Source organism: Dioscorea cayenensis, chromosome 17 (genome assembly GCF_009730915.1).
Source record: "Dioscorea cayenensis subsp. rotundata cultivar TDr96_F1 chromosome 17, TDr96_F1_v2_PseudoChromosome.rev07_lg8_w22 25.fasta, whole genome shotgun sequence".
NCBI classification, from domain to species: domain Eukaryota; kingdom Viridiplantae; phylum Streptophyta; class Magnoliopsida; order Dioscoreales; family Dioscoreaceae; genus Dioscorea; species Dioscorea cayenensis.
This window is the reverse complement of record NC_052487.1, coordinates 5,691,789-5,763,877: the sequence shown is the minus strand read 5'-3', so window position 1 is coordinate 5,763,877 and position 72,089 is coordinate 5,691,789. Positions and strand designations below refer to the sequence as shown.

The following is a 72,089-nucleotide window of genomic DNA, read 5'->3' as shown; positions in this document are numbered from 1 at the left end:
CAGGGAAACAACACTAACAATGGTAGTAAATGCTAATACACAAAAGTTTAAGAGTATTTAAATGCTTAACCATGCAACAAGGTTTTCTACACACTAGTGCATCCATAGGTCTTATAACATGTTTCATAACAACAATAACATACATAAACTGAAGGAAATACAATAGAAGATAGAACAGTAGCAAATGCCTAGTACGCTGCCACACAGGCACACCTACAACCTACAACAGACTGGAAGGAAGAAAGAGGGATGAGTAACTAAAGTAACTCAGTGAGGGGAGGTTAGCAAAACCTTAGCAGAAAATACACCAACAGCAAAAATAATAATAAATCATCAAAATAAATGCTTAACCAAAAATAATACTAGTTTAGAAACATTAACACGCATAATAGAAGTCTTTAAAAGAAGTAAAATAACATAATAATACCAAGAAAACCCTTTTTACAACAACTAGGGTTTACAACACAAAAATCATAAAACATGGCTTTAAATACAAGTAAAAACAACAAAATATCATGGTTTTGAAATAAATAAACACAATACCCAACACTCACCCAACATAATATGGTCTAGAAAACTCTATAGACCTTTGCCGTGGCAATGGCTAGGTTCAGAGCCGCTAAGGTACTCATCCCCTTTATGTTGACCCATCAGTTCACCAGTTGGTGACTCCGGTTACCCAATGAATATCTAGTCAGGGCTATACACTCCCACCTGAACTGGCCCTCGTAGTAATCAGCCGGTCAACACGCCACCTCAACAGGCTGGCCGTAAAGACCACCTACTACAGTAGGATATCACCAAAACAATCACCACAATAACACAACTCTACTCGGAGTACAATATCCATCCATAATCACAAAATCAATAACACCTCGGCCATTTGCGCGAGGACAAGATAAACACAAGTAAAGCTCAAGCTTTTAACACAATTTAATTTGCAAATCCCAACACAAGAAACAACATTGGAAGCATTTCCTTTCAACAATTTGAAAATTTTTTCAAGCCTTAGATTCCACAAAATCAAAGATTTCCACAACAAATCTCAAGTTTCATACAAAACAAAGATTTCGCAAACTCATGGATATATATATCAATCACAATTCCCACGATAACAAATCATATGCCAAACGAGACATCCAAAATTTTCTCAATAATAACTATCATTCACCAAAATACCAAACAAGTGTAAATCAATAAAAACTTACTTAAAAACATGATATGTATATATATATATATATATATATATATATATATATATATCTAGCTATTGGCATTCTTCTAATAAAGCTATGCTAAACAAATCCACTCACCGAATTGGCAATTCGTCTTCCTCGCAAGCTACTCCTCGGCTAAACCTTTGCCTTGAGCCAAGACTTCTTCTCCTTGCCAAAGTATAACAAAACACAACAATAATTATAAAAAACAAAACAAACAAGAAAAACCCTAAGTTTTCTAACAAACAACCCTAATTGGATCCTAGGGTTGGCTCAAAGCTAGGTTTAAAGGTTACCAATGAATTCCTAGGGGTTTTAGCTTCATTCTAATCCAAACAAATCAAAGAAACAACTCAAGATTGCCGGTGCTACAGTAAAACCGGCCCTTAAACTAAGATTTTCTCCAAATTTACAACACCAATTCAAGAAATTTCTTCACAAACATCCTCATACATGAACAACAAGTCAATGGCTTCAATTTAAGCCTATAAACAAGTAAATCCATGGAGAAATCTAGGTTTTCAAGAAAATCTAAAAACAAGAAAAATACTGTATAAAACAATAAATCCAAGCTTACCAAGGTCAAGAGTGAGGAATGAAGGATGAAGACACTTGGTTGGCCGGAAAATCTCACCGGAAAAAAAATTAGGAAGAAGAAAGGGTTCGGCCAAACTAGGGAAGAAGAAGAAGAAGAAGAAGAAGAAGAAGAAGAAGAAGAAGAAGAAAAAAGGTTTTAAGAGAAGGAAATTCGTGCTGCTATAGTAACGAATTGCTACAGTAACAGACTAATACAGGACCGGGCTTCTACAGTAACAAATCGCTATAGAACCAGGCTGCTACTGGACTGGTCTGCTACAGGATCAGGCTGCTACAGGACTATATTGCTACAGTGTTGTGCTGAAAAATGTATAGAAATGGGCTATATCAATCTACAGTAACACATGGTTATAACATTCTACCCCCCTTAAGAAAATTTCGCCCTCGAAATTTCCTTTTTACATGACAAAAGATCTCTATGACTCAGAGTCTAACAATACACATGCATCAAACAAAAAGATAGATATAGTACCTGTGATCATGTCCGCTTCACACTTGGGTTCTTCATTAGTCAGGGCAAAGATCCTGGTCTGAGATCTAGTCTGCGGGCGTGATCCTACTGACTGAGGGGTGTTGCTCGCTGCTACGGATCTGGTAGCGGTGGTCTGTGCTTGAGCCACAGGTTGTGAACCTCTAGACAGAGTAGGATGACCTGGATTAAGTCCTGGAGCAAGGTCCCCACGGGTCAACAGTGGACACTGCGTCCTGATGTGATCCGTTTGTCCACACTGATAACATCTGCGCTGTTCTCGACATCGTTCTTCATGGAACTTATGACAATTCCAACACTGTCGCATAGTTCCTACTGATCTTGTACCTGACACACTGCCTGAAGGTACTAAACTCTTCTGTCCACTGTTCTGGGCTGATGGAACCATGAAGAAACCAACTGAAGGTGCACCACTAGACGAACTCTCACCTCTGCTCTTCTTTGAGTGTTGACTCATTTCTGTACCTCTCCTTTTACTGATGCTTTCTCTTATTCATCTGCCTTCTAGAACCAACTTTTCTGCTCGAAGGGCCAACCACACTACTTCTTTAAAGCTCTGGTTTCGTGTGACTGACATCCTCTCCCGAACGCTGAGGTTGAATCCGGCCTCAAACTTTGAACACAAAACTTCCTCAGAACCTACCAGTTCTGGTACAAACTTTGCTAGGTCCTTTAATTCTGTCTCATACTCTATCACAGATTTGTTACCCTGGTTCAACTGCATGAACTCTTGCCTTTTCTGTTCTCTATGGAAATGGGTGTAGTACTCCTCGTCAAACTCCCTATGAAATTCTGACCAACTCAAAACATCATAGAAATGACCTTTCAGACTTTCCCACCAGACTCTGGCTCTGCTGTCAAGTAACCTCGTAGCGACCTTCAGCCTCAACTCTTCTTCTAGAACCATGTCGTCGAAAGTAGCTATCACCTGCTTTAGCCACTCTTTGGCGACCATGGCATCCCTCGTACCATCAAAAGAATTGCAGCCTAACTGTCGTGCTTTCTTCAGGAGCTTAGACAGGAACAAACTTTGGCTGGAACTACTGTCCTCTACAGGGACTAGGGGAACTGACTGCATTCGAGGTGGTGCTGAACCAGGTGGCTGCGCAGTCGGTACATACCCTCCATACATGCTCCAAAAGCTCATGAAGTCTCTAAACTCCTGATAGGTCAGCTGCCTAGCCTGATTGTCCCAATAGGTTCTAAACGCCTGTATCGCCTCTGGGACGGTGCTAACTTGGGCGCTGGGGTCTGGGGCACAGGTTCAGGTACTCCTGGAGGATGCACTGACACTGCTACGGTAGGTACATGCCTAGAATTGGCCTCCTGCCTAAGCGGCGAAGGAGTGGACGGTGGAGATGGCACTCCACGCCGTCAACCTATAGGCGGTGTAGTAATAGGCTCAACAGTAGGAGCAACTGCTCTACCGCGTGTGCACGGGAGTTGTACTGGCATTTTTACTAAAAAAAGACACCCAAATAACTTTCAAAATCAATTCCTATATGCAACAATTCTACATGCTCAACTCTAACTGGATCCACTCGTTACTACAGAAGACAGTCAAAGACAAGAACAAGGTGAAGCTATTAGTCTAAACCAGTAGCTCTGATACCAATAAAATTGTCACGCCCTGACCCGCGGGCCCACGGGAGGCGACAATCGCCGCAGCAATCCCGAGGAGGGATACCCCTCCACTCAACCCTTACGATGCCGTAAGGGTGATCAATACACCTGGATTCAACAATATATATAACGCAGATATATAGCAGAAAAGAATAATGTTACACAAAGATAGTAACAACAACAACAACAACAACAACAACAGTAGGATATAGAAAATATAGATGTTGACAAAGTACACAGGGAAACAACACTAACAACGGTAGGAAATGCTAATACACAAAAGTTTAAGAGTATTTAAATACTAAACCATGCAACAAGGTTTTTCTACACACTAGTGCATCCATAGGTCTTATAACATGTTTCATAACAACATACATGAACTGAAGGAAATACAATAGAAGATAGAACAGTAGCAAATGCCCAGTACGCTGCCACATAGTCGCACCTACAACCTGCAATAGACTGGGAGGAAGAAAGAGTGATGAGTAACTAAAGTTACTCAGTGAGGGGAGGTTAGCACAACCTTAGCAGAAAATACACCAACAGCAAAAATAATAATAAATCATCAAAATAAATGCTTAACCAAAAATAATACTAGTTTAGAAACATTAACACGCATAATAAAAGTCTTTAAAAGAAGTAAAATAACATAATAATACCAAGAAAACCCTTTTTACAACAACTAGGGTTTACAACACAAAAATCATAAAACATGGCTTTAAATACAAGTAAAAACAACAAAATATCATGGTTTTGAAATAAATAAACACAATACCCAACACTCACCCAACATAACATGGTCTAGAAAACTCTCTAAACCTTTGCCGTGGCAATGGCTAGGTTCAGAGCCGCTAAGGTACTCATCCCCTATATGTTGACCCATCAGTTCACCGGGTTGTGACTCCGGCTACCCAATGAATATCTAGTCAGGGCTATACACTCTCACCTGAACTGGCCCTCGTAGTAATCAGCCGGTCAACACAGCACCTCAACAGACTGGTCGTGAAGACCGCCTACTGCAGTAGGATATCACCAAAACAATCGCCACAATAAACACAATAAACACAACTCCACTCGGAGTACAATATCCATCCATAATCACAAAATCAATAAAACCTCGGCCATTTGCATGAGGACAAGATAAAACACAAGTAAAGCTCAAGCTTTTAACACAATTTAATTTGCAAATCCCAACACAAGAAACAACATAGGAAGCATTTCCTTTCAACAATTCAAAATTTGTTTCAAGCCTTAGATTCCACAAAATCAAAGAAACAACATAGGAAGCATTTCTTCGGTTGAGAACATTGATTATGTCGGTAATGCAATGAGGAACCAAGGAAACCCCTACAACAACACCTACAATCCGGGTTGGAAGAATCATCCCAATTTCTCGTGGAGCAACCAAGGTCCACAAAAGGCCATGGGGCCACCGAGTTTCCAACAACAACAAGCCCCAAAGATGGAAAACAGAGTTTCAGGTTTGGAGACCCGAATGACCGATTTGGAGAAGGCCTTGACTAGGTTTGTGCAGTCGTCAGATAGAAGGTTTCGATCAGTTGAGGCTACACTTTGCAACCATACCGCCTCTTTACATAATCTTGAGAATCAAGTGGGGCAGATTGCAAAGTCTCTATCGGAAAGGCCACAAGGAAGCTTGCCGAGTAATACCGAGAGCAATCATAGAGAACATGTGAAGGCAATCACTTTGAGAAGTGGTTATGAGGTTGAAGGTAGGCTTCCGAGTGAGAAGCCAAATGAACACGCACCTGAGGTCATAGAGGTCGAGGAGGGAGTAAGCAAAGAGAAAGAGGTGGCACATCCACCTTTCAAGCTAAGAATCCCTTATCCCTTTAGATTGAAGAATAACCAAGGGGATGAACAGTACAAGAAGTTCCTGAGTTTGTTCACGTAACTCCACATCAATATTCCTTTTGTTGAGGCATTGGCCCAAATGCCTAAGTATGCAAAATTCTTGAAAGACTTGTTGAACAATAAGAGAAAGTTAGAGGAGAGTGCTTCCGTGATTTTAGATGCGTTGTGCTTGGCGGTTTTGCAAAAGAGCATGCCGAAAAAGAAGAAAAACCCAGGAAGCTTCATCATTTCATGTAATATTGGCAATATGGGTGAAGAAATGGCATTGGCGGACTCAGGAGCTAGCATCAACGTCATGCCATACATCTTCTTTCAGAAGCTAGGCTTGGGCGAGCCTAGGCCTACTCGGATGACTTTGCAACTGGTGGACCGAACGGTGAGACATCCGAGGGGCATTATTGAAGATGTGCTTGTCAAGGTGGACAAGTACATTTTTCCGGTTGATTTTATGGTGCTAGACGTCGATGAGGATGTGGATATACCCTTGATACTTGGGAGGCATTTCTTACAGACTTCCAAATCATTGATCGACATGGACGGCGGAGAGCTAACATTGAGAGTTGGAGATGATAAGCTCACATACCGCCTTGCTGAAGCCATGTGGCATTCTTTTGATTTCGATGATACTTTATATTTTCTATACATAACTGATGAGCTTGTTGATGAATACATGCAGAAATGTTCAACCCGGATCCATACGAAGGTTTGTTCAACCAAGAGGAGGACAATGAAGAAGTTATGATGCTTGGTTCGACGGAAGAAGAACCATATACTTCAGGGATCCTGAAGAAGGTGCTCCGGAAGTTGAAGAGGGCTAGGACATGCCACCAGAAATGCTCCAAGGCTGTTGGAGACGTGCGTGAACCGAACAAGGTGGTTGAACCATTGCTAGGTGGTCCAAAGCCCAATAATTCACCATCTACCGTCAAGAGATTGTGCTCATCATGCTTCCAAGCCATGGGTAAGAGGGCAAACTTCATCTATGAACCCCCGTGAGGTAAGACAAGGTACGTGAAGCTAAGTGATGTTAAACAAGCATTTCTTGGGAGGCAACCCAAGTGCTTACTGTTTTCTTAGTTTTAGTTTAGTTTACTTGCAAGAATAAATTATTGAGTGTTGGTGTCGTGATTTTTATTTGCTTTTGCCGTGATTTCATTGTGGAGTTTAAATGTCATCGTGTGTTTTCATGTGGATTTGGCGAAGTTTTGGTCGTATAAGCTATTTCTCATGTTTTTAACTGGTCTAGTTGCATATTAAGGCAGGCTCTGAGTGTGTGCACATGTTCAAAAATGTGCTGCAGATCCTGCAGATTTTTTTCTAAGGCATCCAGAGAAAACGTACAGGCATGTGGAATTTCCGCACGCCCGTGGATTTGTACTGTGAGCTCATCCAGAGACGGTACAAGGGTGTGGACTCGCCCCTGTGAGAGACCTTGCGATTTTCACATGCCCGTGGGTAATTTCCGCATGGGCGTGCATTTTCCTGCAGAGTCTTGGCAGATTATCCCGAGAGCACACAGGAGCGTGGCCTCGGCCCTGTGGGTGAACTTTTGAAAAGCGCACGGGAGTGGGTCATTTCCACACGCCTGTGTGACCCTCTACAGAGGAGCTCTCTTCAACCCGAAAAGGCACATAGGCATGCGGCTGCCCATGTGAGTTGGGCTTGTAAATGCCCAAGCCTGTGCGGACTTTCCGTATGGGCGTGCGAAACACTTAGAAATTTTCTCGGATGTACAGAGAAGCCACAGGGGCGTGCGGTTGCCCCTGTGGGTCAGGCGCACGGGCATGGGTATTTTCGGCACGCCCGTATGAGAGCATTCAGAGACAGTGAGGGTTTTCCCGAGAGTGCACAAGGGCGTGCATCTGTCCCTGTGAAGCTCTCCTATGGAGGCGCACGGGCGTGGGTAATTTCCGCACGCTCGTGCGGATGCACAGAACGCCAAGAGGCGCGAGTCCTTTTTAAAGGATTATCGTTTCTTCTCATTCCCATACTCCCTCTGCGCCTGAGAGCACCTTCACGCTTTTTTCCCAACTTCGTACTGCCGTTTTTGGAGTGATTTTTACTTGGTTTTCCGGTCAATTCATGGTTTTTCATTTCAACTCGTCGTTAAGCCCTATCTTTTGTTTTCTTCATCAATTCCTGATTTTAATCGATAAAACTGGTCAATAATGCTTCGTTTCTACAATTAGAATGATTATGCATGTTTAGAATGAAGTTAGAACCAATTTAAAGGTGTGTTTTTGGATTTTTGAGCCGCAACCATGTGTGGTTCAAGCCCCGTGGATCCACACGAGCGTGCGGAAATTCTGCATGACTATGTGGATTTCTACAGCATTGCTTCATTGACTTGTTTGATCGATTTTCTTTCAAATTTTGCAGATTATGGCACCCAGATCAAAGAAGCAAGTTGATAAACGGCCGCAAGAGTCGTCTCCTGAGTCTGAGAGCATGCGATTCACTATCCCCGAGCACGAGGTTCGGTTTGAGCGTCTATCGAGATTTCGGTTCGGACAAACTTGGTTCTTGGACACGAGTATATTGAGAGATTTACAGCAGGGAGATAAGCTTGCAGATGAGGTCGAGGATCTCGTGTCGGTGGGTGGTTGGAGGCAGCTATTGTCAATTAGAGAGCGAGCCATCCGGGAGCTTACATTGGAGGTTCTGTCATCATTTAAGTTCGATAGATCCTATGCAAGATTCAAAAGTCTTGACGCTATTCAGTTCAGAGCACTTGGACATCACCATAGCCTGAGTATCACTCAGTGTTTAGTTCTGCTCGGCTTGTACAAGGAAGCATTTACAGACATTGAAAAGTATTCTTAGTTACCGACAGATAATCCTAGAGCTTTGACTCCGCAGAGAGCTTGCAGAGCACTATGTGGTAAGGGCCAGTATGAACACGGGATGTCCAAGGCCATGTGCCTTTCCTAACCTGCGTATCGATATTTACATGTAATTATGAGTAGGTCGGTGAATGGCTGTGGTGATAGCACTGGCATTCTGAGCCGGCAGGAGCTTCTATACTTGTACTCGATGGTGCATCGCATACCGATTCATCTAGGGCACATCATCACAGAGTACATTAGACATCAGGGGTACTATGCTAGATTGGAAGTGATCTTCTCTGCCCCGTACATTACGAGATTAGTTCTGGGCATGGGTCTCTTGGGCGCGATTTGCGGAGCTGAGAAGACGAGTACAGCTGCTCTCCTGAGCCTCGAGACGATGAGATTGATGGGCATGGTCCGCAGGGTTCGGACGGGGGTTTATGCGCTTGTTCTACCGGCCCCAGAGATAGCCGAGGAGGAGGGTGATGATGCCGAGGCTTCCCAGCCTGTCCCCGAGCCTCAGCCAACACCGATAGAGACCGAGGCACCTCTAGTGGCAGAGGACCCACCCCCTAGTACGCATGTTTTCACCATCTCGAGCCCATGATCGCTTTGAGAGGCTCGAGCAGAGATTGCCGAGATTAGGGCTGTGCAGGCCGCACAGTATAAAGAGTTCATGGCACGTTTCGATACATTACAGCAGATCTTAGAGCAAGACGTCGCCTCGCCCTTTGTCCTACAGCCGAGGACACCCTCGACCCCTCCAGCATCACCATCACCACCACCTCCCGCATCTTTTGAGTATCCAGCAGCAACAGCAGAGCCAGAGGGTGACACCGACACTTGACTTGTTGTTTCTTCATTTTTACTACTTCTGCATTTATATTTTGGACTTGTACACTCAGAAAGGACTTTCCTTCTGAGTTTATTTTCATGTTGTTGTCTCGAGTTATATTCACTGCTTTATCTTTTATATACTCAAGTTGTTTTTATATATCTTTTATATGATGGTGTTGTCATCATGGGAATTGAGACTTTGTCATGGGCACGGCCAAGGTGTTTCGGCACTTGGCCGTGTGAGCTTCACAACCCGTTGGAACATTACTCCCAAGGACATGGCGGCATCAAATGCAACACTGGGAGTCAGGGGAGTATTATTTTGATTACTTCTCCAACATTTGAAATTAATTGATATATTTTGAGTGAGCTTGTATGTATACATTGCGGACAATGTACAACTTAAGTGTGGGGGGGGAGTTTTATAGTGCACACATCTCTTTTATACTAGTTTTGATTGATATACATGCTCACATAGACAATGGCGGTTCACTGACCAATGCCCCTTGCGTAAGTCCCACAAGTGCACAGGGTCATCGAAGTAATAATCCCATATTAGTGGGTATCGTATCCATAGAGAGTAGGGAGTAAAGACACTTAAATTGTTTCTTACCTATGTGAAATATGAATAGTGATATGTGTGACAAGATATCAAATAACAAAGTAAAAGCAACAAGAAAGACAGCACAAGTAAATGAGTAGGTAAGGCAATCAATATAAATGATGTACCCGGATATTGTTCCGCCTAGGACAATCGTTTCAAGTGCAAGAACCCTCTATTATGCTTCCTAACTAATGCAATATTGAGTCATGGAGATCCTTTAATACATGGTCCCAAATCTAAGGTCAACCATGCCTAACTCTATACATGTCCCGAAGGAAAAATTGAATAACCTCTCAACCACGCACTTGTATAGAATTGCAATGAGTTCTAGGGATTCAAAGTGATAAATCCTCTTCCTAAATGTATACCTAACCTTTTTGTCCAGGTGGAAGGTCCCTAGCCACAATTAAGCCCTAGATGCAAAGATCACTTCTATACTTCACTCTGTTGCACCCGCAACTAAGCCCCAGCGGAAGGTCATCCCTTAGCCTATTCAATCTACTATGACTGCAAAGAACTCAAGGAAACGGAGGTAGAATAAATCACACCGGAGGGAAAAGGGAACGCTCTGCTACCACTCGACTCACACTCTCAACCCTCTCCAAAATAGCTATATCTAACTCTAATGGTGTGTCACTCACTCACAAGGTTACTAACAAGAACTCTCAACCATAGTGTCACTCTAGGGGAGTATTCATACAATCAAGCATTCAAGATTAGAACTCATAATAAACTTCAATTAATTGAAAGCATAATAAAGAGATTCAATGAAACGAATACCCAAGTACCCACTTGGGTCCTCTACTCATCGCAAGGGTACCTTTGTCCGACCTAGGATACACCTCACCGGATCGGTGCCGACGAAATCTCTCCTACTAACCTTCTTCCAAACGGAGCGCAATGTCGGAGCTATAGAGCCTCTCCAAATCAATAGCCAATACCTCTCAAAACCCTAGCCGAAGCCCTCTCTCAAGTTGGCAAAAAGATGGAGAAAAGAATGCTGAAATCGGGGCTAAAATCGGGCATCCACACATCCCTGTGGATTTTTCGCACGGGCGTGTGTAATTTCCACACGCCCATGTGGATTCATTGTCTCGCTCGTTTTCGGCCGCTTGCGAACAGTACCAGCTACAGTGAAACGCTACAGTATACTGCTACAGTACCGACCCAAAAACACTCCCGAATCCATGCTTTTATCGAGGTAATACAAACTGGCACACGTTTACGTCATGGATCACTTTGCTTCTTCAATAACGGACATGTTGCTGGAGATCTTGTTATATATACACAAGTCGGAATGGTTGAATGTGGCTGCCCTTGTGCCCCTCCAAATCATTGTGCTAACTTGAATACCAGGACGTTGGCACACATTCTCGTATCTCGAACCCGACCTATGTCTTCGCGTCTGAACCTTCTCAAGATTTCCTCCAAATTGGTGCATTATGACCCACATTGGCTTCTTTCTTTAATAATCGGCCTCACAACCGTACATGCATCAAAGTAACATAAATACATATATATTAGCGTTAAAACCCCAAAAAAGTAATGCTCATCATAAGGAAAGAATACTTCGCAATCTTATCGAACAAGCACTTATCAAACACCCCCACACTTAGGCTTTTGCTTGTCCTCAAGTAAGGGAAATTTCAACACTAAATACGAAAAATCAATCCTCTAGCTAAAAACTTGAATAAAAAAGGACAACAAACCCAAAATCATGTAATTGTGTGAACTCACTCAAAGCAACCCAAAGTATACTCCTCAAAGTTCTAAGCACAAGGGACTTATTTATCTACAAAAAGTAACAAAATTTCAAAGATGGTAGTAGATTCATACATCCTCTAAGGTAGCCCTTTCCAAAGCGGCCGCTAAGGTGGCTTTCACACTTTCGAGGTGGTAGCTCTTTCTACCGGAGTGGTAGCTTTCACTCATCTTATGAGATAGCCATTGGCTATGTGAGCATGTATATCAATCAAAACTAGTATAAAAGAGATGTGTGCACTATGAAACTCCCCCCCACACTTAAGTTGTACATTGTCCCCAATGTACACATGCAAGCTCGCTCAAAATATATCAATTAAATTCAAATGTGGGAGAAGCAATCAATATAATACTCCCTTGACTCCTAGTGTTGCATTTGATGGCGCTAAATCCTTGGGAGTAATGTTCTAACGGGTTGTGAAGCTCACACGGCCAAGTGCCGAAACACCTTAGCCGTGCCCATGACAAAGTCTGAATTCCCATGATGACAAGACCATCTGCACGCATACATGAGGGGGTTCAGTGAAGCTTAACAAAAATAAAAACAAATCGAGTATATAAAAGATAAAGCAATGAATACAACTCGAGACACAAAATGAAAATAAACTCTGAAGGAAAGTCCTTTCTGAGTGTACAAGTCCAAAGTAAAATGCGGAAATAAAATAAAGTCAAGTGTCGATATCATCCTGTCTCCGCTTCGCTGCTACTGCGGGATACTCAAAAGGTGTAGGTGGGTATACTGGTGCTGGTGCTAGAGCAGGGGGTGGGGGTACCAGTGGTCTGCCCATCAATAGCTACTGTACCACGTCGAAACGGGCCAACATCTTAGTGTACTACACTGCCTGTATAGCCCGGAGCTCCGCTATCTCAGTCCGAAGCTCACCCACATCACTCTCGAACCTCTAAATACAATCATGAGCTCGAGGGGGAGTAAAGATGTGTACTGAGCGCCAGACTGTCTCCTGTGCTGCAAGTGGTGCTCTAGTCCTTGTCGGTGCAACCTGAGTCCTGGGCACCTGCCAGGAACCCTCCGCTGTATCTCCTCCACTTCGTACTGCTAGCATCTCATCTATCTCATCAGCTAGCTCGTCACCCCGCTGAATATTTCTCAGCACTTGCAGATCTACAAAGCGAGTCTGACCAAAACCCAGTGCTGATAATCTCTCAAATCAAGCCTGATGCTCGGGATTTGAGAACCTCATATATACTGGCTCAGGTAGGGTGTTCTGAGATGCTTAACTTCATTTTTCCATACTTGAGGTGCCATCCCTGTAATAAAAGATGAAAAACCGATCAAAGAAGTCAGAAACAGTATACTGCAGAATTCCACATGGGCATGTGGAAATTATCCACACCCATGTGGATCTGTAGGGCGTGAAATCTGCACGGTTGTACGCCAATTCTCCAAAAATTCAACTTAAAATTGCGCCTAAACGCTTTCTAAACATGCACAAAACATTATAACATGAAAATTGTCACACTCAGGACCTTCAATCAACGAAAAACCCATAATTTGCGAAGAATAGAGGATAAAAAGGGTTACCGGTGAAATAGATATGAATACTTCGAAAATTGGCACGAAATGTGAAGAAAAATCTTCCAAAACAACGATGAGGGGCCGGGAAGATGATAAGGGGTGTTTATCGGTTGATTAGAGATGAAGAAAAAGAGAATCCACAAGGATTTTAAGGAATAACTCACGTCTCATGGAATTCTACGCATCCACACGGGCGTGCGGAAATTACCCACGCCCGTGCGCCTCCACAGGAGAACATCACAGGGGCAGATGCACATCCCTGTGTGCTCTGGGGAAGACACTCACTATCTCTGAATGCTCTAGCACAGGCGTGCAGAAAATACCCACTCCCGTACGCTCGACCCACAAGGGCAGCCGCACGCCCCTTTGGCTTCTTTGTACACCCGAGAAAAATTTCTAAGTGTTCACACATCCATATGGAAATTCCGCACGGGTATGGACATTCACAGGCCCAACTCACAGGGGCAACTGCATGCCCCTGTGCCTTCTCGGAATGGAGAGAGCTTCTCTGCAGAGTTTCATACGGGCGTGCGGAAATTACCCACGCCCGTGCATTTTTCACAAGTTCACCCATGGGCGATAGGAATCTGAAAGTAGTCTTCTCTTTGTCTTCTGGGGCGATAGGAATCTGAAAGTATCCCGAAAGTCAATCCAAGAAACAGTAATATGAATGTCCTGCATGTCTGTCGAGAATCTGGTCCGTGAACGGTAAAGGAAAATGATCCTTCCTCGTAGCATCATTGAGTTTCCTATAGTCGATGCAGACTCTCCAACCTGTGACGGTTCTCGTGGTAATAAGCTCATTTTTTTCATAAGTGATGACCGTCATCCCCCCTTTCTTTGGCATCACTTGCATTGGGCTCACCCATGCGCTATCAGAGATCGGATAAATAATGCCCGCATCAAGCAACTTTATGACTTCCTTTTTCACGACCTCCATCATGTTGGGGTTAAGCCTTCATTGGGGAATTGCAGTGGGTTTGTGATTATCCTCCATGAGTATTTTATGAGTACAAAAAGATGGGCTGATTCCTCTAATGTCAGAGATCTTCCACGCAATTGCCTTTTTATGCCTTCTCAGCACGCTCAAGAGCTGATCCTTCTGTTCCCTTGTTAAATCTGAAGCGATGACAACAGGGAGTGTCGATTCTTCCCCTAGGAAGGCATATTCTAAGTGCTCAATGAGGGATTTCAATTCTAACTCTGGTGGTTCTTCAATTGACGACTTTACCCTTCCGTAATTTTTAAAATCATGTTCCTCAATCTCCTCCATTTCTTCTAAGTCACCACCACTGCTCGAACTATATTCCTTCACTTGAAACTCTGCCCCAATTATATTCGAGTCATCTCTCAGGGCGTAGTTCACCTCTTTTAGGCTTTCAAGTGTGGGCTGAATGACCTCCTCAATAATTGCACAAGTTAACTTGGGTGGTCCCTCCGGTCCATTATCTAGTTCATCATGAATACAATTAGGCTGACTACTTGATAGGAGAGTGTCTTCTATTCTCTTTCCCCATTCTGATTTAAGATAATCATTGAAGATCGATTGAGCTCATTGATTTCGAACAATTTGCGAAAAAAAGTCCTCAGAAAAACCTTTCTTCCATTGATTGTAATTGAAGTCCATGCAATCCCCCTGAACTGGTTCATCTGAGTAGAAAGGGTGGAGATGCTGCAGACAAAGGGTCGTAAGATAGTTGTTAGTTATACACATGATTAAAGTAAAAAGGTGTGAAAGAAATAAAAAGATGCAATAATTACAAAAGTTCAATAACCAAAAACACAAAAGACAAACAAAACAAACGAGCAAAAACAAAAGAAAAAGAAAAGGCTAAATCAACAAGTGTAAAGCTTTCCAAATATTCCTCAGTGATTGGTCCCCGGCAACGGCGCCAAAAACTTGATCGACACAAAGTGTGAACACCCGCAAGCGCACGGGGTCGTCAAGTAATAAACCACTCGCGCACGCATGAGTGGGTTGTATTCCCAAGGGGCCTGAAGAGCTACCCTACTCACTTCATACCTGTTGTTTAGCTCACCGATCTCAAGGTAAGAGAAACAAAGAAAAGAAAGCAAAATGAAAAGCGAGAAGAATTCTTAAGAAATACAAAACAAGCAAAACACGGGAGAAAACCAAAACCTAGGTCAACCCTATGGTCACGGCATTTGACACCTAACCCGGTGCAAGTGTTGAGCGCGGAATCTCTTCCGCCCAACTTCCCACACGGTTGCAAGGAGAATGTCGGTTTTCACAAGTTAGGGTGGAGACACAAGTAGTTTTCAACACTAGGATTGGAGGGGTACAAATACTCGATGGTCATGGCGTATTTATACAATGAACCCTTCCTAGTTTGGTGGAGTCTAGCACTAAGGCAATAGTCATGCTACAAAGTGCTACCAAGAATTTGGTACAACACTCAATCAAATGTACCAAAACAAGTAAGAACACCAAACAAGGATCTCAACAAGCCAAACATGCATAAACTACTCAAATAATCCAAAACATCACAAGTTCACCCCCTAGTTCACCTACATCCAGTGACCTAGGGGTTTAGTTGTTCATGCTCAACAAGAAAACCAAATAATCCATACAAACAACTAAAGTAAACATGAGGAACACTCCCTCAAATGATGAAGGTCGAATGATGCAAGAATCCCCAGAAAAAGCCTTCCGAAGACACCACTCGAAGGGGTGGCTTCCCGTTGTCTTCAACCTCCAAGCAAAGATGCCTTAGAAGTAGACCCTCCTCATTCTTGCTCTCCCCGCAGAGAAATGCTCGGATTTTTCTCCCTTTTTGCCCTCCTAAAGCTTGGGTTCTAGTGTTGTGGAAGTGTTATCCAAACCCTAGCCGGCCTTGTCCCCAAAGAAGATGAAGAAATCAAGAAGTAGATGCCCAAGAAATGCCCATCAAGACCTTTTAAGTGCCCAGATACCGATCGGTAAACGGGTCAGTATACCGGCCGTATGCTGACCCCTTGGGAATTTTAGTTTTCTGCTGAGAAGCCCATGATAAGCTACAGTGAAACTGCTACAGTAACGCTTCTACAGTAATCCCCCGGCCTGAAAAACGCCGTTTGATGCTGAATTCGTCCCCAATCGCGTCGCCGAGCTACCAGGGCTTCTAAAGGGCCTGAAATGCAAAAGTAATACAATTTAGACCAAAAAGGGCATCAATTCAACAAATAAATATAAAGAAGAATACAGAACAAATACATGCAAAATACATACTTTTAGACATTCATTGCAAAATACACACAAGTAGTTTTCAACCCTAGGATTGGAGGGGTACAAATACCCGATGGTCACGGCGTATTTATACAATAAACCCTTCCTAATTTGGTGGAGTCTAGCACTAAGGCAATGGTCATGCTACAAAGTGCTACCAAGAATTTGGTACAACACTCAATCAAATGTACCAAAACAAGTAAGAACACCAAACAAGGATCTCAACAAGCCAAACATGCATAAACTACTCAAATAATCCAAAACATCACAAGTTCACCCCCTAGGTTCACCTACATCCAGTGACCTAGGGGTTTAGTTGTTCATGCTCAACAAGAAAACCAAATAATCCATACAAACAACTAAAGTAAACATGAGGAACACTCCCTCAAATGATGAAGGTCGAATGACGCAAGAATCCCCAAAGAAAGCCTTCCGAAGACACCACTCGAAGGGGTGGCTTCCCGTTGTCTTCAACCTACAAGCAATGATGCCCTAGAAGTAGATCCTCCTCGTTCTTGCTCTCCCAGCAGAGAAATGCTCGGATTTTCCTCCCTTTTTGCCCTCCTAAAGCTTGGGTTCAAGTGTTGTGGAAGTGCTCTCCAAACCCTAGCCGGCCTTGTCCCCAAAGAAGATGAAGAAATCAAGAAGTAGATGCCCAAGAAATACCCATCAAGACTTTTTAAGTGCCCAGATCCCGATCGGTAAACAGGTCAGTATACCGGCCGTATGCCGACCCCTCGGGAATTTCGGTTTTTTGCTTAGAAGCCCGTGATAAGCTACAGTGAAACTGCTACAGTAACGCTTCTACAGTAATCCCCCGGCCCGAAAAACGCTATTTGATGCTGAATTCGTCCCCAATCGCGTCGCCGAGCTACCAGGGCTTCTAAAGGGCCTGAAATGCAAAAGTAATACAATTTAGACCAAAAAGGGCATCAATTCAACAAAAAAATATAAAGAAGAATACAGAACAAATACATGCAAAATATGTACTTTTAGACGTTTATCAATTTCCAACTCTCAATGTTAGCTCTCCGCCGTCCATGTCGATCAATGCTTTGGAAGTCTGTAAGAACGGCCTCCCAAGTATGAAGGGTACATCCGCATCCTCATCGACATCTAGCATTACAAAGTCAACTGGAAAAATGTACTTGTCCACCTTGACAAGCACATCTTCAATAATGCCCTCGGATGTCTCACCGTTCGGTCAGCCAGTTGCAAAGTCATCCGAGTAGGCCTAGGCTCGCCAATGCCATTTCTTCACCCATATTGCCAATATTACATGGAATGATGAAGCTTCCCGGGTCTTTCTTCGTGTTCAGCATGCTCTTTTGCAAAACCGCTGAGAACGACGCATCTAGAATCACTAAAGCACTCTCCTCTTACTTCCTCTTGTTGGTCAACAAGTCTTTCAAGAATTTTGCATACTTAGGCATTTGGGCCAATACCTCAACAAAAGGAATATTGATGTGGAGTTGCTTGAACAAACTCAAGAACTTCTTGTACTGTTTATCTCCTTGGTCATTCTTCAATCTAGTGGGATAAGGGATTTTTGGCTTGAAAGGTGGGGGTGCCACCTCCTTCTCTTTGCTTGCTCCCTCCTCGACCTCTATAACCTCGGGTGCGTGTTCATTTGGCTTCTCACTCAGAAGCCTACTACAACCTGAAAACCACAAAGTGATCGCCTTCACATGCTCTCTAGGATTGGTCTCGGTATTACTCTACAAGCTTCTTTATGGCCTTTCCAATAGAGACTTCGCAATGTACCCTACTTCATTTTCAAGATTGTGTGAAGAGGCAGTATGGTTGCGAAGTGTAGCCTCAACTGATTGAAACCTTGTATCTGACGACTACACAAAGCAAGTCAAGGCCTTGTCCAAATCGGTCATTCGGGTCTCCAAAACTGAAACTCTATTTTCCATGATTGGGGCTTGTTGTTGTTGGAAACCCGGTGGCCCCATGGCCTTTTGTGGACCTTGGTTGCTCCACGAGAAATTGGGATGATTCTTCCAACCCGGATTGTAGGTGTTGCTATAGGGGTTTCCTTGGTTCCTCATTGCATTACCCACATAATCAACGTTCTCAACCGAAGATGCATCACAAATAGAAATCGGGCAATCGGAGGGAGCATGTCCTCCACCACACCCGGTGCAAGTAATCATGGCTGCCACTCTATTCGAAGTTAGAAGATCTAACTTCTTACTCAATGATTCCACTTGAGCCGCCAATGAAGTCACTGCATCTATCTCATGGAGACCGGCCACCTTTTTCTTCTCCCTAGCATTCCATTGGTAGCTGTTTAACCCCATTTCTTCAATTAATTGACGGGCCTCACCGGGGGTCTTGCTACCTAAGGTACCTCCTGCTGCCGTATCCAAGAGTTGCCTTGCAGTCGGATTCAAACCGTTGTAAAAAGTATGAACAATCACCCACTTCGGGAATTCGTGTTGCAGGCACTTTCTCAGGAGCTCCTTGAAGCTTTCCCACGTCTCAAATGGAGACTCCAATTCCAACTGAACAAAGGATGAGATCTCATTCCTAAGCTTTGCAGATTTTATGGGAGGGAAATAACGGGCAATAAAAGCTTCTACCATCTCCTCCCATGTGGTAATAGATGCTCTAGGTAATGAGTGTAGCCACTGCTTCGCTCTCCCCGTTAAGGAAAATGGGAAGGCTCTTAACTTGATGGCATCATCGGTCACCCCGTTTATCTTCAGCATATTACACACCTCTAGAAAGCTCTCTATATGACTGTTTGGACCCACATCGGCCAAACTATTGAACTGTGATTATTGCTGCAACATATGGATGAATGTCGTCTTCAGCTCGATGTTCTGAGCTGTAATCGGGGGACGCACAATGCTTGATTGTGTCCCCAATACTGAAGGTCTGGCATAATCAGATAATGTTCGTTGTTGCTCATTCTGTTCTGCCATTTTTTCAGATTCTTCCACTTCCAAATCAGCTAGATTAGACTGTTCTTGCACAGGTTCTTTCCCTTTCCTTCTAAGTGTACATTCAAGCTGGGGATTTCCATCAATCAATATTGAGGGGTTCCCTCGGGTCATAACCTGGAGCTGCACCCAAAAAGAAAGAAAAAGAAATCAGAATGATGATAGAATAAGAAGATATGAAATAGAATGAATGGATGAATATCTAAGAAAACAAAGTGCAAAGTATCTCTAAACGCCTACTCCCCGGCAACGACGCCAAAAACTTGACGAACGCCCCTTGCGTAAGTCCTGCAAGTGCACGGGGTCATCGAAATAATAATCCCAAGTGAGTGGGTATCGTATCCACAAGGAGTAGTGAGTAAAGACAATAACAAGAAAGATAGCACAAGTAAAGAAGAAGGTAAGGTAATCGATATAAATGGGGTACCCGGATATTGGTCTGCCTAGGACAATCGTTTCAAGTGCAATTAAGCCCTACATGCTAAGATCACTTCTACGCTTCACTCCGTTGCACCCGCAACTAAGCCCCAGCGGAAGGTCATCCCTTAGCCCATTCACTCTACTATGACCGCAAAGAACTCAAGGAAATAGAGGTAGAATAAATCACACCGGAGGGGAAAGGGGACGCCCCTCTACCTCTCGACTCACCCTCTCAACCCTCTCCAACCTAGCTATGTCGAACTCTCGTGGTGTGTCACTCACTCACAAGATTACCAACAAGAACTCTCAACCCTAGTGTCACTCTAGAGGAGTATTCATACAATCAAGCATTCAAGATTGGAACACATAATAAACATCAGTTAATTGAAAGCATAATAAAAAGATTCAATGAAACGAATACATCCTAGGGTTCACAAATACCTAAGTACCCACTAGGGTGTCTAGCTCTCCATGGAGCAGGATACAATCAATGAAATCGAATGTAAAAGCATAGAATCCATAGAAAACCCCCTCGATAGTCGTGGCGATGGACTTGTGGAGAGTCCTCTACTCATCGCAAGGGTCCCTTTGTCCAGACTAGGATACACCTCGCCGGATCGGTGTCGACGAAAGCTCTCCCACTAACCTTCTTCCAAACGGAGCACGATGTCAGAGCCGTAGAACCTCTCAAAATCCCTAGCCAATACCTCTCAAAATCCTAGCCGAAGCCCTCTCTCAAGTTGGCGAAAAGATGTAGAAAAGAATGCTGAAATCGGGGCTGAAATCATCTTTTAAAGGGCTGGAATCGGGTATCCACACGCCCCTGTGTATTTTCCGCATGGGCGTGTGGATTCTCTGTCTTGCTCTTTCTCGGCCGGCTGTGAACAGTACCTGCTACAGTACCGGCCTCAAACACTCCCGAATCCATGCTTTCATCGAGGTATGATAAACGCCTAAATGTATGTATTTTATATGTATTAATCGTGTATTATTTGTGAACATGTTAACGAATTGATGCCCGTTTTATGTCTAAATTGGTTATTTCGGTGTTGCAGGTCTTAAATGAGTCAAACAATGCTCAAAAATGCAAATCGGATGAATTCGACATCAAAAACGGCATTTTTGGGGTCCCGGTACTGTAGCAGCACTGTAGCGACACTGTAGCAGGCCGTTGTTCTTGCTGCGGCCATTTGGCTGGGAGTTTCACGGGCTCCATGCGCCCGCATGGATGCCCGTGAGGTTTGCTGGGAATTCTCAAGTCTCGGTTACTGTAGCAAAAACACTGTAGAAAAATTACTGTAGCGAAAATACTGTAGCTGAGCACTGTAGCACCGGCAGGTTTTTGGGCATTTGGCTGTGAGCTTCACGGGCTCCATGCGCCCGCATGGAGCCCGCATGGACTGACGGGGTATATAAGAAACTGATTTCTTCTAGGGCAAGGGGAGGAGTTTTTGGAGGGTTCTTCAAGCCGATTTTCACCAATCTTTGAGAGGCAAGATTACATGTTTTGGAGAAGGGAAATCTAAGGGAGAAGCTCGGATTTGGCTAGATCTTCATCGATCTCTTCTTTGGGAGTTTGTAGACGACGAGGGAAGCCGCCCCCATTGCGGCGTCCGTGGAAGCCTTTCCACCTAGCTTGGCTTGTCTTCCTTCTTCCATTGTTTGAGGGAGTTTTTATTATGCCTTTTGTAGTTGTTTGCATGGATTTGTTGCTTGGATTTGTTTGTATGGGATTTGAGTAGACCCCAAGGTCACCGGATGTCGGTGAACCTTGGGGTGAACTTGTGTATTTGGATGATTTAAGTTTGTTTATTGCAATTGTTGTGTTTTGAGATTCATTCTTGGTGCATTTGATGTGTTGCTTACATGAGAACTCTGTAAACCAACTGTTAGGTTGTACTTGGTAGCGTGACCATCGCCCTTGTACTAGACACACCAAGTTTGGAAGGGATTCATGTACGAATACGCCGTGACCATCGGGTATTCTGCACCTCTCCACCATTAGGGCTAGACCGAGTTGTGTTCCGGCTCTAATTAGGGATTTCCCCACTTGTTAATGCAATCGTATGAGGATTTGATCGGAAGAAATTCCGTGTCAATACTTATACCGGATTAGGGGGTCAATGGCCGTGACCATCGGGTTGACCTAATCTAGGAAATCTCTAGGTCCATACCTTCAATTGCATGACATTCTTAGCATCCCGTGCACTTTAGTAGCCCCTAGGGAATCCGCATCCGTGACTGTTCCTTTCCCCGATTTTTATACCCCTCTCCGTATTTTAGTCTCCACTTGTAGTTATCTTATTCAAATTAATAGATTAGAGAAACCTTTCGAATCGTCGGCTAGACATTAAGCGAAGAGGAAGTAAGGGTAGATCCTTGGGCCCAGGGAATACGACCCTCTCGTGCTCGCACGAGAGGTATTACTTGACGACTCCGTGCACTTCTGGAACACTCATCAAGTTTTTTTGGCGCCTGTCTGTGGGGACCCACAAGGAATACTCGGAAAAACTTAGAGTTTATTGATTTAGCCATTTTTTTCTTTTTATTTTGTTCATCCGCTTCTTTTTTTGTACATATATCTCCATTCCACTTGCTCTTATTTTTGTTTTTATTATCTCGTGTTTTTGTCCTGATTATTGGCTCTCAATATTGTGCGAGGTACCATCTTATGACACGTGCAAATCAAACAAATTTAGTTGAACCTGTTGACGAAATTGAGAGAGCCTTGCATCAAAGATTGAGAGAGGTGGCTGAGAGTTCAGAACATCAAGGAACACGGGTTGAGATCAGTGAACCTTCAGTCATGGCAGAACCAAGGCGTACCTTGTCCGATTATGAAAGGCCTCAGTTTACTGGTGAGGAATTCAGTGTGCATGCTCCCACCGTGCCGGCTAACAACTTTGAAATCAAAGCAAGCACAATTGGGATGATCCAAAATTCTGTACAATTTGATGGGCTAGCTGATGAAGACCCGCATGCGCATTTGTCTCGCTTCCTCCAAATTTGTTCCACCTTCAAGATTAACTCAGTGTCTGATGATGCGATAAGATTGAGATTATTCCCTTTCAGTCTAAGGGGAGCAGCATATCGGTGGCTCACGTCATTGGCACCGGGGTCGATCACCACTTGGAAGGAAATGGTGGACAAATTTCTTGCTAGGTATTTCCCACCAAGCAAAGCAGCTAGATTGAGGCAAGAAATTTCTGCATTCCGGCAAGGGGACTCGGAGACACTTTTTGAAGCACACGAGAGATTCAAGGATCTCCTACGGAAGTGCCCCCATCATGGCTTCTCCTCGTGGATGAGAATTCAGATGCTTTGCAATGGTCTGAATTATGCAACTAGACAACTCATCGATGCTGCAGCAGGGGGGTCATTGAGTAATAAAACCCCTGAAGATGCTGAAATGTTGATTGAAAACATGGCGAGTAACGAATGCCACTGGTCTACTAGACAGAAACCACCTAAGGCAGCTGGAATTTATGAGATAGATGACAACACTGCACTAGCCGCTAAGGTGGAGGCCCTAACAAAGAGATTCGATCAGTTTATGTTGGGTTCAAGCTCAAATTCTGGAGCAGTTTTGTCTTGCGAGACTTGTGGGGCGGGGCATGCTACTGTTCAGTGTCCAATTTCAATAGCCTCTGTTGCCCCAGTCGAGACAGTTGATTATGTTGGGGGAGGTCCTCGAGGTCCAGGCAATCCCTATGGAAACACATACAATCAGGGGTGGAGGAATCACCCAAATTTTTCCTGGGGTCAACAACAGCAACCTCGGCCTCAGCAGCCTCAGGGACTTTCACATCAACTTCCGCAGCAGCCCGAGAAGAAGTTCTCCACCGAAGATGTGTTAGCGAGATTCATGATCAGCACTGAGGCAAAATTCGTGAACATCAACAATCAATTCGCTGAAGTGAACACCGTTCTGAGGAATGTTCAGGCCTCCATCCAATCTTTGGAAAACCAAGTTGGGCAACTTGCTAGAGCAAATTCTGAGCGCCCACCGGGTAGCCTCCCTAGTAACACTGAGAATAATCCAAGGGAGCATTTGAAGGCCGTCACCCTCAGAAGCGGGAAACAGGTTGAAGCACGAGCCAAGGAGGGCTCAAGTACTGAGCATGATGGGGTAGCCGTACGGGAAGACCCTATGTCGTCTGAGAGTTTAGTTGATGGGGGAAAAGAAAAGCAAGATGAAGAAACCCTTCAACTACCAACACCGAGGGTACCTGAGTACAAGCCGACTATTCCCTATCCGGCTAGGTTAAAGCAAGATAAAGAGGAGGCCCAGTTCAAGAAATTCCTGAATGTGTTCAAGCAGTTACACATAAATATCCCTCTTGTTGAGGCGTTAACTCAAATGCCCAAGTATGCCAAGTTTATGAAAGACCTGCTCACTAACAAGAGAAAATTGGAGGAATTAGAAACTGTTGCATTACCACGGAATTGCTCGGCGATAATTCAGAGGAAGCTCCCTCAAAAGTTGACTGATCCCGGGAGCTTCATCATTCCATGTGGGATTGGAGAAGGCATGCAAGAGAAGGCGTTAGCAGATTCTGGGGCCAGTATCAATGTGATGCCCTACAAGCTGTTTTTGAAATTGGGGTTAGATGACATGAGGCCTACAAGGATGACAATACAACTTGCAGATCGGTCTATAAAGAAACCCCGCGGTGTTGTTGAGGATGTGCTGGTTAAAGTAGACAAACTCATTATCCCGGTGGATTTTGTTATTCTCGATGTGGATGATGATGTTGAAGTTCCATTGATCCTCGGGCGACCATTTCTTAACACCGCCGGTGCCCTCATTGATGTAAAGGGGGGAAGAATGACATTGAGAGTGGGGGATGAGGAAGTCATTTTTACACTCCCCGTGGCTATGAAACACACCTTGGACCACGATGATCCTCTCTATTTTACCGATGAAACTGATATGATTATTACTGACTGTGTGCAAGAGGTCTTGGCGATTAACCCTCTGGATGAATTCTTAGAAGGAGTGGATGGCGACTGAATCTAAGGGGAACAACTCACCTCCCGCACAAGTAAAAGCACGTAGGGCTTTGTGGGGACATTTCCATGGCCGCCCTAATAAAAAAAGAAATCAACCGCCCGGAAAAATATGGTGTAAGAAGGACAAGAAACGAAATTGGGGTTGAATTGTGCATTATCACCACCACGGGAGATTGATCGACTATTCTTCGAGGGAAGGGTAAATTCCGTGTCTTCTCATGCCTCTCGATGAGTTTCCCATCTTGGAACACTTCTCCCGGACTTGGAGGTAAGTCCCCACCATTTGATCCACCCACGAGGTAAGTATGAAGGTACGTCGAGCTAATGACGTTAAACAAGCGCTTCTTGGGAGACAACCCAAGTTTTTAAATTCGTCGTCTTTAAATTTTCGTATTTCTTTTAGTTTCTCAGTTGTGGTTGAATGCATATGCTCGTGAAGTTCTCATATTTTTGTTGTCGTGCTCAACTCATGCTTAGGCTTTCTTGTGTAGCTTTTGGCCTTGAATTAGTATTGTTTAGTTGTGTTTTATTGTCATCCCGGCGCTTAAATGGTTGTAATTGTATTTTATTGAGTTTGCAAGAGGAACCATGCCAATTTTTCAATTTTCCAGGTCTATACGGGCTGTATACGGCCCGTATGGACACTTGTGGCATGTTCCGGGGGCCTTGTGGCCCTCCCTTGTGGTCGCATGGAACCCCTCGCGGGGTGCTTGTGCGCGTGGGCTGAGAGGCTCACGGGCGCCATGCGCCCGCATGGGCGCCCGTGAGACCCCCAGGCTGGGTTTTTCCCAGCCCATGCGGGCGCCATGCGCCCGCATGGATGCCCGCATGGGCTGGGCGGCCCATTAAAGGGAGCTTTGTCTCCCTTCCTCTCTTCTCCTTCATCTCCTCTTGTTTTCCTCTCATCTCTCCTTCACTCTACTTCATTTCTCCACCATTTTTTCTAGTTTTTTCTTCTCTAATCACCTCTCCTCCATCTTGTAAACTTGCTCTTGGGTTTTAATCGAAGTTTTATCAACCTTTTCGCCGGATCTCATCACCTCAAGCCTCCATGCTCTAATTCTAGGTTTTGCTTCAAACTTGGGTTTCATTGTGTTTTCATTGTATTTTTTATGCTTGAATGATATATTTGGTTGTTATGATGTGGTGGTTGCCCAATTCTTTGAGTTTTTCCTTCATTTGTAAATTTTGGGAAGCTTGATGTGTAGGAGAAACTCTTGCAAAAAAAATTTTCGCGAGTACTGTAGCAATGGCTGAAATTTTCATTCTTTACATTAAAATTGTTGTGCTTTCAATTTTCCCTTAATTCCATGATGATATAGTTATCTCCTATGATTGTATTCATAATAATATTGGTTTGATCACTTGTCTTTGTGGTATAGGTATGCCGATCAAGCGAGTTTTATGAAAACGGTCACGACACGATGCGGCATCACGTAGAGTGCCATCCTTTGCCTTACCACAACATAGGGGACTTCTCACCGATTGTTGCCTCTTCTCCTTTGCCCTTTGCTAGCATTGACTGCACTTTCACTGAACACTCTTCATCAAACAAATGGGGCAGTCTCTTTACCCTTCCTTTTTCATGCTTTATTTAATTTTTATGAATTCTCCACCATGTTCTGCTGATTAGTGTACATTGAGGGGCAATGTACAATTCTAGGTGTGGGGATGGGTTATTTGCATGCTTACTTCACCGATGATAGCTATGATATTTTTGTTAGGAACCTCCCCGGCTTGAATGAATGATAGTAATGAGTTGTAAGGTTATTTGTGCTATAAGGAAGTCGTGTTTTTTTCTTTCTAGTGCTTTCTTCACGGCTTTGACACGGTGTTTCTACCCCGTTTGACCTCGCTAACCCTATCGCTTTGATTTAAAAGTGTTAGAATGGTAAATTCATCCCTCAATGGTCTTTTTAAGAGCTTTTTGGTTCTTTTTGTTCATTTTGCTTTTATCCCTTAGTGAAGTTTTGCATGAAGGTGCTCGGGAGACATGTATATATTTGTTATCTTTAAAAATGAGTCTATGTCAGTATTCCTCCGCTAATTTAGCACGAATGCGTCTATGTAGACTGTAATCAAGTAGGTTGGGTGGCTCTTGTGCCTAATCAGCATGTGCATTCTTCTGAAAGATTATAAAATATTTTTGTGCGAGTCTACGTTAGCGGACTCGAAGAGAAAAAGAAAAAGAAGAAAAAGAAATGATGAAAAACAAAGAAAGAGAAGTTTTTTTGTTCTCCTGGACTCAATCATGCATTCACTTAGATACTAAAGTGTTGAATGTGGACCGAAGGACTCTTGACCTACTATTGAGGGTGTCTTTAACATTTCTAACACCGGTAGTCATTGAATGTGGTGTGAATGGGGAGAGCGAGGGACGAAGCATACACACACTCACTGGGAAGCACTCTAAAGGAATCATGACTATCTCTACTGAGTCGGTTATTGTACAACTCATTTTCTTGAATTCATTTCAACGCGTGCTCGTGGGGGTTCTTCACTATTTGAGCTTGAGGTCGTACATTTAGCCGTTTATCATTTTGCCCTTATTCTTTTCATGTGTGTTTTGCTTGGGGACAAGCAAAGCGCTTAGGTAGTGGGGATATTTGATAAACGCCTAAATGTATGTATTTTATATGTATTAATCATGTATTATTTGTGAACATGTTAACGAATTGATGCCCGTTTTATGTCTAAATTGGTTATTTCGGTGTTGCAGGTCTTAAATGAGTCAAACAATGCTCAAAAAATGCAAATCGGATGAATTCGACATCAAAAAGCGGCATTTTTGGGGTCCCGAGATCGTAGCGACCTGTATGGCGACAGCATGTAGCGGATCGTTGTTCTTGCTCGCGACCATTTGGTCGGGAGTTTCACGGGCTCCATGCGCCCGCATGGATGCCCGTGAGGTTCTTCGGGAATTCTCAAGCCTCGATTCTTCGTAGCAAAAAACACTCGTAGAAAAATTCTGTAGCGAAAAATCAGTGGTGAACAACTCGTAGCACCGGCGGGTTTTTGGGCATTTGGTCATGAGCTTCACGGGCTCCATGCGCCCGCATGGGACTCGACGGGGTATATAAGAAACTGATTTCTTCTAGGGCAAGGGGAGGAGTTTTTTTGGAGGGTTCTTCAAGCCGATTTTTCACCAATCTTTGAGAGGCAAGATTACATGTTTTGGAGAAGGGAAATCTAAGGGAGAAGCTCGGATTTGGCTAGATCTTCATCGATCTCTTCTTTGGGGAGTTTGTAGACGACGAGGGAAGCCGCCCCATTGCGGCGTCCGTGGAAAGCCTTTCCACCTAGCTTGGCTTGTCTTCCTTCTTCCATTGTTTGAGGGAGTTTTTTTATTATGCCTTTTGTAGTTGTTTGCATGGATTTGTTGCTTGGATTTGTTTGTATGGATGAGTAGACCCCCAAGGTCACCGGATGCCGGTGAACCTTGGGGTGAACTGTGTATTTGGATGATTTAAGTTTGTTTATTGCAATTGTTGTGTTTTTGAGATTCATTCTTGGTGCATTTGATGTGTTTCTTACATGAGAACTCGTAAAACCAACTGTTAGGTTGTACTTGGTAGCGTGACCATCGCCCTTGTACTAGACACACCAAGTTTGGAAGGGATTCATGTACGAATACGCCGTGACCATCGGGTATTCTGTACCCCTCCACCATTAGGGCTAGACCGAGTTGTGTTCCGGCTCTAATTAGGGATTTCCCCACTTGTTAATGCAATCGTATGAGGATTTGATCGGAAGAAATTCGTGTCAATACTTATACCGGATTAGGGGTCAATGGCCGTGACCATCGGGTTGACCTAATCTAGGAAATCTCTAGGTCCAAACCTTCAATTGCATGACATTCTTAGCATCCTGTGCACTTTAGTAGCCCCTAGGGAATCCGCATCCGTGACCGTTCCTTTCCCCTGATTTTATACCCCTCTCCGTATTTTAGTCTGCACTTGTAGTTATCTTATTCAAATTAATAGATTAGAGAACTGTCGGCTAGACATTAAGCGAAGAGGAAGTAAGGGTAGATCCTTGGGCCCAGGGAATACGACCCTCTCGTGCTCGCACGAGAGGTATTACTTGACGACTCCGTGCACTTGCGGAACACTCATCAAGGTAACGCAAACAGGCACACGTTTACATCATGGATCGCTTTGCTTCTTCAATAACGGACATGTTGGTGGAGATCTTGTTATATATGCACAAGTAGGAATGCTTAAATGTGACTGCCCTTGTGCCACTCCAAATCATTGTTCTAACTTGAATACAAGGAGGTTAGCACACATTCTCACATCTTGAACCCGAGTTATATCTTCGCGTTTGAACATTCGCAAGATTTCCTCCAAATTGGTGCATTTACGATCCACATTGGCTTCTTTCTCTAATATTCAGCTTCACAACTCTATCTGCATCAAAGTAACATAAATACACACATATTAGCATTAAAACCCGAGAAAAGTAATGCTCATCATAAGGAAAGAACGCTTCGCAATCTTATCGCACAAGCACTTATCAATGGGCAGTATGAACCAGGAGTGTCCAAGGCCACCAGCCTATCCTGGCTAAGCTATTGATACTTACACTCGGTCCTCAGCAGGTCTGTTTCAGGTCGAGGTGATAACATAGCTGTTTTGAGCAGGCAGGACTTACGCTATTTAAACTCCATGGTCCGCAATGTGCTGATTCACCTAGGGCACGTAGTGGAAGACGTCTTGAGGTACCAGGGCCAGTTTGCGAGAGTAAGAGTATTATTCACTGGTCCTTGCATCACTAGACTCATCATGGGGATGGGTTTTCTAGATGCTATACGAGGTGTTGAGAGGACGATCGTGCCGCTCCTCTTGGATTTGAGACGATTAGGATGATGGGGTTGGTGCGTAGATGTGGGCCTGGAGTATATATTATAGTTACGGCCACCCCAGAGATCACTGAGGACGGAAGGAATGCAGCGGAGGATTCCTGACAGGTTCCCAACCTCGTACTGCAGCTATTAGGGCGAGATGAGTCCTTGCCTTTCATCAGGAGACCGAGGACCCCTTCGGCATCACCGCCACTATTTCCACCTGAACCCTTTGATCTAGCACCAGCAACAGCAGCAGAGCCAGAGCGCGACACCGACACTTGATTTCACTCTTTATCTCTTTACTTCTGCATTTCATTTTGGACTTGTATACTCAAAAAGGACTTTCCTTCTAAGTTTATTTTTGTTTTGTTATCTTGAGTTATATTCATTGCTTTATCTTTTATCTACTCGAGTTGTTTTTGTTTTATTGAGCTTCACTGAACCCCCTCGTGCATGCGTGCAGATGGTATTGTCAGTATGGGAATTGAGAACTTGTCATGGACACGGACAAGGTGCTTCGGCACTTGGCCGTGTGTGCTTCACAACAAGTTGGAACATCACTTCCAAAGATTTAGCTCCATCAAATGCAACACTAGGAGTCAGGAGAGTATTGTTTTGATTTCTTCTCCCACATATATTCTTGATTGATATACATTATGAGTGAGCTTGTGCACATGTCTTTTATATTAATTTTGATTGACATATGATAAGTGCTTGTGCGATAGGAATGCGAAGCGTTCTTTCCTTATGTTGAGCATTACTTTTCTCAGATTTTAACACTAATATGTGTGTATTCATGTTACTTTCATGCAGGTAGGGTTGTGAGGCCGATTATGAGAGAAAGAAGCCAATGTGGATTGTAATACACCAATTTGGACAAAATCTTGCTAAGGTTCAAACGCGAAGACATAGGTCAGGTTTGAGATGCAGGAATGTGTGCCAACCTCCTCGTATTCAAGTTAGCACAACAATTTGGAGGGGCACAAAGGCTGTCACATTCAAGCATTCCGACTTGTGCATATAGAACAAGATCTCTACCAACATGTCTGTTATTAAAGAAGAAAAGCGATCCGCGACGTAAACGTGTGCCCGTTTGTGTTACCTCGATGAAAGCATGGATTCGGGAGTATTTCAGGCCGGTACTATAGTAGGGCACTATAGCAAAAATTGTAGCAAAAGTACTGTAGAAGCACTATTCACAGCCGGCCGAGAAAACAGGAAAACAGAGAATCCACACAGGCATATGGAAATTCCACACGCCCGTGCAAAAAATCCAATGGGGCGCTCACAAGGGCGTGCGAATTCCCGATTCTAGCACTTTAACAGCCGATTTCAGCCCCGATTTCAGCATTTTTTTCTCCATCTTTTCCCCAACTTGAGAGAGGGCTTCAGCTAGGGTTTTGAGAGGTATTGGCTAGGGATTTGGAGAGGTTCTACAACTCTGACATTGCGCTCCGTTTGGAAGAAGGTTATTGGGAGAGCTTTCGTCGGCACTGATCCGGCGAGGTGTATCCTAGGCCAGACAAAGGGACCTTTGGGATGAGTAGAGGACTCTCAACAAGACCATCGCTATGACTATCGAGGGTGTTTTCTATGGATTTTATGCTTTTATATTCAATTTCATTGATTGTATCTAGCTCCATGGAGAGCTAAACATCTTAGTGGGTACTTGGGTATTTGTGAATCCTAGGATGTATTCGTTTCATTGAATCTCTTTATTATGCTTTCAATTAATTGATGTTTATTATGAGTTCCAATCTTGAATGCTTGATTGTATGAATACTCCCCTAGAGTGACACTAGGGTTGAGAGTTCTTGTTGGTAACCCTTGTGAGTGAGTGACACACCACGAGTGTTAGACAAAGCTAGGTTGGAGAGGGTTGAGAGGGTGAGTCGAGAGGTAGCGGAGCGTCCCCTTTCCCCTCCAGTGTGATTTACTCTACCTCCATTTCCTTGAGTTCTTTACGGTCATAGTAGAGTGAATGGGCTAAGGGATGACCTTTCGATGGGGCTTAGTTGCAGGTGCAACGGAGTGAAGCGTAGAAGTGATCTTAGCATCTAGGGCTTAATTGTGGCTAGGGGTCTTCCACCTGGACCAAAGGGACTTTCCTAGATGTAGAACTAACCCTTTGGTCCAGGTGGAAGGTCCCTAGCCGCAATTAAGCCCTAGGTGCTAAAATCACTTCAACGCTTCACTCCATTGTCCTTGCAACTAAGCCCCAGTAGAAGGTCATCCCTTAGCCCATTCACTCTACTATGACCGCAAGTGCTTGGACTTAGGTTCAAGCAAAAAATTAAAACATTATGTGCATAGATGAAGGAAATATTTGAAGTGCTTGGCCTTAGGTTCACCAAAGCATACAAAGAGAGCATTCTACAAGTAAGGGAAATTTCAACACTAAATATGAAAATCAATGCTCTAGCTAAAAACTTGAATCAAAAAGGACAACAAACCCGAAATCGTGTAAGTGTGTGAACTCACTCAAAACAACCCAAGGTATACTCCTCAAAGTTCTAAACACAAGGGACTTATTTATCTACAAAAAGTAACAAAATTTCAAAGATGGTAGTAGCTTCACACATCCTATAAGATAGCCCTTTCCAAAGCGGCCGCTAAGGTGGCTTTCACACTTTCAAGGTGGTAGATCTTTCTACCGGAGTGGTAGCTTTCACTCATCTTATGAGATAGCTCTTTCTCTCATTAGGGCATAACTAGTATCTGACTTATGAGAGTAGCTTCATACTTCATAGGTGCTAGCTCTTTCCACCCAACAATCACAGATAAACAATAAACCTATTTTGTTCCTTCTATTCATTTTTCCATTTTTTTTCAGAATAACAAAAGAAACAATTATAACTAGTACCTTTAACATCGAACATGAGTTTCAAAAAGAGTTTAAGGAGTGAGTAGTGTCAACAAGTATCAATCGGGCAAAAATTCCTAGAAATTCAAGCAAAAACTAGAGCATGAAAACATTCAATGTTAAAAATTCTCCTAAACTCAAGAATACAATCAATGCGACTAAGGTGAACCGCCATTGGCTATGTGAGCATGTATATCAATCAAAAACTAGTATAAAAGAGATGTGTGCACTATGAAACTCCCCCACACTTATGTTGTACATTGTCCCCAATGTACACATGCAAGCTCCCATACCACCCCCCCCCACACACACTTATGTTGTACATTGTCCCCAATGTACACATGCAAGCTCACTCAAAATATATCAATTAAATTCAAATGTGGGAGAAGCAATCAAAATAATACTCCCCTGACTCCTAATGTTGCATTTGATGGCATTAAATCCTTGGGAGTAATGTTCCAAAGGGTTGTGAAGCTCACACGGCCAAGTGCCGAAATACCTTGGCCGTGCCCATGACAAAGTCTCAATTCCCATGATGACAAGACCATCTGCACACATAAAAGAGGAAGTTCAGTGAAGCTTAATAAAAACAAAAACAACTCGAGTATATAAAAGATAAAGCAATGAATACAACTTGAGACAACAAACTGAAAATAAACTCAGAAGGAAAGTCCTTTCTGAGTGTACAAGTCCAAAATATAAATACAGAAGTAGTAAAAATGAAGAAACAGCAAGTCAAGTGTCGGTACCGCCTAATGTATGCTCACCTGCAAGTGTACGGGGTCGCCAAGTACTACCTCGAGCGAGGGCCCAAGGATCATATTCCACGGAGCTAAGGAGCTCCTATTACTCCTTCATCACTTACTTTCTAAACTTACCACTTAAGCATGGTATACTATTCTAATACATGCAAGAATGTAAATAAAACACAAGTATAGCAATTTCAGGGCAAGTAACAAAATCATAGGAGCAATGATGATAAGAATAGGCCTAGGGATGAGGATTCCCAAGAGGGGTCATCATGATGTGTGGATGCAAAAGAATAAAATAGCAACGGTGATTTAGACCGACGGATCTCAACATTAATTCAACCCCAATTTCTTGGCGGTTAAACCCTAATCCCGTATGAATAATGACAAGGATCTCTCCCTAATCATATTCCTATGATTGCATTAAGTACATGGAGATCACACGATAAGGACACATTTAACCTAAGTTTATCCTCATGGTTCAGAGGGGCTACCTACATCCAATTTCTCGGTATGTTGGTCAAAGATTACCCCTTTTAACTCATTAACGATCTAGTACACGCGAGTAGGTCACATCTACATGTACAACTCAAGCAAGAACTAAGGATTTCTCCAATTAATAGTTCTAGGCATGAAACATAATGAGCCAAACTATAAATCACACCAATGCATTCCAAAAATAAGTGTAGCATCCAAAATACATGATGAACCCCCCAAGGTTCACCTACATCCGGTGTCCTTGGGGGTCTAGTGTGCCATCATACAAACAAACATATCAATCTCAACAAAAACAAGTAAATGCATAAATGACACTCCCTAGTCTGAATTATGAAGGAGAAGAACAATGCTGGCCGAACGACGCTTCCTCTAGCCCAAAGAATGGCGAATGCTCCTCCTCTTTTGATGATGAAGCTCTCCCCTTGAAGTCATAGCTCTTGATCTCCCCAAGCCTCAATCCTAAACACTCCCAAGAATGATATCTTCATTCTCCTTTTCCTCCTAAGTAATGGCTGCCAAGAACTCTCCCAAAAAGTTGCTCAAATGGCCTTCCAAATACCCTCATATACCCCCATCATCTTCCTCAAATTGGCCTCTATAGTGGTGGTATAACGGCTCAATGAGGACCTCATTGAGGTGGTCTACTGGCTCAATGAGGACCTCATTGAGGCCGTTTGGGGCAGGCAAAGTATACAAAGGCTTCTCACAATAGTATCTATACTGGCTCAATGAGCACCTCATTGAGCCAGTATTCCTTCAAGAAAATTGCCCTCTTCAATAGCTATAGTAATCATCCCGAGCTCCATCCCGGGCAGCATTGAGGCCGTATGCCATGATTCGATTCCTGACTTGAAAACACTCCAGGTGCTACAGTGGCAGCTACAGTGATCTTACTACAGAGCCGATACTAAACTATTCCATCTACATTACTTTGCTACAGTGAATACGCTACAGTACCGTGACATGGTTTTCTTCTCTTTTTTGGCCAAATTTTATCTTCGTGTCCTCCGTGGTGTTTCCATGCCCTGCAAAGCAAATAACCCACGATTAAGGATAAAACGGGCATCAATTCTTATAAAAATACATGCTAGAGGCAATAAATACATATATTAAAATACGTACATTTAGACACTTATCAAATATCCCCACACCTAAGCATTTGCTTGTCCCCAAGCAAATACATCATGAGAAACAAAGATAATGATAAGTGGCTAAATGTATTACCTCCGGCCCAAATAAATACAAGCCTCTACAAAGTATTGGAAAATGATATATAGATAATGAGTTACAAACATTAAGCACAACAACAAATCCTGTCTCACCTCCTATATGTCTGTGCCATGTGTGTGAACCTTGTATTTCATCTACCCTGACCTGGTCTAGCCTACTGACTTCAATCAGTACAGCTCTAGATGCTAATCACTCCACAAGCAAGAGTACTAAGTCTTAAAATGCTAAGTGCTACTCAAGTGAACAAGTAAGATCCTTCTAAGTCCTAAACTCGAACTAACTCCCATTTTCTTTCTCAGAATCTCTAGTAGGTAGTCAACAAGATCACTAAGTTTTTTTTTTCAGTTCATTTTATTTTTTTTCTTTTCCTTTTTCGAGTCCGACTAAGATAGACTGCACCAAAAAATATTTCTGGAGGGTGCACATGCTAGTTAAGCACAAGAGCCACCCAACTACTCGATTACAGTCTACATAGACGCATTCATGCTTTATTAGCAGAGGAATACTGACATAGACTCATTTTTTTTTCTTTTTCTCTTTTCATTTTTTTTCATTTTTTTTCCATTTTCTTTTTCACATTCACCCTAGATCACGTCTTTAGACTACTCTACATGCCACAAAACTAGGGCTAGCTCAACAAAACTTAGAAGTTCTTAAGAGTTCATTGAATGAAAGAACTTAATACTCTAAGACCAAATACTCAAGGTTGTCTGTTAAGCATACAAGAGAGTTAGAATAGTCATGTTGGCTATTCCCAGGGCAACAACACAAGATTCAGTGCACAAGACAATACTAGAGGTGAAACAAGATTCAGTAAAGCACACAAAGCATGTAACTCACATCAATCATTAATCCATGCTAGAAGAGTCTTACAAGAATGAACAAGCCATCATGGGTACACTAGCAAGTAAATAATAACCCTAATATACAAAATACACCCATCCCCACACCTATAGTTGTACATTGTCCCCAATGTACACTAATCATGAAAAGCATGGTAATATATGCAATGAAAACAATGGAGGAGGGTGGAACGAACTTCCCCGGTTATTCTTGTGCACACGGCGAGATTTGACCCGAACAAAAGGTGTTGCAAGCTTTTCATGTCAGGTCCAGCTTCCTTAATGCCCTGCAAGGCATAAAGCGGCATCATCATTCCAAACAAAAATTAAGATTGCAAAAATAAGTACTAGGGAGTAGTCAAAACACACAAATACTAGATAAAGAGTAGCAAAGCTCTACATAAGGTTGGCAGGGCATCCCCTCCCCAACTTATTCAAACCAAACAAACACACATACATCAAAAGTAAAGAGACAAGCTGCAGAATAAAAACAAGTTTCCATGCTCAGAAATGAAAGATATCATCAAATGGTGCTGCAGGTGGCGGGGAAATGGAGCAGGAAGCAGTAGTAGCCTGTGAGGATGATCCACGGGAGGAGATGACGAACTGCTGAAAGTGCTCTTTGAGCTTGCGCTGATCCTCAAGAACCTGGTAGATCTGTCCTCACATCTCGTGCTGCTCATGATGGATAGCCTGAATGTCATCCTCCATACCCTTGAATCTAGAGTCAAAGTCTGATGGGAATGAGGTGCCAGGTGGGTCCTGAGTGGGTGCTTCATCAGATTCAAACTCTGACACATCATGGTCCTGCTGACTGGATTTTCCTGTGGTCAAGTGCGAAGCAAGTCTACATGTGCCACTCTTCTTCTGTAACAAACCAATTGCTTTCAAGACAGGTGCTCTAAGAGGTGCCATTTCCCCGACCATAGTCATGCCTCGAGTACGGTCCAACAAATTCATGCCTCGAATCAATCTTGTGATGTAGGGCCCTGCAAAGATAGCTCCTAGATGAACAAACTGAGCCTAATGAATGAACGTTTTAGTGACAAGATGCCCAAGATAGATAGGATGCTCCTCAAGGATGCCGTACATGATGAACAAGTCGGACTGTGTAACTACACCCGTGCTATCTTTCCGACCTCCAATAGAGCGGGTAATGAGAGCATGAATATATCTATGGAGGGGGTTCACCAAACGAGTAGCCTTACGCGTGTTTGTGGTGTCACTCAGAGCTAAAAATTCCAATACTTGCTTGCACTCATGCCAATTGGATAATCAATGTGGGGCCGATTAAGCAATGACGCGCTAATGAACTCATCATCATAAATTCCCATGTGTTTTGCAAATTCCATGTGGTTCATCTCATGAGTCTTCCCAAAAGCTTGAAACTTAATGGAACCAGGTCATCGAATGAGAACACTCCTCTCATCTTGCTTCGCCTCAAATGTACTCAACATCTCCAACGTAAGTTGGCGAAAAGTAGGTTCATTAATGGAAAATAGTTCCGTCCAACCATTGCAAGCAAATAAATCTTTCACTTGTTCATCTCACCCAAGTTCTTCAAGAACACTCCATTCAATATGATGAAGAGTGCCAAGTGGTTTAGTCTTTAAACTTTTATAACGGGTCTTGTGAAGAGAACAAGAAAAGCGAGGTTTGTCGAGGATGTGAGACTCGTTTCGCGGCCGTTTAGAAGCGAGTTTCTTGACGTGTGGCATTCCTACATCAATAATAATTCAAATAAGAATTAAAGAAATCCAAGAAGATGTATAATGTGGCATGAAAATGGACAAAACATGAAGAAATTCAAGTGAATAGGATCCATACGGGCATATGAAGCCCGTATAGATACTATTCAATTTGAAAGAGTCTCCCCTCATTCATGAATTCAAAAAAATTTGTACACAAATTTGAGATAATTCCAAGACATGATGATCATCCCACAATATACAAGCAAAAAGCTTGAAACAATCCACACAAAAGCTCAAGAAAGCAAGAAGGAAAGAAAAGAAAATTTTCTTCACACAAGCATTCTTACCAACAAAAAAATTGAGAGTACTTGAGTGGAGCAAGAAGAAAGACACTAGATATACTTCCCAAGGAGATGTGGAGATGAATTAGAACAATATTTGGTGAGATTCGTTCATGGGATGATGGACAATGGAAGCTAGGACTCGTTTGGAGAAGAATGAGAATGAAGAGAGAGAAAAGTTAGCAATGTTTACATGACAAACATGACTCCATACGGCCTCAATAAGAAGCTCATTGAGGCCGTATAGAGTAGTTAAAACTTTTTGGATGGTCTTGACGGCCTCAATGAGCAGCTCATTGAGGCCGTATAGGGTAGTTCAAAGTCTTGGGATGGTCTTGACAGCCTCAATGAGCAGCTCATTGAGGCTGTATAGACTAGTGCAAAGTTTCTGGATTTCTTTGACGGCCTCAATAAGCAGCTCATTGAGGCCGTATAGCTTTAAAAATATGTGTTTAAGGCTTTGGTTGCTTCTCCAAACATATGGCCATGGTTACAAAGTGCTCTAAGTTCATCTCCATCATGAAATAATGGTTCAAATTTTCTATCTAATGCATGAAATGATAGCCAAATCAAGTGTTACTCCACAATAAAATCAAGTAAACAACCACATGGACAATGATCATGATACACAAAATAATGAGATCATGGACTTATTCAAATTAACAACTCTAAGAAAATACGAAAAATGACAAGAACATGAACACAAAGGCCACACAAACATGAAAATAAACCCCCGAATGGATGGGTTGCCTCCCAAGAAGCGCTTGTTTAATGTCACGAGCCTGATGTACCTTTTCACTTACCTTATGGGGGTTCGAATAATTTGAAATTTCCCCCAGTCATCTTTGAATTATTGTTGTTTCTTCCCGGTAAATTCAAGGACATCAATGAATAAAACTCACATTTTTCATGAGCAAAGGGAGGTGAAGATTGTACCTTCTTTTCTTGATGTGTTGGATGAGAATGAATACTACCTTTCTTTTTCTTTCCTCGGACCTCCCTCCAAATTTTTTTCAACATTGAATCTTTCTTTTCTTTTTCTTTGGCATTGGTCCACATAACCTTCTCCTTTGGTTTCTTCAAATCAGAACTTGCAAGAGGACGGTGAGGTTCTTCTTGATCTTCATTTCCTAGCTCTCCCAAGTACTCATCCAATGGATTTAATGATAGCACCTCCTGCACACAATCAGAAATTAAAAATTCAATTTCATCAACAAAATAAAGCATGTCATCATAGTCTAAAAAGTGTTTCATGGCCGCCAGTAGAGTGTACCCTACTTCTTCCTCTCCAACACTTATTGTTAATTTCCCACCTTTAAGGTCAATTAGGGCACCGGAGGTAGTGAGGAATGGCCGACCAAGAATTAACGATGTCTCAACGTCCTCATCAATATCCATGATAACTAAATCCACAGGAAATACAAATTTGTCCACCCGGACAATCACATCTTCTACAATCCCATGAGGCTTCCTTGTTGATCGATCCGCCAATTGTAAAATCATTCTTGTGGGTCTAATTTCATCAAGACTAAGCTTCACATACATGGTATAGGGCATAACATTAATGCTTGCCCCCGAGTCCGCTAGTGCATTTTCTTGAACTCCACCCTCAAGTACACATAGAATTATAAAGCTTCCCGGATCTTTCAATTTTTATGGGAGCTTCTTCTCCAAAATGGCTGAGCAATTTCCCGTGAGTGCAACTGTGCCCTCTTCTTCCAATTTCCTCTTGTTTGTTAGCAATTCTTTTAAAAACTTGGTATACTTAGTGATTGATCACTAGCAAGTGTAGGGGGTCGCCAAGTAATACCTTGAGCGAAAGCCCAATGATCGTATTCCACGGGGTTAAGGAGCTCCTATTACTCCTCCATCACTCATTTTCTAACCTTACACATTAAGCATGGTATACTACTCTAATACATGCAAGGATGTAAATAAAACACAAGTATAACAACTCCAAGGCAAGCAAGAAAATCATAAGAGCAATGATGATAAGAATAGGCCTAGGGATGAGGATTCCCAAGAGGGGTCATCAAGGTATAAGGATGCATAAAAATACATGGCAAGGGTGATTTAGACCGACGGACCTCAACAATAGTTCAACCCCAATTTCTCGGCGGTTAAACCCTAATCCCGTACAAATGATGACAAGGATCTCTCCTTAGTCATATTCCTACGATTGCATTAAGTGAATGGAGATCACGCAACAAGGATGCACTTAACCTAAGTTTATCCTCATGGTTCGGAGGGGATACCTACACCCAATTTCTTGGTATGTTGGTCAACAAATACCCCTATTAGCTCATTAACAATCTAGTACATGCGAGTAGGTCACGTCTACATGCACAACTCAAACAAGAACTAAAGATTTCTCCACATAATAGTTCTAGGCATGAAATACAATGAGCCAAATCATAAATCACACCAATGCAATCAAAATAGAAGTGTAGCATCCAAAATACAAGATGAACCCCCCAAGGTTCACCTACATCCGGTGGCCTTGGGGGTCTAGTGTTCCATCATACAAATGAGTATCTTAACCACAACAAAAGTAAGAAATAAATGCATAAATGACACTCCCTAGTCCAAATGATGAAGAGGAGAGAGAATGCCGGCCGAATGATGCTTCTTCTAGCCCTAGAGATGCCGAATGCTTCTCCTCCTTTCATGATAAAGCTTCCCCATTAAATTCAAGCCCTTTATCTTCCCAAGCTTCAAGCCAAACTCTCCAAAATAATGGTGTCTTTGTTTCTCTCCTTCCTCCAAGTAGTGGCTGCCAAAAACTCTCCCAAAATCTACCCTAGAGTCTCCCAAAAAGCCCAGCCAAAAAGTCCTCCAAAAGTCCCCAAAAATCACCCTATATACCACTCATCATATCCCCTTCATGGCCTCCATCCCGAGTGCTATACCAACTGTTAGACCACTCATCATAGCCCCCATCCTGATTGCTATACCAAGTGCTATACCACTCGCCATGGCCTCCATCCTGAGTGCCATACCACTCGCTATGGAGCTCCACATTGACACTATTTGGGGTAGGCAAACTCCATCAAGTAAATATTTTCTATTATAGCTACAGTGATCATCCCGGGCTCCATACTGGGCAGCATTGAGGCCGTATGCCATGATCCAATTCCTGACTTGAAACTCTCCAGGTGCTACAGTGGCGATGCTACAGTAGTCCAGCTACAGTAAAACAAGCTACAGTACGCGTCCTGGGTTTCTTCTCTTTCTCGCCCGAATCATATCCTCGTGTCATCCATGGCGTTCCCGTGCCCTGCAAAGCAAATAACACACGATTAAGCACAAAACGGGCATCAATTCTAATGAAAGTACATGCTAGAGGTAACAATACATGCATTCAAATACGTACATTTAGACACTTATAAAATATCCCCACACCTAAGCATTTGCTTGTTCCGAAGCAAACATATCATGAAAAACAAAGATAATAATAAGTGGCTAAATGTATTACCTCCGGCTCAAATTAATACAAGCCTCTACAAGCATTGAAAAATGATAAATAGATAATGAGTTACAAACATTAAGCACAACAAAAAGATCCTGTCTCATCTCCTAATTGTCTGTGCCATGTGTGTGAACCTTGTATTTCATCTACCCTGACCTGGTCTAGCCTACTGACCTCAATGAGTACAGCTCCAGATGCTAATCACTCCACATGCAAAGAGTACTAAGTCCTAAAATGCTAAGCACTACTTCAATGAACAAGTAAAATCCTTCCAAGTCTTGAACTCGAACTAACTCCCTATTCTTCTCAAAACCTCTAGTAGGTAGCCAAAAAGATCACTAGGGTTTTTATTTTTATTTCATTTCATTTTTCTTTCTTTTTCGAGTCCGACTAACATAGACTGTACCAAAAATCTTTCTGGAGGGTGGACATGCTGGTTAGGCACAAGAGCCACCCAACTACTCGATTACAGTCTACATAGACGCATTCATGCTTCATTAGCAGAGGAATACTGGCATAGACTCATTTTTCTTTTTCTCTTTTCACTTTTTCATTTCTTTTTTTTTCACAATCACCCTAGATCACGCCTTCAGACTACTCTACATGCAACAAAACTAGGGTTAGGTCAATAAGACTTAGAAGTTCTTAAGAGTTCATTGAATGAAAGAACTTAACACTCTAAGACCAAATACTCAAAGTTGTGTGTTAAGCATACAAGAGAGATAGAGTAGTCAAGTTGGCTATTCCTAGGGCATCAACACAAGATTCAGTGCACAAGACAATACTAGAGGTGAAACATGATTCAATAGAGTACAATAACAAATATGTAACTTAAATCAATCATTAATCCATGCTATAAGAGTCTTCCAATAATGAACAAGCCATCATGGGTAAACTAGCATGCAAATAATAACCTAGATCATAAAATACACCCATCCCCCACCTAGTGATGTACATTGTCCCCAATGTACACTAATCATGAAAAGCATGGTAATATATGCAATGAAAACAATGGAGGAGGGTGGAACAAACTTCCCCGGTTAATCTTGTGCATATGGCGGGCAGTGACCCGAACAAAAGGTGTCGCAAGCGTTTTATGTTGGGTCCGGCTTCCATGGAATGTGGGGAGGCTCACCAAGCTCCCTTAATGCCCTGCAAGGCATAAGGGGCATCATCAATCCAAACAAAGATTAAGATTGCAAAAATACATAATAGGAAGTAGTCAAAATACAAAATACTAGATAAAGAGTAGTAAAGTTCTACATAAGGTTGGTAGGGCATCCCCTCCCCAACTTATTAACATTAAACAAACACACATGCATCAAAAGTAAAGCAAAATAAACAAACTAAAGAAATAAACCAAATGTCCATGCTCAAATGTCCAACTAGTCATCACAAGATGTTGAAGATGTGGTTGTCATGGTGTGCTTCAAAATTGCTCAAAACCTTCAAAGTAAATTGGTGAAAGTTAGGATCGTCAATTGAGAATAGATTCACCAAAAATCATGTGAAAGTAATTCCTTGAATTATTCATCCATCCCAAATGTTTCCAAAATACCATATTCTATGTGATGAAGTGTGCCACATGGTTTGGTCATCGAAGCTTCACACTTCGCCTTATGATAAGCATGCTTAAAGTGGGGTTCTTCGGGGTTGGTATTGTGTTTCTTGGACGTTTGGAGGCAAATTTCTTGACTTGTGGCATTCCTACATCAATAAAAATTCAAGTAAGAATTAAAGGAATCCAAGAGAGTGTATCATGTGGCATGAAAAGTGATGAAACATGAAGAAAATGGGGTGAATAGGATCCATACGGGCATAAGGAGCCCGTATGGATACTATTCAATTTGCAAGAGTTTCCCCAACATCATGAATTTGAAAAATTTTGTACATAAATTCGAGATCAATCAAAGACATGATGTTCATGCCACAAAATACAAGCTAAAAGCTTGAAACAATCCACACAAAAACTCAAGAAAGCAAGAATAAAAGAAAAGAAAATTTTTCATTCCCAACAAGCATCATACCAACAAAGATGGAGAGCACTAGAGTGGAGCTTGAAGAAGAACACTAGATCTACTATCCAAGGAGATGTGGAGATGATTTAGAGTGGTATTTAGTGAGATCCGGCCATGGAGAGGTAGATCATGGAAGTGAGGTCTCGGTTGGAGAAGAAGAAGAATGAAGAGAGAGACAAGTTGGCAATGTTTACATGAAGAATAAGGGTCTTCACGGCCTCTATGAGGTGCTCATAGAGCCCGCGAGGAGTAGTGTAAAAGTTTTGGATGGTTCTTGATGGTCTCTATGCACTCCTCATAGAGCCCACGAGGAGTAGTGTAAAAATTCTGGAATTTTCTCGCGGCCTCCATGCACTCCCCATATAGCCCGTGAAGCCTAGTTAAAAAGTTCTGGATGGTTCTTGATGGTCTCTATGCACTCCTCATAGAGCCCGCGAGGAGTAGTGTAAAAATTCTGGAATTTTCTCGTGGCCTCTATGCACTCCTCATAGAGGCCGTAAGGCTCTCAAAACATGTTATAAAGTCTTGTTTGCTTCTCCAAACACATGGGCATGGCTACAAAGTGTTCTAAAATCATCTCCATCATGAACTAATGGTTCAAAATTTCGATCTAATCACATAAAATGATAGCCCAAACAAGTGCAACTCCACAATAAAATCACGTGAACAACAACATGGACAATGATCATGATAAATAAAATAATAAGTGCATGGACTTATTCAAATTAGCAACTCTAAGAAAATACGAAAAATGACAAGAACATGAACACAAAAAACACACAAACATGAAAATAAATCCCTGAATGCTTGGGTTGCCTCACAAGAAGCGCTTGTTTAACGTCACGAGCTTGACGTACCTTTTCACTTACCTCATGGGGGCTCGAATAATTTGAAATTTCCCTCGGTCATCTTCAAATTGTTGGTGTTTCCTCCCGGTAAATTCAAAGACATCAATGAATGAATTTCACACTCTTCATGAACAAAGGGAGATGAAGATTGTACCTTCTTTTCTTGAGGTGTTTGATGAGAATGAGTACTACCTTTCTTCTTTTTTTTTTTCCGAACCTCCCTCCAAATCTTTTTCAACATTGAATATTTCTTTTCTTTTTCTTTGGCATTGGTGCACATAACCTTCTCCATTGGCCTCTTCAAATTGGAACTTGGTAGAGGAGAGTGAGGTTCTTCTTAATCTTCATTTCCTAGCTCTTCCAAAAATTCATCCAGTGGGTTAAATGATAGCACCTCCTACACACAATCAAAAATTAAAAGTTCAATTTCATCAACAAAATAGAGCATGTCATCATGGTCTAAAGAGTGTTTCATGGCCATCGGTAGAATGTACACTGCTTCTTCCTCACCAACTCTTAATGTTAATTTTCCTCCTTTAAGGTCGATTAGGGCACCGGAGGTAGTGAGGAATGGCCGACCAAGAATCAATGGTGTCTCTACATCTTCGCCAATATCCATGATGACAAAATCCACGGGGAACACAAATTTGTCCACTCGGACAATCACATCTTCTACAATCCCACGAGGCTTCCTTGTTGATCGATTTGCCAATTGTAGAATCATTCTCATGGGTCTAAGTTCATCAAGACCAAGCTTCACATACATGGTGTAGGACATAACATTAATGCTTGCCCCCGAGTCCGCTAAGGCATTTTCTTGAACTCCACCCTCGAGTACACATGGGATTATGAAGCTTCCCGGATCCTTCAATTTTTGTGGGAGCTTTTTCTCCAAAATGGCCGAGCAATTTCCCGTGAGTGCAACTGTGCCCTCTTCTTCCAACTTTCTCTTGTTTGTTAGCAATTCTTTCAAAAACTTGGCATACTTGGGCATTTGAGTTAAAGCTTCCACTATCGGGATGTTTATGTGGAGTTGCTTGAAGATGTTGATAAATTTTCTGAATTGAGCATCCTCCTTATCTTGCTTCAATCTAGCCGGATAGAGAATTGGAGGTTTGTATTCCGACGGCTTTGATGAACCCTTTTGAGGACTTTCCTTATCTTCGCTTTGCTTGCTTTTCTCAATAACTTTCTCCATTATGTTAGGGTCTTCCACTTCGGCTACCCTAGTCTCCTCGACACTTGGGTCAACTCCGACCCTTGTCTCAACCTATTTCCCGCTTCTAAAGGCGATGACCTTCAAGTGCTCTCTTGGGTTATCCTCAGTGTTACTAGGGAGACTACCTGAAGGTTGCTCAGAATTAGCTTTAGCAAGCTGCCCCACTTGGTGCTTGAGGGATTGCACAGAAGCTTGAAGGTTACGCAAAATGGAGCCAATTTTAGTGAACTGCCAGGCATGTTGAGTGAGCTGAGCATTCACCTTACTGAACTGAGTATCCATACTGCTAGTTATGCTGTTGAATCTTGATTCAGTGTTAATCATGAACTTGGCAAGTACATCTTCAATAGTGAATCTCTTCTCCAAGATTGGTTGTTGCATTTGGGAACCTTGTGGAGGTGGTACAGCTTTTTGTTGTTTCCCCTGATTCCATGAAAAGTTTGGGTGGTACTTCCACCCCGGATTATAAGTTGCGCTGTAGGGATTCCCTTGTCTCCTTTGTTCCCAAATATAATCAACATTCTCAATAGGGGGGACGGAGGAACTAGTAATAGGACATTGGGCGACTCCATGCCCTCCACCACACGTGCTACAACTCATCACCGATTCTGACTTTGAGCTACTACCCATAAGCATGTCTAACTTTTTGGATAACACATCAACCTTAGAGGCAAGAGCATCATTAGCATTGACTTCATAGATTCCGGCCCCTTTTTGTGGTGCACCTCTTGAGGCCCAATGAGACTCATTGTTTGCCATTGATTCAAGGAGTTCCTCGGCCTCATCGGGATACTTGTTACTAAGAGATCCACCCGCTGCGGCATCAATTAATTGACGAGATGCATAATTTAACCCGTTGTAGATGATCTGAACCCGCATCCAAGAAGCAAAGCCATGATGGGGACATCTTCAAAGAAGGTCCTTGAATCTCTCATAGGCTTCAAATAGTGTCTCTGACTCTCCTTGTTTGAATGCCGAAATTTCTTGCCTTAGCTTCGCCGCTTTGCTAGGAGGAAAATAACTTACCAAAAATTTCTCCACCATATCTTTCCATGTTTTGATCAACCCCGGCGATAAGAATGTGAGCCACCGATATGCTCCATCTCTCAAACTGAAAGGAAATAATCGTAGCCGGATCGCATCGTCAGTCACCCCGTTTATCTTGAAGGTAGAACAAATTTGAAGGAAACGGGAAAGATGATCATGGGCATCTTCATTTGCAAGGCCATTAAATTGGACTGAATTTTGGACCATGCCGATGGTGCTTGCCTTGATCTCAAAATTATTGGTGGCGATGGATGGCACTTGCACACTAAATTCTTCGCCTGTGAATTGTGGCCTTTCATATTCGGATAGAGTACGTCTTTCTTCGGCCATGATTACAGATTCTGTGTCCTCAATTTCAATGTTTCTTTCACTAATGCTTTCGCCCACTTCTCTAAGTCTTCGATGCAAGGTTCTCTCAATTTCACTGTCTTGTGCAACTAAATTTGATCAATTTGCTCGTGTCATGCACAGTACCTTGCAAAGTTAAGAAAGATAAAGAAAGTTAAGCTCAAAAAGAAATACAACAAATGAAAAGAAGAAATAAAAGAAAAGAAAAATGGTTAGAGCAATAAGCTAGAAGTTTCCTAGAATTCCTAAAGTCCTCGGCAACGGCGCCAAAAACTTGATTGATCACCCGCAAGTGTATGGGGTCGCCAAGTAATACCTTAAGCGAAAGCCCAAGAATCGTATTCCACGGGTTAAGGAGCTCCTATTACTCCTCCATCACTAACTTTCTAACCTTACACATTAAGCATGGTATACTACTCTAATACATGCAAGGATGTAAATAAAACACAAGTATAACAACTCTAAGGCAAGCAAGAAAATCACAAGAGCAATGATGATAAGAATAGGCCTAGGGATGAGGATTCCAAAGAAAGGTCATCAAGGTATAAGGATGCATAAAAATACATGGCAAGGGTGATTTAGAACGACGAACCTCAATAATAGTTCAACCCCAATTTCTCGGCGGTTAAACCCTAATCCCGTACAAATGATGACAAGGATCTCTCCTTAGTCATATTCCTACGATTGCATTAAGTGAATGGAGATCACGCAACAAGGATGCACTTAACCTAAGTTTATCCTCATGGTTCGGAGGGGATACCTACACCCAATTTCTTGGTATGTTGGTCAACAAATACCCCTATTAGCTCATTAACGATCTAGTACATGCGAGTAGGTCACGTCTGCATGTACAACTCAAAAAAGAACTAAGGATTTCTCCACATAATAGTTCTAGGCATGAAATACAATGAGCCAAATCATAAATCACACCAATGCAATCCAAATAGAAGTGTAGCATCCAAAATACAAGATGAACCCACCAAGGTTCACTTACATCCGGTGGCCTTGGGGGTCTAGTGTGCCATCATATAAATGAGTATCTCAACCACAACAAAAGCAAGAAATAAATGCATAAATGACACTACCTAGTCCGAATGATGAAGAGGAGAGAGAATGCCGGCCGAATGATGCTTCTTCTAGCCCTAGAGATGCCGAATGCTTCTCCTCCTTTCATGATAAAGCTTCCCCTTTAAATTCAAGCCCTTTATCTTCCCAAGCTTCAAGCCAAACTCTCCAAAAGAATGGTGTCTTCGTTTCTCTCCTTCCTCCAAGTAGTGGCTGCCAAAAACTCTCCCAAAATCTACCCTAGAGTCTCCCAAAAAGCCCAGCCAAAAAGTCCTCCAAAAGTCCCCCAAAATCACCCTATATACCACTCATCATACCCCCTTCATGGCCTCCATCCTGAGTGCTATACCAAGTGTTAGACCACTCATCATAGCCCCCATCCTAAGTGCTATACAAAGTGCTATACCACTCGCCATGGCCTCCATCCTGAGTGCCATACCACTCGCTATGGAGCTCCACATTGACACTATTTGGGGTAGGCAAACTCCATCAAGTAAATATCTTCTATTATAGCTACAGTGATCATCCCGGGCTCCATACTGGGCAGCATTGAGGCCGTATGCCATGATCCAATTCCTGACTTGAAACTCTCCAGGTGCTACAGTGGCGATGCTACAGTAGTCCAGCTACAGTAAAACAAACTACAGTACGCGGCCTGGTTTTCTTCTCTTTCTCGCCCGAATCATATCCTCGTGTCATCCATGGCGTTCCCGTGCCCTGCAAAGCAAATAACACACGATTAAGCACAAAACGGGCATCAATTCTAATGAAAGTACATGCTAGAGGTAACAAATACATGCATTCAAATACGTACATTTAGACACTTATCACTTGGGCATTTGAGTTAAAGCTTCCACTATCGGGATGTTTATGTGGAGTTGCTTGAAGATGTTGATAAACTTTCTGAATTGAGCATCCTCCTTATCTTGATTCAATCTTGTCGGATAGGGAATTGGAGGTTTGTATTCAGACGGCTTTGATGAACCCTTTGGTGGAATTTCCTTATCTTCACTTTGCTTGCCTTTCTCAACAACTTTCTCCACTATGTTAGGGTCTTCCACTTCGGCTACCCTAGTTTCCTTGACACTTGGGTCAACTCCGACCCTTGTCTCAACTTGTTTCCCGCTTCTAAAGACGATGGCCTTCAAGTGCTCTCTTGGGTTCTCCTTAGTGTTGCTAGGAAGACTGCCTGAAGGTCGCTCAGAATTTGCTCTAGCAAGCTGCCTCACTTGGTGCTCAAGAGATTGTACAGAAGCTTGGAGGTTCCGTAAAATTGAGCCTATCTTATTGAACTGTCCGGCGTGTTAAGCAAGCTGAGCATTCACCTTACTGAACTGAGTATCCATACTGCTAGTTATGCTATTGAATCTTGATTCAGTGTTAATCATGAACTTGGCGAGCACATCTTCAGTAGTGAACCTCTTCTCCAAAATTGGTTGTTGCATTTGGGAACCTTGTGGAGGTGGTGCAGCTTTTTGTTGTTGCCCCTGATTCCATGAAAAGTTCGGGTGGTGCTTCCACCAAGGATTATAAGTTGTGCTATAGGGATTCCCTTGTAGCCTTTGTCCCCCAATATAATTAACATTCTCAATTGGGGCAACGGAGGAACTAGCAATAGGATATTGGGAAACTCCATGCCCTCTACCACAAGTGCTACAACTCATCACCAACTCTGACTTCGAACTATTACCCATGAGCATGTCTAGCTTCCGAGATAACACATCCACCTTCGCGGCAAGAGCATCATTAACACTGAGTTCATAAATTATGGCCCCTTTTTGTGGTACACCTCTTGAGGCCCAATGAGACTCATTGTTTTCCATTGATTCAAGTAGTTGCTTGGCTTAGTCAGGGTACTTGTTGCTAAGAGATCCTCCCGCTGCGGCATCAATTAATTGACGAGTTGCATAGTTCAACCCGTTGTAGATGATCTGGACCCGCATCCAAGAAGCAAAGCCATGATGGGGACATCTTCGAAGAAGGTCTTTGAATCTCTCATAAGCTTCAAAAAGTGTCTCTGACTCTCCTTGTTTGAATGCCGAAATTTCTTGTCTTAGCTTCGCCGCTTTGCTAGGAGAAAAATACCTTCACAAAAATTTTTCCACCATGTCTTTCCATGTTTTGATCTATCCCGGCGGTAAGGATGTGAGCCACCAGTATGCTCCATCTCTCAAACTTAAAGGGAATAATCATAGCCGGATCGCATCGTCTGTCACACCATTTATCTTGAAAGTAGAACAGATTTGAAGGAAACGGGAGAGATGGTCATGGGCATCTTCATTTGCAAGACCATTAAATTGGATTGAATTTTGGATCATGCCGATGGTGCTTGCCTTGATATCAAAATTGTTTGTGGCGATGGATGGTGCTTGCACACTAAATTCTTCTCCCGTGAATTGTGGCCTTTGGATAAAGTACTTCTTTCTTTAGCCATGATTACAGATTCTCTGTCCTCAATCTCAATGTTTCTTTCACTAGTGCTTTCACCCACTTCTCTAATTTTTCGACGTAAGGTTCTCTCGATTTCACTGTCTTGTGCAACTAAATTTGATGGATTTGCTCGTGTCATGCACAGTACCTTGCAAGGTCAATAAAGATAAAGAAAGTTAAGCTCAAAAAGAAATAAGACAAATGGAAAGAAGAATTAAAAGAAAAGGAAAATGGTTAGAGCAATAAGCTAGAAGTTTCTTAAAATTCCTTAAATCCCCAGCAACGGCGCCAAAAACTTGATGTGTGATCAACCGCAAGTGTACGGGGTCGCCAAGTAATACCTCGAGCGAGGGCCTAAGGATCGTATTCCACGGGGCTAAGGAGCTAGTATTACTCCTCCATCACTTACTTTCTAAACTTACCACTTAAGCATGGTATACTATTCTAATATATGCAAGAATGTAAATAAAACACAAGTATAACAATTCCAAGGCAAGCAAGAAAATCAGAAGAGCAATGATGATAAGAATAGGCCTAGGGATGAGGATTCCTAAGAGGGGTCATCATGATATATGGATGCAAAAGCATAAATAGAAACGGTGATTTAGACCGACGGATCTCAACATTAGTTCAACCCCAATTTCTCGGCGGTTAAACCCTAATCCTGTATGAATAATGACAAGGATCTCTCCCTAATCATATTCCTACGATTGCATTAAGTACATGGAGATCACACAATAAGGATACACTTAACCTAAGTTTATCCTCATTGTTCGGAGGGGCTACCTACATCCAATTTCTCGGTATGTTGGTCAAAGATTACCCCTTTTAGCTCATTAACGATCTAGTATACGCGAGTAGGTCACGTCTAAGTGTACAACTCAAACAAGAACAAGGGATTTCTCCAATTAATAGTTCTAGGCATGAAATATAATGAGCCAAACCATAAATCACACCAATGCATTCCAAAAATAAGTGTAGCATCCAAAATACATAATGAACCCCCCAAGGTTCACCTACATCCGGTGGCCTTGGGGTTCTAGTGTGCCATCATACAAACAAACATATCAATCTTAACAAAAAAAAGAAGTAAATGCAAAAATGACACTCCCTAGTCCGAATGAAGAAAAAGAAGAACAATGCCAGCCGAATGACGCTTTCTCTAGCCCAAGGAATGCAGAATGCTCCTCCTCCTTTGATGATAAAGCTCTCCCCTTGAAGTTCTAGCTCTTGATCTCTCCAAGCCTCAAGCCAAAACACTCCCAAGAATGATGTCTTTATTCTCCTTTTCCTCCCAAGTAATGGCTGCCAAGAACTTTCCCAAAAAGTCCCTCAAATGGCCTCCCAAATACCCTCATATACCCCCATCATCTCCATCAAATTGGCCTCTATAGTGGTGGTATATCGGCTCAATAAGGACCTCATTGAGGTGGTATACTGGCTCAATGAGGACCTTATTGAGGCTATTTGGGGTAGGCAAAGTATACAAAGCCTTCTCACAATAGTATCTATACTTTCTCAATGAGCACCTCATTGAGCCAGTATGCCTTCAAGAAATTGCCCTCTTTAATAGCTACAGTAATCATCCCGGGCTCCATCCTGGGCAGCATTGAGGCCGGATGCCATGATTCAATTCTTGACTTGAGAACTCTCCATGTGCTACAGTGATCTTGCTATAGTGCCGATGCTAAAGTACTCCAGCTACAGTACTTTGCTACACTGAATACGCTACAGTACCGCGACCTGGTTTTCTTTTCTTTTTTGGCCAAATTGTATCTTTATGTCCTCCGTGGCATTTCCGTGCCCTACAAAGCAAATAACCCACGATTAAGCATAAAACAGGCATCAATTCTTATAAAAATACATGCTAGAGGTAATAAATACATATATTAAAATACGTACATTTAGACACTTATCAAATATCCGTAGCACCCCCACAGCACTCTCGAGCCTCTCAAAGCGATCATTGGCTCGAGGTGGTGAAAACATGCGTGCTGGGGATGGGCCCTCTACCACAAGAGGTACCGCCTCTGTCTGATCTTTCTCAGGTTGTGACTCTAAAGCTGGCTGAGGCCCCTCTGCGGTGGCTTCCTCGGACTCAAATGGCATGTTCAACACATAAACACCATTCCGATATTTCATGACCATACCCATGAGCCTCATCGTCTCTAACCCAGGGGTGCTGGTATTATCGTCTCCTCGGCCCCTCTATTGTGTCTCGTAGACCCATCCCCAAGATGAGTCTAGTAATGTATTGGCCCAAAAAAATGACACCCAGCCTAGGATACCGTCCTTGATGCTTCAGATATTTTGCTAAAATGTGTCCCACATAAACTGGCTCATTCCGTACCATGGAGTATAAATAGAAAAGTTCCTGCTTGCTTAGGACTCCCATGCTATCGCCGCGGCCGTTCATTGATCTACTCAATATGGTGTGAAGATATCTGCAACTAGGGTGAGAGAGGCATTAAGCCTTCGACACTCCTGGTGCATATCGCCCCTTACCACATAGTATTTTATACGCCTCCTAGGGAGTTAAGCCTCCATCCATGTCAACTGGGAGATCCTCATACTCCTCCGTCTCAGTGTATTCCTCATTATATAAACCAAGTCTGCCTGAGAACTGCGTGACGCTCATACTATGATGCTGCCCAAAAGCTCTGAACTGAATGGCGCCGATGCTATCGAAATGAGCATAAGAGCGGTCAAACTCAAATGAGGCGAGCACCTCTAATGTTAGTAGGCAGATAGCAGGGTCACGAATAAATAACAGCTTGCGCCAACTACCCACCGATAGAAACTTCTCGACCTCATCAGCTATATCATGCGCTTGTAGCACCGCCCTAAGTGAGCTTATATCCGGGATTCGCATTTAACCAAACTTAAGCTTCGCTAGTCGCTCAAATCGAGCTCGATACTCAGGACGTGTGAATTCCATGCTTTCCGGTTCAGGAGTAGGCTCTCAAGGACGCTTACCAGCTGCCTTCTTCGATCTAGGGGCCATACCTGCATGTATTGGAAAGGAAATAAATCAGATTCATTTATAATTCCATACTACAGGAATCCACACGATCGTGTTGAAATTCCACACGCCCATGTGGATTCACGGGGCATGAAATATTGGACGGCCCCTGTGGTACATTCCACAAATGCACCCCTACCTCGCTTCCAAAGCTCATCAAAAACAAATCATAACCATTCTAGTAAGAAACCGAGGCACATTAACCAGTTTAATTGGAGGAAATTGATGTGTGCTCACCCGCAAATGTACGGGGTCACCAAGTAATACCTTGTGCAAAAGCCCAGGGATCGTATTCCACGGGGCTAAGGAGCTCCTATTACTCCTCCATCACTCACTTTCTAACCTTACAACTTAAGCATGGTATACTACTCTAATACATGCAAGAATGTACAAGTACAACAACTCCAAGGTGAGCAAGAAAATCACAAGAGCAATGATGATAAGAATAGTCCTAGGGATGAGGATTCCCAAGAGGGGTCATCATGATGTATGGATGCATAAAAATAAAATGGCAAGGGTGATTTAGAACGACCGACCTCAACAATAGTTCAACCCCAATTTCTCAGTGGTTAAACTCTAATCCCGTACAAATAATGAAAAGGATCTCTCCTTAATCATATTCCTACGATTGCATTAAGTGAATGGAGATCACCCAACAAGGATACACTTAACCTAAGTTTACCCTCATGGTTCGGAGGGGCTACCTACACCCAATTTCTCGGTATGTTGGTCAACAAATACCCCTATTAGCTCATTAAAGATCTAGTACACGTGAGTAGGTCACATCTACATGTACAACTCAAACAAGAACTAAGGATTTCTCCACATAATAGTTCTAGGCATGAAACACAATGTGCCAAACCATAAATCACACCAATGCATTCCAAATATAAGTGTAGCATCCAAAATACATGATGAACCCCCCCAAGGTTCACCTACATCTGGTGGCCTTGGGGGTCTAATGTGCCATCATACAAACAAGTATCTCAAACTCAAAAAAAATAAGAAGTAAATATATAAATGACACTCCCTAGTCCGAAGAATGATGAGGATGGAGAATGCCGGGCGAATAACGATTCCTCTAACCCAAGGAAGGCCGAATGCTCCTCCTCCTTTCATGATGAAGCTCTCCCCTTGAAGTTCAAGCTCTTGAACTCTCCAAGACTCAAGCCAAAACACTCCCAAGAATGATGTCTTCGTTCTCCTTTTCTCTCCCAAGTAATGGCTGCCAAGAGTCCTCCAAAAGTCCTCCAAAAGTCCCTCAAATGGCCTTCAAAACACATGTGGTTGTCATGGTGTGCTTCGAAATTGCTCAAAACCTCCAAAGTAAGTTGGTGAAAGGTAGGATCATCAATTGAGAATAGATTCACCAAAACCCATGTGAAAGTAATTCCTTGAATTGTTCATCCATCCCAAATGTCTCCAAAATACCCCATTCTATGTGATGAAATGTGCCACATGGTCTGGTCTTCGAAACTTCACACTTCGCCGTATGATGAGAATGCTCAAAGTATGGTTCTTCGGGGATGGCATTGTGTTTCTTGGACGTTTGGAGGCAAGTTTCTTGACTTGTGGCATTCCTACATCAATAATAATTCAAATAAGAATGAAAGGAATCCAAGAGAATGAATAATGTGGCATGAAAATGGATAAATCATGAAGAACTTGAAGTGAATAGGATCCATACGGGCATATGGAGCCCGTATGGATACTATTCAATTTGCAAGAGTTTCCCCACATCATGAATTCGAAAATTTTTTTACATAAATTCAAGATATTTCAAAGACATGATGATCATACCACAAAATACAAGCTAAAATCTTGAAATAATTCACACAAAAACTCATGAAAGCAAGAAGAAAAGAAAAGAAAAATTTTCATCACATAAGCTTCTTACCAACAAAAATTTGAGAGCACTTGAGTGGAGCTTGAAGACAAACACTAGATCAACTTTCCAAGGAGATGGGGAGATGATTTAGAACAATATTTAGTGAGATCCGGCCATGGAAATATAGATAATAGATGCTAGGGCTCGGTTGGAGAAGAAGAAGAATGAGGAGAGAGAGAAGTTGGCAATGTTTTCATGAAAAATATGACTTCATATGGCCTCAATGAGCAGCTCATTGAGGCCGTTTGGAGTAGTATAAACTTTCTAGAATTTCTTGATGGCCTCAATGAGCAGCTCATTGAGGCCGTATAGAGCAGTTCAAACTTTCTGGACTTTCTTGATGGCCTCAATGAGCAGCTCATTGAGGCCATATACCTTAGTGCAAATTTTCTGGATTTTCTTGATAGCCTCAATGAGCAGCTCATTGAGGCCGTATGGCTCTAAAAACATGCATTGAGGCTTTGCTTGCTTCTCCAAACACATGGCCATGGCAACAAAATGTTCTAAGATCATCTCCACCATGAAATAATGGTTCAAAATTTCGATCTAATGCGTAAAATGATGGCCAAATCAAGTGCTACTCCACAATAAAAATCAAGTAAACAACCACATGGACAATGATCATGATAAACAAAGTAATGAGAGCATGGACTTATTCAAATTAACAACTTCAAGAAAATACGAAAAATGACAAGAACATGAACACAAAGAACACACAAACATGAAAATAAACCCCCGAATGCTTGGGTTGCCTCCCAAGAAGCGCTTGTTTAATGTCACGAGCTTGACGCACCTTTTGACTTACCTTACGAAGGCTCGAATAATTTGAAATTACCCCCGGTCATCTTTGAATTGTTGTTGATCCTTCCCGGTAAATTCAAAGACATCAATGAATAAACATCACATTTTTCATGAACAAAAGGAGGTGAAGATTGTACCTTCTTTTCTTGAGGTGATTGATGAGAATGAGTAATACCTTTCTTCTTCTTTCCCCGAACCTCCCTCCAAATTTTTTCAACATTGAATCTTTCTTTTCTTTCTCTTTGGAATTGGTACACATAACTTTCTCCTTTGGTTTTTTCAAATTAGGACTTCGAAGAGGAGAGTGAGGTTCTTCTTTATCTTCATTTCCTAGCACTCCCAAGTACTCATCCAATGGGTTTAATGATAGCACCTCCTGCACACAGTCAGAAATTAAAAGTTCAATTTCATCAACAAAATAAAGCATGTCATCATGGTCAAAAGAGTGTTTCATGGCCGCCGGTAGAGTGTACACTGCTTCTTCCTCACCAACTCTTAATGTTAATTTTCGTCCTTTAAGGTCAATTAAGGCACCGGAGGTAGTGAGGAATAGCCGACCAAGAATTAACGGTGTCTACACATCTTCATCAATATTGAAAAATTTGTCCACCCGGACAATCACATCTTCTACAATCCCACGAGGCTTCCTTGTTGATCGATCCGCCAATTGTAAAATCATTCTCGTGGGTCTAAGTTCATTAAGACTGAGCTTCAAATACATGGTATAGGGCATAACATTAATGCATGCCCCCGAGTCGGCTAGGGCATTTTCTTGAACTCCAGCCTCAAGTAGACATGGAATTATGAAGCTTCCCGGATCCTTCAATTTTTGTGGTAGCTTTTTCTCCAGAATGGCCGAGCAATTTCCTGTGAGTGCAACTGTGCCCTCTTTTTCCAACTTTCTCTTGTTTGTTAGCAATTTCTTCAAAAACTTGGCATACTTGGGCATTTGAGTTAAAGCTTCACCAATCGGGATGTTTATGTGGAGCTGCTTGAAGATGTTGATAAATTTTCTGAATTGAGCATCCTCCTTATCTTGTTTCAATCTAGCCGGATAGGGAATTGGAGGTTTGTATTCACACGGCTTTGACAAACCTTTTGTGGACTTTCCTTATCTTCACCTTACTTGCTTTTCTCGATGACTTTCTCCACTATGTTAGGGTCTTCCACTTCGGCTACCCTAGTCTCCTTGATACTTGGGTCAACTCCGACCCTTGTCTCAACCTGTTTCCCACTTCTAAGGGTAATGGCCTTCAAGTGCCCTCTTGGGTTTACCTTAGTGTTGCTAGGAAGACTGCCTGAAGGTCGCTCAGAATTTGCTTTAGCAAGCTGCCTCACTTGGTGCTCAAGAGTTTGTACAGAAACTTGGAGGTTTCGTAAAATTGAGCCTATCTAATTAAACTATCCGGCGTGTTGAGCAAGCTGAGCATTCACTTTATTGAACTGAGTATCCATACTGCTGGTTATGCTATTGAATCTTGATTCAGTGTTAATCATGAACTTGGCGAGCACATCTTCCGTAGTAAACCTCTTCTCCAAAATTGGTTGTTGCATTTGGGAACCTTGTGCAGGTGGTGCAGCTTTTGTTGTTGGCCCTAATTCCATGAAAAGTTTGGGTGGTATTTCCACCCTGGATTGTAAGTTGCGCTGTAGGAATTCCCTTGTGGCCTTTGTTCCCCAATATAATCAACATTCTCAATTGAGGCGACAGAGGAACTAGCAATAGGACATTGGGCGACTCCATGCCCTCCACGACAAGTGCTACAACTCATCACCGACTCTGACTTCGAGCTACTACCCATGAGCAAGTCTAGCTTTCGAGATAACACATCAACCTTTGCGGTAAGAGCATCATTAGCATTGACTTCATAAATTCTGGCCCCTTTTTGCGGTGCACCTCTTGAGGCCCAATGAGACTCATTACTTGCCATTGATTCAAGGAGTTGCTCGGCCTCATTAGGGTACTTGTTACTAAGAGATCCACCCGCTGTGGCATCAATTAATTGACGAGTAGCATAATTCAACCCGTTGTAGATGATCTGAACACGCATCCAAGAAGCAAAGCCATGATGGGGCATCTTCGAAGAAGGTCTTTGAATCTCTCATAAACTTCAAATAGTGTCTCCGACTCTCCTTGTTTGAATGCCAAAATTTCTTGGCTTAGCTTCACCGCCTTGCTAGAAGGAAAATACCTTCCCAAAAATTTTCAATAATATCTTTCCATGTTTTGATCGATCCCGGTGGTAAAGATGTGAGACACCGGTATGCTCCATCTCTCAAACTGAAAGGGAATAGTCATAGCTGGATTGCATCGTCAGTCACCCCGTTTATCTTGAAAGTAGAACAGATTTGAAGGAAACAGGAAAGATGATCATGGGCATCTTCATTTGCAAGACCATTAAACTAGACTGAATTTTGGACCATGCCGATGGTGCTCGACTTGATCTCAAAATTATTTGTGGTGATGGATGGTGCTTGCACACTAAATTCTTCGCCCGTAAATTGTAGCCTTTCATACTCGGATAAAGTACGTCTTTCTTCGGTCATGATTACAGATTCTCTGTCCTCAATCTGAATGTTTCCTTCACTAGTGCTTTCACCCACTTCTCTAAGTCTTCGACGCAAGGTTCTCTCAATTTCACTATCTTGTGCAACTAAATTTGATGGATTTGCATGTGTCATGCACAGTACCTTGCAAAGTCAAGAAAGATAAAGAGAATTAAGCTCAAAAAGAAGTAAGACAAAAGAGAAGAAGAAATAAAAGAAAAGAAAAATGATTAGAGCAATAATCTAGAAGTTTCATAGAATTCCATAATGTCCCCGGCAACGACGCCAAAAACTTGATGTGTGCTCACCCGCAAGTGTACCGGGTCGCCAAGTAATACCTTCTGCAAAAGCCCAAGGATCGTATTCCACGGGGCTAAGGAGCTCCTATTACTCCTCCATCACTCACTTTCTAACCTTACAACTTAAGCATGGTATACTACTCTAATACATGCAAGAATGTACAAGTACAACAACTCCAAGGTGAGCAAGAAAATCACAAGAGCAATGATGATAAGAATAGGACTAGGGATGAGGATTCCCAAGAGAGGTCATCAAGGTATAAGGATGCATAAAAATAAATGGCAAGGGTGATTTAGACCGACGGACCTCAACAATAGTTCAACCCCAATTTCTCGGCGGTTAAACTCTAATCCCGTACAAATGATGACAAGGATCTCTCATTAATCATATTCCTATGATTGCATTAAGTGAATGGAGATCACCCAACAAGGATACACTTAACCTAAGTTTACCCTCATAGTTCGAATTGGCTACCTACACCCAATTTCTCAGTATGTTGGTCAACAAATACCCCTATTAGCTCATTAAATATCTAGTACACGTGAGTAGGTCACGTCTACATGTACAACTCAAACAAGAACTAAGGATTTCTCCACATAATAGTTCTAGGCATGAAACACAATGAGCCAAACCATAAATCACACCAATCCATTCCAAATATAAGTGTAGCATCCAAAATACATGATGCACCCCCCCAAGGTTCACCTACATCTGGTGGCCTTGGGGGTCTAATGTGCCCTCATACAAACAAGTATCTCAAACTCAAGAAAAATAAGAAGTAAATGCATAAATAACACTCCCTAGTCCGAAGGATGATGAGGATGGAGAATGCCGGCCGAATGACGATTCCTCTAACCCAAGGAAGGCCGAATGCTCCTCCTCCTTTAATGATGAAGCTCTCCCCTTGAAGTTCAAGCTCTTGATCTCTCCAATCCTCAAGCCAAAACACTCCTAAGAATGATGTCTTCGTTCTCCTTTTCTCTCCCAAGTAATGGCTGCCAAGAGTCCTCTAAAAGTCCCTCAAATGGCCCTCAAAACACACTCATATACCCCCCAAATCCCCTCAAATCGGGCTCTACAGTGGTGGTATACTGGCTCAATGGGAAGCTCATTGAGGTGGTATACCGGCTCAATGAGGTCCTCATTGAGCCCCTCATTGAGACTGTTTGGGGTAGGCAAACTCCACAAATGCTCTCAGAATAGTATCTATACTGGCTCAATGAGCACCTCATTGAGCCAGTATGCCTTCAAGCAAATCATCTTCTTTTATAGCTACAGTGATCATCCCGGGCAGCATGGAGGCCTTATGCCATGATTCAATTCCTGACTTCAAAACTCTCCAGGTGCTATGCCATGATGTATTAAGAGAAAATGCAGCTTTTGATTCCTGGAAATCCGCACGGGCGTGTGGAAATTACCCACGCCAGTGTGCATCCACATGAGGGATTTATAGGGGCAGACGCACGGGCATGTGGAAAATACTCATCTTCTCTGAACGCAAACGCACGGGCATGTGGAAAATACAGACGCCCGTGCGCCGGACCCACAGGGGCAGCTGCACACCCCTGTGGCCTCTCTGTCCCAGCGAGGAGAAATACTAAGTGTTCCACACGCCCGTGCGAAAATTCCGCATGGGCATGGACATTCACAAGCCCAACTCACAGGGGCAGTCGCACGCCCCTGTGCCTTCTCGGGATGGAGAGAGCTCCTCTGCAGAGTTTCGCACGGGCGTGTGGAAATTACCCATGCCCGTGAGATTTTCACAAGTTCACCCACAGGGGCGAGTCCATGCCCCTGTGTGCTCTCGGGATAATATGCCAAGTCTCTGTAGGAAAACGCACGCCCATGCGGAAATTACCCACGGGCGTGTATTTATCAAAAGGTCGCTCATAGGGGCGAGTCCACACCTTCTCTGGATGAGCTCGCAATACAAACCCACAGGCGTGCGGAAATTCCACAGGCCCGTGCGTTTTCTTTGGATGTCTTAGAAAAACCTGCAGGCTCTGTAGAAAATTTCTGAACATGTTTACACACTCAGAGCCTGCCCTATTATGCAATTTATACCAGTGAAAAACATGAAAAATAGCTCAAGTGACCAAAACTTCACCAAATCCACATGGAAACACACGATGAAACTTCAAAACCATAATAAAATCACAGCACAGCATCCAAAAAATTAAGACACCAACACTCAACAAATTATTCATGCAAGCAAACTAAACTAAAACTAAGAAAACCGTAAACACTTGTGTTGCCTGCCAAGAAGCGCTTTTTTAACATCACTAAGCTTGACGTAGCTTTTCTTACCTCACGGGGGCTTATGAAGGAAAAATACTTCCTTGTCGTCATTACTAACCTCCCCTCCATAATATGGTTTCAGCCTATGTCTATTCACCTTGAATGTACCCTTCTCCGAATGGGTTATCTCAATAGCTCCATGAGATGAAACTTCAGTTACTATATAAGGACCAAACCATCTAGACTTGAGCTTCCTCAGAAATAACCGTAGATGAGAATTCAATAGTAACACCTGATCGGTCACTTTGAACTCTTTCGGATTCTTAATGTGCTTGTTATGCCACTTCCGGATTCTTTCCTTGTATATCCGTGCATTCTCATATGCTTTCATCCTCCAATCATCTAGCTCGCTGAGATGTAACATTCTTTGCTCCCCTGATTTGCGTAAGTCAAGATTCATTGCCTGTATTGCCCAATATGCTTTATGCTCTAGTTCCACCGGCAAATGACAAGATTTTCCATACACCAATTTATACGGGGTTGTCCCTATTGGAGTTTTGTATACTGTTCGATGAGCCCAAAGTGTGTCATCTAACCGTTCCGACCAATCCCGCTTTCCTTGTTCCACGGATTTGGTTAGGATCCTCTTAAGCTCTCTGTTTGTGACTTCCACTTGTCCACTCATTTGCGGGTGGTAGGGGGCAGCAAGACGATGATGCACTCCATAACGCTTCAACACTTTCGCAAGCTGTGTATTGCAAAAATGGGTTCCCCGATCGCTAATGATGATTCTTGGAGTCCCAAATCGAGTAAACAACCTCTTCAAAAACTTCACCACAGTTCTTGCATCATTAGTTGGAAGAGCTTGGGCTTCCACCCATTTAGAAACATAGTCAACTGCCACCAAAATGTATTGATTGCCATTAGACTTCGGAAACAGTCCCATGAAATCGATTCCCCATACATGAAACACCTCACAAAACTGCATCGGGTTTTAAGGCATCTCATCTCATCACGATAAGTTTCCAGCCCTCTGTCAACTATCACATAGTAGAACAAACTGATGAACATCCTGGAATAAAATCGGCCAATAGAACCCAGCAGCCAGGACTTTCTCAGCAGTTTGGCTTGAAGCATAATGCCCCCCAACGGGACCTGAATGACAGTGGGCAATAATGCTCTAACCTTCCTCTCTTGAAACATATCTTCGAACCACATGGTCTGCACAAATACGGAACAGGTAGGGATCCTCCCAATAATAGTTCTTCAAGTCACTGAAAAACTTCTTCTTCCATTGAAAATTGAGACCCTACTTTAGTACCTTTCGTGACAGATAATTTGTAAAATCCGTGAACCATCGAGTATCCACCGACTCTGATCCCTGTACTGCATGTAAATGTTCTTCAGGAAAGAAATCATTGATTTCCTTGTTTGCCGGCTCTTGCCCCTCACAACCTTCTAATCTTGACAGGTGATCTGCAACCACATTTTCGGTTCCCTTCTTGTCTTTTATTTCCATATCAAATTCTTGTAATAATAAGATCCAGTGAATTAATCAGGGCTTTGCGTCTGCCTTGTTCATGAGATAACGAAGTGCTGAGTGATCTATGTATACTGTGACCGTAGATAGGATGAGGTATGGTCTGAACTTGTCAAAGGCGAACACCACTGCTAATAACTCTTTTTCGGTGGTTGTATAATTCTCTTGAGCACTTGTGAGAGTCTTGCTAGCATAATAGATCAGTTGAAATTGCTTATCTTTCTGTTGCCCCAAAACAGCTCCCACGGCATAGTCACTTGCATCACACATTAGCTCAAAAGGTTCATTCCAATCCGGTATTTTCAAAATTAGTGCTTGCACTAATCTTTCTTTCAACAAATTGAATGCAGTCAGACAGTCATTCCCAAAATCAAAAGGGGCGTCCTTCTCTAGAAGTTTTGTCAACGGTTGGGTGATCTTCGAGAAGTCCTTAATAAACCTTCTGTAAAAACCTACATACCCCAAGAAACTGTGAATCCCTTTCATATTCGTAGGTAGAGGAAGCTTTTCGATGACTTCAATCTTTATCTTATCCACCTCCATACCTGCTTGGGAAATCTTATGTCCAAGGACAATGCCTTCTTAGACCATGAAGTGACACTTCTCCCAGTTGAGAACGAGATTCATTTCTTCACATCTCACTAACACTCTCTCCAAATTCTTTAAACAAGCATCAAAAGAGTCTCCGAACACTGAAAAGTCATCCATGAAAATCTCCATAATATCTTCGAGAATATCATAAAAAATGGCAGTCATGCAGCGCTGGAATGTCGCCGGTATATTACATAACCCGAAGGGCATTCTTCTTTAAGCGAAGGTACCATAAGGGTAAGTAAATGTGGTCTTCTCCTGATCTTCTGGGGCTATGGGGATTTGAAAATATCCCGACATGCCATCAAGGAAACAATAGAATTGATACCCTGCCAGACGTTCCAACATTTGGTCGATAAATGGCAATGGAAACTGATATTTTTGAGTGGCATCGTTTAGTCTTCTATAGTCAATGCAAACTCGCCATCCCGTAACTGTCCTAGTTGGGATCAATTCATTCTTCTCATTCTTTACCATTGTCATCCCCCTTTTTTTCGGAACCACCTGTGTTGGGCTCACCCACGCACTGTCAGATATGGGGTAGATGATTCCTGTATCTAGGAGCTTCACTACCTCCGCCTTGACAACTTCCTTCATATTCGGATTCAATCTTCACTGAGGTTGGATCCCAGATTTGTAGTCATCTTCCATTAGGATCTTATGAGTGTAGAATGATGGATTTATGCCCTTAATATCTGAAATCTTCCATGCAATAGCTGATTTATACCTTTTTAATATGCTAACAAGCTTGTCCTTCTGATCTACAGACAAGTTTGAAGCCACAATCATCGGGAGTTTAGATTCTTCCATCAAGAAGGCATATTCCAAATGTGCTGGTATAGTTTTGAGCTCTAGTTTTGGTGGTTCATCAATTGATGGGCGCAACCTGCTCTCCTTCAACCTGTCAATCTCCTCAAAATTGTTCACCTTCTGTTCACAGTTGTTCCAACCTTCTTCCACTTGTGAATGTGTTTCTGTATGATCATTAACGGCTATCAATGCTTCCATTCCACAAATATCCCTTCCTGACATCGACACTCCCACAGAAAAAAGTTCATGCCTTTGTTCATGATACGACGAATCAAACTGAGCAAGGGCTCTCTCCAAACTTTCTTCTAAGTGATCACTCATCGATGCCAATGTGGATCTCTCAAACTGCTCTATTACACTATCTAATTCACAGTTCTGCCCTTTAATTCTGGTAATGTATTCTTCAACTGACTCTTCCACGGGCTGTCGAATAGTGATCTGCTCTTGTGGATAATAACACGGTGTGTACTGTACTGCAAATAGTTGAACTTTCTGTTCCACACTTTCAAACATTCCCATGATAGTGTCGAATAACTCGGGCATGTCAATCATTTTTCTGTAATCAAAGAAAAGGAAATCATAATGATGATAGACTAAGAATATATAAAATAGAATGAATGAATGAATAGCTAAGAAAACAAAGTGCAAAGTATCTCTAAACGCCTACATCCCCCGCAACGGCGCCAAAAACTTGACGAACGCCTCTTGCGTAAGTCCCACAAGTGCAGGGGGTCGTCGAAGTAATAATCCCAGATGTGTGGATATCGTATCCACAGAGAGTAGGGAGTAAAGACACTTAAATTGTTCCTTAAGTATGTGAAAGATGAATAGTTATATATGTGACAAGATATTAAATAACAAAAGTAAAAACAACAAGAAAGAGAGCACAAGTAAAGGAGAAGGTAAGGCAATCGATATAAACGGGGTACCCGGATATTGGTCTGCCTAGGACAATCGTTTCAAGTGCAAGACCCTCTATTATGCTTCCTAACTAATGCAATAGTGAGTCGTGAAGATCCTATAATACATGGTCCCAAATCTAAAGTCAACCATGCCTAACTCTATACATGTCCCAGAGGAGAAATTGAATAACCTCTCAACCTCGCACTCGTATAGAATTGCAATGAGTTCTAGGGATTCCAAGTGATAAATCCTATTCCTAAATGTAGACCTAACCCTTTGGTCCAGGTGGAAGGTCCCTAGCCACAATTAAGCCCTAAATGCTAAGATCACTTCTAAGCTTCACTCCGTTGCACCAGCAACTACGCCCCAGCGGAAGGTCATCCCTTAGCCCATTCATTCTACTATGACCACAAAGAATTTAAGGAAACAAAGGTAGAATAAATCACACAGGAGGGGAAAGGGGACGCTCCGCTACCTCTCGACTCACCCTCTCAACCCTCTCCAACCTAGCTATGTCTAACTCTCGTGGTGTGTCACTCACTCACAAGGTTACCAACAAGAACTCTCAACCCTAGTGTCACTCTAGCGGAGTATTCATATAATCAAGCATTCAAGATTGGAACTCACAATAAACATCAATTAATTGAAAGCATAATAAAGAGATTCAATGAACGAATACATCCTAGGGTTCACAAATACCCAAGTACCCACTAGGGGGTTTAGCTCTCCATGGAGCTAGATACAATCAATGAAATCGAATGTAAAAGCATAGAATCCATAGAAAACCCCCTCGATAGTCATGGCAATGGTCTTGTGGAGAATCCTCTACTTGTCGCAAGTGTCCCTTTGTCCGGCCTAGGATACACCTCGCCGGATCAGTGCCGACGAAAGCTCTCCCACTAACCTTCTTCCAAATGGAGCACGATGTCGGAGCCGTAGAATCTCTCCAAATCCCTAGCCAATACCCCTCAAAACCCTAGCCAAAGCCCTCTCTCAAGTTGGGGAAAAGATGGAGAAAATAATGTTGAAATCTGCTTTTAAAGGGCTAGAATTAGGAATCCACACACCCTTGTGGGCCCTGTGGGTTTTCCGCACGGGCATGTGGAATTAACACACGCCCGTGTGGATTCTCTGTTTTACTCATTCTTAGGCCGCCTGTAAACAGTACCTGCTGCAGTGTTTTGCTACAGCACCGTGCTACAATACCGGCCCGAAACACTCCCGAATCCATGCTTTCATCGAGGTAACGTAAACAGGCACACGTTTTCTGTCATGGATCGCTTTACTTCTTTAATAAACGGACACGTTGGTGGAGATCTTGTTATACATACACAAGCCGGAATGCATGAATGTGACTGCCCTTGTGCCCCTCCAAATCGTTGTTCTAACTTGAATACAAGGAGGTTGGCACACATTCTCACATCTTGAACCCGAGTTATGTCTTCGCGTTTGAACCTTCGCAAGATTTCCTCCAAATTGGTGCATTTACGATCCACATTGGCTTCTTTCTCTAATATTCGGCTTCACAATCCTATCTGCATGAAAGTAACATAAATACACACATATTAGCGCTAAAACCAGATAAAAGTAATGCTCATCATAAGGAAAGAACACTTCGCCTTCTTATCGCACAAGCACTTATCAACAAATAAAGGAAAAGAAAGAAATATTTCCTACCTTTAACCATCAAAGGCCAAAAGATGATGAAAGGAAAGCTAGGGTTTGCAGCTCATTGAAGGAAGATGGCATTGGAGAAGAAAAGGGCTGAAGCTTTTAACGAAAATCTTCGGTTGCTACAATACCAAGTACGATCTACAGTGTTGGCAGAAAAAAAAAAAACTGCAGTAACAGACTGGGTAAAACATTTAGTAACAAAATTTTTGTCACTCTTTTATTTTGCCATAAAATATTAGTTTTTTTGTGTCAAAAAAGTTAACCACCACTATTGTTATATTAATTATGAAACTTATATCTCTTCCACTATTACAATGATAATTGCGACAATGTTATCTATGCCATAATTAAGTCACTACTATTAATATTTTTTAATAGTGACAATTTCTTTTGTGTCTAATATTAATAAGTAAAGGCACATAAGATATGGTGTCAAAATTTTCTTAATGAGAATGATGTGTAAGTGTCACAAAAAATAGATTTTGTGACAAATACAAAGTTACATCTTAAACAATTTTGTCACAAAAAACAAATTTTTACTGGCAAAATATTATTACACAAGCAAATACAAGTATTTAATATTGTATAAAAATAGATAAATATCACTATGTACAAAATTCCAATTTTGAATATATAAAATTGGAACTTTAAATATCCAAATTACTATTGTAAAATTATCCTAAACTATTCTCTAATGTAAATTTGGAGATGAAGTACTCCGCCATGCATTTGAATCTTCATTTTTACTTATCAGCTTCGGCTTATGCTAGAATATAACTCCTTTTTAGGTCTTAAATGTTATTCTTTCTCCTTGTTGTTTATTTGGCATATTTAGAATAATAAATAAGAATCTAATAATATAATTTTAAAATTTTCAAAAAATTCTAATTTAATTACAACTGTGATGCCATTATTTTTTTCTCAATTGAGAAGAGACAAATTCCATGTTGCATTTGCCTTTTATTGTTTTAAATAGATAAAAAATCATTAAAAATAAAAAAAGGAAAACCACACCATCAAAATATAAACAACATATTCCAATTATCAACCTGAGATTCAAATGCCCAAAAAGAAAATACTGACAAACAACCATCATTGAAAAAAAAATCTAATAAACTTAACTTTGAAGATGAAAAAGGTAAACCAAAACAACAATTATCTTTTATCCATTGAATAAACTAAGATAAAGAATTTAAGGAACAGAAAAGAAGTACATCTTGTCACCATCAATGATATGCATCTCTACACCTTGAGATAATTGAGTCACTTTGGTTCTTTGAATCAAATAAAGCCAAACCCTTGCCATCAATCTTTGTAGGCACATAAATTCTCAAGGTTTTACCATCTTTGTTTATTTCTTATATATCTTAAGTTCATTCAAGATAAACATCTTTTTAAAATTTACATTATCCAATTTTTCATTTTGTGAGACTTGGCAAATATCTATTTAATTATAATTTTAATTTTGAAAATTTGTTTCTCTAATACTATAAATCCTAGGTATAATCCAAATTAAAGGCACATTTTTAAAACTTTATAATATAAATTCTGAGTATGGGATAAATTGTAATTTTAAAAACCTTTTAAACTTTATCTATAAATAATTACTTAAAACACCTAATAATTTTTTAAAAAATATATGCATAAAACATAAGATTGGGTAGGAAAAATAGGTTTTAAATATTTTATTAAGAATATAATTTTTACTACCGCATATACTAATTTAAAAAAAACTATATATGTTAATTTATATTTTTATGATGACATTCAGTAGAAACTACATGTTTGAATTTTTTTTTTAATATAATTTTTATGACAATATGTTTTAGACACCAAATGGTTGAATTCTTTGTGACAAAATTGTTGTGCTAAAAAAATAGATGTTGAGTAAAAGAAAAAACACTTTCACCACAACAAATGGAAAATTATACTGACAACAATATGTTTGTCACAATTACACATTATTCTCATCATGAAATTTTTGGCACAAAATCTTATATGCTTTTAATGATGAACATTGGATACAAAATAAAATGTCACTATTAATATTTTAATAGTGACAACTTAACTATTACATATACTAAATTGTGATAATTATTATAATAATAATGACAAAAGCATAAGTAATTATAATTAATCTAAACAATAGTGTTGATTAATTTTTTTTTTTACCCAACAACCCTAATATTTTTGGCAAAATAACAAGTTGACACAAAAATGTTGTCACTAAAAGTCTTAATTCTTTTGATGACCATTTCCCCTTCTTCCCATATATTATTTCCCTTAAAATCTTTTGGATATTTATTTTTACAAAATGTTTGCATAATTACTGCATCAAACAATTGCTGTAAATTCTTGTCATGCGATTTCCCATTTCATTTTTTTATTACTTTTCTTTAAAGATGCAAGCCAGTAAAGTATTTTTTTTTCACAACAAAAGAAAGTGATATATTTTTACTTGCATTTTTATGAGATGAAATACAATTTAATTGGCAAGTGGTTTCTTACATATCCACTGAATATGAGATGCACCATATATAAATAACTATGCTTATTTTCAATCAAATTTATGTAATAGAATTTTTATATAATAAAGAATGAGAGAAATAGAATTTTTATTAGATGAAATGCAATTGAATCAAGTATAAATGACTGTGCTTATTTGCAATCAAATTTATGTAATAGAATTCTTATATACCAAAGAATATGAGAGAGAGAGAGAGAGAGAGAGAGAGAGAGAGAGAGAGAGAGCTTCGCCTTCCTTATGGTTGTGGCAATTGTAAGATCTCTACTGCGGTCACAGAATGTGAAAATGAAGTGTGGAAGGACAACACACCAATCATAATACTTTTCTCCCATAAATGTTTATATCTTTTTTATGATTAGGCCCTTAAAATTCTTTTTGATAAATCTTCATACCGCAGTTACTAACGTTATTTTTTTTTATTAATAAAATTGGGTATCATGATCTAGGGATACCATATATAGGAACCCAGACATGGATAAGATCTCTGTACTACTTCATTGTTGATGACTGGAGATCTTAGTTCTTTAGCGACCAAGTTGTAGGGTGAGTTTGATTAGAATCAATACATGTAATAATAGGTTTTTGATGTTGTACATGCATCCTTGATTTGCTGATTGATGTTGTTATTTGGATTAAAATTTCAGATACACAAGAGCATATGCTAACAATCTTACATTAACTACTATAAAGGTGAAAGCTACAGGAAAATATCATCCATTAGAACTATTAAAAAAATACAAAAATCTAAAAATAAAAGAGAAATGTTAATCGAGAGGTTGCATGTATTTACTTCTGCAGGGACACAATTCAAGAGAAAACATGAGGAGTTAGCTGTAAAAGAACTTGGTTTGCAATGAGTTATCATACCCATTGTTTGATATAAACATGTGCTATGTTCATGTATGATTAGTTAATCAATTATTCCCAAAAGAAGCATACCATATTGCAGTTGCATGCATTTGCTTCATGGTAGCCCTTACACTAGGCTGGATTTAAATTATCATGCGTAAGTTATAGACACTTAAGCACTAGCGAAAGCTTAACAGGCACTACAAGAAAGTTACAATTTAAAAACAGAATATTACAAACAGAATTTACTTGCAACAGATTAGCAACGAAATAACAATTGTTTTAAATATGATTTTAATAAGAACGACTTACAAACAAGCATTTAAAAATATGATTTATTAAAAGTTTAAAAAAATATCCGTTTATAATCCGTTTCTAAAAGAAAAGGACTAGAAACGGAGTTAAAAATTAATATATTATTTAAACATTATTAAATATTAGAAAATATCCATTTCTAATCCATTTCTAATATAAAGAGATTCCAAACGGATTTAAAAATTAATATATTATTTAAATATTATTAAATATTAGAAAATATCCGTTTCTAATCCGTTTCTATTAGAAAGGGACTAGAAATGAATTTAAAAATTAATATATTATTTAAATATTATTAAATATTATAAAATATCCGTTTCTAATCCGTTTCTAATAGAAAGGGACTAGAAACAAATTTAAAATTTAATATATTATATAAATATTATTAAATATTAAAAAATATCCATTTCTATCCGTTTCTAATAGAAAAGGACTAGAAACGGAGTTAAAAATTAAAATATTATCTAAATATTATTAAATATTAGAAAATATCTATTTCTAATCAGTTTCTAATAGAAAGGGACTAGAAACGGATTTAAAAATTAATATATTATTTAAATATTGCTTGCTATTAATGTCATGTTATCATCTTAAATAATTAATACTTATTGAATTGAGTTCACATGAGAAATTATTTATATCAAAGTATTGAAATATTTGAAATGATTATAATTAGTTTAGGCTAAAATTTATCATATTTGATAAACTCTAGTTTCTTCTTTCATAGAGTCTTATAACATCATGCCCAAAATTATATATAAATAAATTAATTTTAAAAGTTACAAAAATAAGTTAATCTTATTTAATAAAGCTTGCTTCTCTTCTTCATTTCAATCAATCCTTCGAAGTACCCCCGAACGGTCTTGCTTCTCTTCTTCGCTAGAGGATTTTTGGACTTTCGGAATTTTCTATTGTTTCTTCGGCCCTTGACACCGTCTCGAGCATCCGATTTTGAGGTATCATAAATTTGGTTAGGGTTTACGTTTTTCTTTTCTCCTTCTGATTTTTAGTGTTATTCATTGTTCTAGTAGTGCTTCAAATGAAATTCGTTGGTGCAAATGACAAGGTCCCCTTGCGTATATCCCGCAAGTGCACGGGTTTATCGAAGTAATAATCCCGGATGAGCGGGTATCGAATCCACAGGGAGTAGGGAATAAAAACACGTAATTTGCTTCTTAACTATGTGAAAAATGAATAGTGATATGTGTGACAATGATTCAATTCTCAAAAGTAAAAACAACAAGTAAGAGAGCACAAGTAAAGGAGAAGGTAAAGCAATCGATAAAGATGGGGTACCCGGATAATGCTCCGCCTAGGACAATCATTTCAAGTGCAAGAACCCTCTATTATGCTTCCTAATCAATGCAATAATGAGTCGTGGAAATCCTTAATTACATAGTCCCAAATCTAAGGTCAACAATGCCTAACTCTATACATGTCCCGGAGGAGAGATTAGATAACCTCTCAACCTCGCACTCGCATAGAGTTGCAATGAGCTCTAGGGATTCCAAGTGATAAATCTCTTCCTAATTATAGACCTAACCCTTTGGTCCAGGTGGAAGGTCCCTAACCACGATTAAGCCCTAGATACTAAGATCACC

The 72,089-nt window shown here is 41.5% G+C and overlaps 2 protein-coding genes and 4 non-coding genes across 6 annotated transcripts; 4 read left to right on the top strand and 2 right to left on the bottom strand.

The window, feature by feature from the left end:
* Positions 1-2,797: 2,797 nt before the first annotated feature.
* LOC120281061 lies at positions 2,798-3,259 on the bottom strand. The gene has a single exon (XM_039288000.1). The coding sequence runs from the start codon at positions 3,257-3,259 to the stop codon at positions 2,798-2,800; it is 462 nt and encodes a 153-aa protein (XP_039143934.1).
* A 15,772-nt stretch (positions 3,260-19,031) lies between these two features.
* LOC120281488 lies at positions 19,032-19,138 on the top strand. The gene has a single exon (XR_005542628.1). It is a non-coding gene; the product is annotated as a small nucleolar RNA R71 (small nucleolar RNA).
* A 3,634-nt stretch (positions 19,139-22,772) lies between these two features.
* Positions 22,773-24,980, top strand: LOC120281059. The gene is made up of 3 exons (XM_039287999.1): positions 22,773-23,059; positions 23,129-24,275; positions 24,372-24,980. The coding sequence occupies exons 1-3, from the start codon at positions 22,773-22,775 to the stop codon at positions 24,978-24,980; spliced, it is 2,043 nt and encodes a 680-aa protein (XP_039143933.1).
* Positions 23,154-23,260, bottom strand: LOC120281516. Its single transcript, XR_005542655.1, has one exon. It is a non-coding gene; the product is annotated as a small nucleolar RNA R71 (small nucleolar RNA).
* Positions 24,981-46,482: 21,502 nt separating the features above from the next.
* On the top strand, positions 46,483-46,589 carry LOC120281457. The gene has a single exon (XR_005542597.1). It is a non-coding gene; the product is annotated as a small nucleolar RNA R71 (small nucleolar RNA).
* A 3,417-nt stretch (positions 46,590-50,006) lies between these two features.
* Positions 50,007-50,113, top strand: LOC120281443. Its single transcript, XR_005542583.1, has one exon. It is a non-coding gene; the product is annotated as a small nucleolar RNA R71 (small nucleolar RNA).
* Positions 50,114-72,089: the final 21,976 nt, after the last annotated feature.

Coding starts and splice junctions, on each gene's coding strand:
- LOC120281059 (XM_039287999.1), top strand. CDS start 22,773: ATGGCAGAACCAAGGCGTACCTTGTCCGATTATGAAAGGCCTCAGTTT. Junction 23,060..23,128: donor CTAAGGGGAGCAGCATATCG/GTGGCTCACGTC, acceptor ATTTCTTGCTAG/GTATTTCCCACCAAGCAAAG. Junction 24,276..24,371: donor AGTTCAAGAAATTCCTGAAT/GTGTTCAAGCAG, acceptor CTCACTAACAAG/AGAAAATTGGAGGAATTAGA.
- LOC120281061 (XM_039288000.1), bottom strand. CDS start 3,259: ATGGTCGCCAAAGAGTGGCTAAAGCAGGTGATAGCTACTTTCGACGAC.